Below are 72089 nucleotides of genomic sequence, written 5' to 3'. Positions count from 1 at the left end.
CCTTCTCCCAGGAAGACAAAAATCAGAGTTCTACAGCAGCACTTCACTCCAACCCAAATGGCCACACACTTTCTAGGACCTGGTGTAATGTCAAAACACAGTGTCCTCTGTACAAAACTTACAGGACCTCAGGCCATAGCAACAAGCACTGGCATGAGCACAACCTTTCTGGGCCTGTGTGACAGCCCAGGGCACAGTCCACACAGCTGTTTCCAAGTCCAGGGGACCTGAACCTGGTTGGTCCCCCATAACCCAAGGAATTTCTTTTTTAAAAAAAATTGAGAGGAGGTTTCAAGATGGCGGACTAGAGGGTGGCTGTATTTCATGTTGCTCCAGGACTCAGGATTCAAAAGAGGAGATATTGAGAGACTTGGGACCAACTCAAAGCAGCCGGGTGAGTCTCTCCCGTTGGGGAGGCATCCCAGATGGGGCGGTAGTCCCGGAACACAGGGAACTTTGTGAAGTAGAGTTGCCCAACAAGACAACCCTCCCCTGCTGGAACAGTGAACTCAGACAACTGGGAGCATTGTAGAGGAGGCCGCTCAGCACAGCGCTTGGACTCGGAGCAACCCCTGAGGTTCTGGGTGGCTGCCCAGAGGAGGAGCTGTGCGGCGAGTTGTTTGGACTCAGAGCGACCACTCCTGAACACCAGGGGGGGCTGCCCGGAGGAGGAGGAGGAGTGCGGCAAGTTGCTTGGACTCAGAGTGATGGCATCAGAGCTCCTGGATGGCTGCTCAGAGGAGGAGGCAAGTGGTGAGTTGTTTGGACTCAGAGCTACCACTCCTGAACACTGGGGGGCTGCCTGGAGGAGGAGCGTGGTGGGTCGCTTGGTCTTGGAGCGGCCGCACCAGAGCTCTGGGCGGCTGCCCGGAGGAGGCGTGCGGCGGGTTGCTTCGACTCAGAGCGACTACTCCTGAACACCCAGGGGGCTGCCCAGAGGAGGAGGAGGAACAGGGTAGGTCACTTGGACTTGGAGAGACGGCCCAGGGCTACGGGCGGTTGGCGGGAGGAGGAGGCGCACAGTGAGTTGCTTGGACTCCTAGTGACCACACCGGAACACCGGGCAGCTGTCCAGAGGAAGAGGTATGCGGCGGGTCGCTGGGACTCGGAGCGACTGTTCGGGGCTCCAGGTACTGCTCAGATGAGGGGCTGCATAGCCAGGCGATTAGGTGCAGAGCAGGGTCCCAGGACCTAGGAGGCTTCTTGGTGGAAGAATTGCATAGAGACACACTTAGGGGCAGAGCGAAGGTTCCAGGACTGCAGGCAGATTCTCTGAGGAGAGGCAGCCTAAGGGGACTCGTCTGTGAAGGGTGAGGCTCCCAGGTCTAGGAGGTAGGTCTGGGCCCCTGGGAACATTGCAGAGGAAGGCAGCCCAGCCCAGGCAGTAGTTGTAGATTGAGGGCAACCTCTAGGAGGGGAACTGACCAGCGAGACCTCCCCACCAGGTGAGTCTTCCCTGCCAAGTGAGGTTTTCCCACAAGGATGGTAAAACCAGAGACACAGGCACAAACAGGCCTTGCCTCAGCCCGCAGCCTAGTTGCCCTTTGGATGACCATTGGTCAACAAGTGGAGGCACCTCTGCCCACTAGCAGGGAATATAACCCAACTGAAGGCCACCACCCCTAGAGATGCAGTTTCCTTGTGGAGCACCACATTATCAACTTCCTCCAAGACTTCAGGCTACTGAAGGCTAAGAGAGGATATACTAGAAATCTTCAGGGACATTATAAGTCAATAGAGAAAATCTGCAATATCTTAGCGGTCCACTGATACCTGAACAATATGAGAAAATAAGGGAAGAAAATGCCCCAAACAAATCTAGATGTTACATCAATAAAGTCCAATGACAGCATGGCAGAAGAAATGACAAAATGGAGTTCAGAATGTACATAATTAAAATGATCAGGGAAGCAAACGATGAGATGAAAGAGCAAATGCAGGCATTGAATGATAGCACCAATCGACAGTTAAAAGAGCAAATGCAGGAAGCAAAAGATCATTTCAATAAAGAGTTAGAGATATTGAAAAAAAACCAAACAGAAATCCTTGAAATAAAGGAAACAATAAACCAAATTAAGAACTCCATAGAAAACATAACCAATAGAATAGAACACTTGGAAGACAGAACCTCAGATATTGAAGACAAAATATTTAACCTTGAAACAAAATTGACCAAACAGAGAAGATGGTAAGAAATCATGAACAGAATCTCCAAGAACCATGGGATATCATGAAAAGGCCAAATTTAAGAATTATTGGGATTGAGGAAGTCTTAGAGAAACAAACCAAAGGGATGAACAATCTATTCAATGAAATAATATCAGAAAATTTCCCAAATCTGAAGAATGAAATGGAAAATCAAGTTCAAGAGGCTTATAGGACTCCAAATACACAAAATTACAACAGACCCACACCAAGGCACATTATAATGAAAATACCTAACATACAAAATAAAGACAGAATTTTAAAGACTGTGAGAGAAAAGAACCAAATTACATTCAGGGGGAAACCAATAAGAATATCAGCAGATTTTTCAATCCAGACCCTAAAAGCTAGAAGGGCCTGGAACAACATATTTCAAGCCCTGAAAGAAAATGGATGCCAACCAAGAATCTTATACCCAGCAAAACTTACCTTCAAATTTGACGATGAAATAAAATCCTTCCATGATAAACAAAAGCTAAAAGAATTTACAAAAAGAAAGCCAGCATTACAGAACATTCTCAGCAAAATATTCCATGAGGAAGAGATGAAAAACAAAGAAGCAAATCAGCAAAGGGAGGAAGTATCCTAAAGGAATTGTCAAATAAAGGAGGAACCAAGTCGTGTCAAAAAAATAAATTAATTAATTAAATTAAATAAATGAACCAAATGACCGGGAATACAAATCATATCTCAATAATAACCCTGAATGTTAATGGCCTGAATTCATCAATCAAAAGACATAAACTGGCAGATTGGATTAAAAAGAAAGATCCAACAGTATGTTGCCTGCAAGAGACTCACCTCATAGAAAAGAGTGAAAGGATGGGGAAAATCATACCATGCACATGGCCTCAGCAAAAAAGCTGGAGTATCCATCCTCATTTCAGATAATGTGGACTTCAAGCCAAAGTTAGTCAGAAGGGATAAAGAAGGACATTTCATACTGCTTAAGGGAAGCATAAATCAGCAAGACGTAACAATCATAAACATCTATGCCCCAAACAGTGGCTCATCCATGTATGTCAAACAAATCCTTCTGAATTTCAGAAACCAAATAGACCATAACACAATAATACTAGGTGATTTTAACACACCCCTCTCACCACTGGACATATCTTCCAAACAAAAATTGAACAAGGAAACCATAGATCTCAATAACACGATCGATAATTTAGACTTAACAGACATTTATAGAATATACCATCCAACCAAGAGTGAATACACTTTCTTCTCAGCAGCACATGGATCGTTCTCTAAAATAGACCATATATTATGCCACAAAGCTAATGTTAGCAAATACAAGAAGATAGAGACACTACCTTGTATTCTATCAGATCATAATGGATTGAAGTTAGAAATAAATGAAAGAGTAAAACCAGAAACTACTCCAACACCTGGAGATTAAATAATATGCTATTATATGATGAATGGATAACAGAAGATACTAGGAAGAAAATTAAAAAATTCTTAGAGGTAAATGAGAACAAAGAAACATCATATCAAAATCTCTGGGACGCTATGAAAGCAGTACTTAGAGGAAGATTTATTTCATGGAGCGCATTCAATAAAAGAAGTAAAACTCAACAAATAAACGACCTAACACTACAGCTCAAAGCCCTAGAAAAAGAAGAACAGACCAACACCAAAAGTAGTAGAAGACAGGAAATAGTTAAACTCAGAGCTGAAATCAATGAAGCTGAAACAAAAGAAACAATACAAAAGATTGACAATATAAATAGTTGGTTCTTCAAAAAGATAAACAAAATTGATAAACCTTTAGCCACACTAACAAAGAGAAGAGGAGAGAAAATCCAAATCACTAAAATTCAGAATGAACAAGGAAATATCACAACAGACACGATTGCAATACAAAACATAATTAGATGCTCTTTTGAAAATCTATACTCCAACAAAATAGAAAATTTTGAAGACATCAACAGGTTTCTAGAGACATATGAATTGCCTAAACTGAACGAGGAGGACATACACAAATTAAATAGACCAATTTCAAGTAATGAAATAGAAGAAATCTTCAAAAGCCTACCAACAAAGAAAAGTCTGGGCCAGATGGGTTCTCAGTCGAGTTCTACAAAAACTTAAAGAAGAGCTCATTCCAATACTTCTCAAAGTATTCCATAAAATAGAAGAGGAGGGAACCGTCCCAAACTCATTCTATGAAGCCAATATTACCCTGATACCTAAACCAGACAGAGACACATCAAGGAAAGAAAATTTCAGACCAATATCCTTAATGAACATCGACGTAAAAATTCTCAACAAAATTTTAGCAAATCGCATACAAAAACATATTGAAAAGATAGTGCACCATGATCAAGTGGGTTTCATCCCAGGGATGCAAGGTTGGTTCAACATCGGGAAATCAATAAATGTCATTCACCATATCAATAGACTTAAAGTCAAGAATCACATGATTATTTCAATAGATGCAGAAAAAGCATTTGATAAAATACAGCACCCCTTCATGCTCAAAACACTAGAAAAAATAGGGTTAGTGGGAACATTCCTTAACATTGTAAAGGCCATCTATGCTAAGCTCATGGCCAATATCATTTTAAATGGTGAAAAACTGAAAGCATTCCCTCTAAAAACTGGAACAAGGCAGGGATGCCCTCTTTCACCACTTCTATTCAATATCGTCCTTAAAACTCTAGCCAGAGCAATTAGACAGACCAAAGAAATTAAAGGGATATGAATAGGAAAAGAAGAACTCAAACTATCCCTATTTGCTGATGATATGATTATATACTTAGAAGAACCAGGAAATTCCACCAGAAAACTTTTAGATCTCATAAGTGAATTCAGTAAAGTAGCGGGATATAAGATCAATGCACATAAATCTAAGGCATTTTTATACATAAGTGATGAATCTTCGCAAAGAATAATTAGGAAAACTACCCCATTCACAATAGCCTCGAAAAAACTAAAATACTTGGGAATCAATCTCACAAAAGAGGTGAAAGACCTCTACAATGAGAACTACAGAACACTAAAGAAAGAAATTAAAGAAAACCTTAGAAGATGGAAAGATCTCCCATGTTCTTGGATAGGAAGAATTAATATTGTCAAAATGGCTATACTACAAAAAGTGCTATACAGATTCAATGCAATTCCAATTAAAATCCCAATGATGTACCTTAGAGAAATAGAGTAAGCAATTATGAAATTCATCTGAAAGAATAAGAAATCCAGAATAGCTAAAGCAATCCTTAGCAGAAAGAGTGAAGCAGGGGGTATCGCAATACCAGATCTTCAACTCTACTACAAAGCAATAGTAACAAAAATGGCATGGTATTGGTACCAAAATAGAAATGTGGATCAATGGTACAGAATAGAGGATGCGGACACAAACCCAAATAAATACAATTTTCTCATACTCGACAAAGGTGCCAAAAATATGCAATGGAGAAAAGATAGCCTCTTCAACAAATGGTGCTGGGAGAATTGGAAATCCAAATGCAACAGAATGAAACTAAACCCATATCTCTCACCATGCACGAAACTAAACTCAAAATGGATTAAAGACCTCGGAATCAGACCAGAGACCCTGCAGATTATAGAAGAAAAAGTAGGTCTAGATCTTCAACATGTCAGCTTAGGACCAGACTTCCTCAACAGAACTCCCATAGCACAAGAAATAAAAGCAAGCATCAATAACTGGGATAGATTCAAACTAAAAAGCTTTCTCTCAGCAAAGGAAACTATCAGCAATGCAAAGAAAGAGCCTACAGAGTGGGAGAAAATCTTTGCCAATCATACTTCAGATAGAGCACTCATCTCCAGAATCTATTTCTCTCCATTTTGAACATGCCCTCCCTGCTATCTTGAGGCTGCTTTGCCAGTTGCTCCTGAGGGCAAGTGTGGTAGTGTAGTGGTGGAGAAGGCAGGGCCCTGGGCAGGCTCTTTCCTGGGCTCTTCCTGGGAAACCCAGCTGCAGGTGTGCCTCTATCCCCGGCTGCCTCCCTATGGCTGCAGTTCCTTACTACAGTGGCCATGTTTTGCAGAGGAGGCAGTTGACTCTTTAGAACCAGCCTGATCTCAACCCCTGGCCACAGCACGAGGACTTTGGGTGCCCTCTCCTCAGCAGTGGGATCTCTGTTATAGCCCCAGACAACAGTACTCCCTAGTGAAACCTCACCCTGGGGACCAGGCATCTCACCCCACCAACCCTGCCCCACTCCAGCCCTAACTGCTCCTGACTCCAGCCACTGGGTTCTGGCTTTTCCTCCCCTTGACTCCAGCCCCCCATCCCTGAGTCCTTGCTTTTCAAAATTGCTCTTTATTTCTTCCATACCTAGTTGTATAATTTCTCTGTAGTCTAGATAACAGATAAGGCTTCAGTCTTATGCTTGAACTCTGACTGGTATCTATTATTTCCTATATGAAATAAATTCAAAATTTAGATTGACTCCTTTCTGATTGAAGACATTTTGTTAATGGAGCAACTAAAGATTCTACCAAATACTTAAAGAAGAATTAATGCCAAACCTTCTCAAAGTCTTCCAGACACATGAAGAGGGGGGACACCTCCAAGTCATTTTACCATCATTACCCTAGCACCAGAGCAGACAAGGCTACAACAACAAAAGAAAACCACAGGCTAACAGTCTTGTGGACATAGAGGTAATAACTCCTCAACAGAATAAAAGGAAAGCCAATTCAACAGCTCACTGAAAGGTTTATACACCATCACCAAGAGGGATTTATGCCTGGGATGCAAGAATATGAAAATCAATAAATATGACACAACACATTTACAATGCACTATAAAAGTCATATGATCATCTTAATAGATGCTGAAAAAGAATCTGACAAATTGTAATATCACTTCATGATAAAAGTTTTCAATGATAGGTTAAAGAAGGAATGTACCTCAGTATGACAAAGCCATATAACAACCCCATAGTTAATATTATTTGCAATTTTTAGAAGCTGAAAGATTTCCAAATCAAAAACAAGACAAGGATGCATATTATCATCACTTCTATTTAATATAATGCTGAAAGTCTTAGCTATAGCAATTAGGTAAATTAAATATGTTGCATTTAATAAGAAAGAAAGATGTTTAATCATCTCTGTTTGTAGATAACTTGAATATGTATATGTGTGTGTATGTGTGTATCCAAAGATATTCACTAAAAATCTGCAAGACATGAAAACAAATTCAACACAGTGTCAAGGTATAAAATTAACAATGAAAATCAGTAGCATTTCTACACACTAGCAACAAAGTATCCAAAAAGAGATTTAGAAACTCATTTACAATTGCTACCTAGGAATAAATTTAATTAAGATAGTGAAAATTCCATCCCCTGAAAACTATACAACACTGATGAAAGAAATTGATAAATGTAAATATAGCCCACATTCATGGATTAGAAAGATTCATATTGTTAAAATGTCCATATAACCCCAAATGACTTACAGATTCAATGCAATCCTTATTAAAAAAAATCCAATGACATTTTGACAGAAATAGAAAAAAGCAATTTTAATACCAAAATGTTTTAAATAACTAAAGTAATTTTAAGTGAAAAGAATGAAGCTAAGTGGGGCACTGTGGTGCATGTCTGTAATCCCGGTGACTCAGGAGACTGACACAGGAAGATCAGGAGATCAAAGCCAGCCTCAACAAAAGCAATGAGCTAAGCAACTCAGTGAGACCCTGTCTCTAAATAAAATACAAAATAGGGCCTGGGATGTGGCTCAGTGGTCAGGTGTCCCTGGGTTCAATTCCCAGTAACTGCTCACTGAAAAAACAAATAGAGCTGGAGGTATCACACTACCTGATTTCAAAATATACAACACAACTATGGTAATCAAAACAGCATGGTATGGTATTAAGCTATACAGATAGAATAGAGAGCCTAAAACCAATTAATCAATTATGATCAGTTGATCTCAATAAAAATGCCAAGAATACACCATGGGGGATGGATCACATCTTGGGTAAAAAGTATCGGGAAAGCCTGGATATCCTTTGAAGAATGAAATCAGACTGTCATCTCACACCATGTGTAAAAAATCAACTTGAAATGGACTAAAAACTTAAGCATCAGTCCTGAAACCATAAAACTACTAGAAAAACAGGGAAAATTTTTTGACATAGGCCTAGCTAGTGATTTTTAAATTTGAATCCCCCACCCATAAAAAGCACAGGCAACAAAAGCAAATGTAGATAGATGGAATTGCGTCAAACTAAAATTCTTCCCAGGAAGGGAGAGAACCAAGAGTGAAGAGACAGTGCATGGGAGGGAGAAACATTTGCAAACCATGCAAGTGACAAGCAATTAGTTGTCAAAACACACAAGGGATTCAAATAATGCAATAGCAAGAAAATAAATACCTGATTGAAAAAAGGGGCAAAGGACCTAAAGACATTTCTCCAAGGAAGACATGCAAATGGCTCACAGTTACATGACAAATGTCCCACATCCCTAGTCATCAGAGAAATGCAAGTCAAACAAAATGAGATGGCACCTGGTATTGTTACAATGGACAGTATGAAGAGGACGAAGACTGCAGTGGTTGGCAGGGCATGGAGTACAGAAGATCCAGTGCACTATTGGAGGGAATGTGAGTTAATATAGCCATTGTGGAAAGCAGATGGAAATTTCTAGAAAGGCTATAAATAGCACTACAGTGCAGTTGGGTAACCTTCAAGGGAAATGACATCATCATGTAGAAAGGAAGCAGCTTTCCCAGGCTTCCTGAAGGGTTGTTCCACATAGCGGAACCAGGTAATCAACCTAGGTGTCCATCAGCAAGTGAATGAAGAAGAGTGACACCCCCCACCTCCCCAACACATGCACACGGAAATACTGTGCATCCTGAAGAAGCAAATCCAGTCATTTGCAGCAACACAGAAGAGCCTGGAGAACCATGCACTGAGCAAATACATCAGGCACGGAAGAGAAGATCTACAGGATCTAAAAAACTGGAACTCAGAAAAGAAAAAAAAGGAGAGGATGACTGTTGGCAGTGACTGGGGGGTAGGGGACTTGGGGGCAAGGCAGAGATGGAGGGAGCACGGGTCCTGCAGGGCAGGATGGAGGGGTCCTGGGACCTGCCGCTCCCCATGCTGACAGTGGTAAGCAGGATCAGTTCTTCAGCACCCTATGTTGCAGTGAGGTCCTGGGAGTTCAGAGTGTCTATGGAAGTTTCCAAAGTATGCCTCGTCTGAAATGGCATACTTTGTTCAGCTTGAACACTGCTTCCAACTGAGAGACTTATGTGCCAAATCACCCACTGAATGTAAGTAAAGGCAGACTTTTCACGGGCAGGCTGGACAAGCTCTGTAATACTGATGGGTGGATTGGCTGGATCTTCTCATGAGAATGACAGTAGGTAGAAAATCACACACACATCACCAGTGGAGATTAAGATGGTTTCAGGTACACATTTTCCAAGCAAATACAGAAGAAAATACAAATACATTCTATTATGTGCAACTAATTTGAGCAAGAGCAGACAGGAAGAAAAAATGAAAGGATGATTTTCTGTGGATTGCAGCTTCAGTTGTGACATGTGGAAATGGGAATTGGGTAGTTGCTGTGGTTGTGCTTGTGCTGAACACATGATGCAGTGGTGTCAGGCTTGGCCAGGCCCTTGTTCCCTGGGGGGCCTTGAGCTGGGAGTGATGGCTTTTCCAGACCTGGGATGGAATCCTTCCTCATGACTGTGGGGCTCTTTCATGAATATGGGTAACCGTGCAAGCTGTGGTGTTAGCCCAGTGTTGTGACTTCAAAGGTGTTCAGTGGAGCCTCAGTGGAGCCTCAGTTGGAGGAGGGTGGGCAGAGCAATGGTTTTTGAAAGTTGCATAATAACTTGCTCATAATTAGAAGGTCTATGGGAGGACCTGGTGGCATCTGCTGTCCCTAGGCAGGGGATCTAAGTGGTGGGAACAGGCACAGAAGAGACTTGCTTTTGGGGGTTATCATTTACAATTTTTTGATTCTGTACAAAGTTAATATATAACCTATTAAAAATAAGCATGCTCTGGTGGACACACAGTTAGCAAGAGCGCCTCCCCAAACATAGACTTATGCTATGTGGTGCAGGGAGGAGCAGATGGCAAGACGAGACAGAAGACAAGTGCTGTAAAGATGTAACACAATGAACCTGAGTGTTTTAAAGGAAACTGAGAATTACCATGAGGTTGCAAAGAGATTTTTGTCTTGTATAGCTGAGTTAGACATGGCTTCATCAAGGAGCGAGGGTATAGAACAGAAGGGTATAGAACAGACATTAAAGAATTACCAGGAGCTTGAGTACAGAGTAAGCCTATCTGAATGCTTTAAAGGTGGTCTGAATCTGGAAGATAAAGCACATTTTCCAAATAATGTCTGTTGGTTGTCTTCTCCTGGGTCTGGGTTGAGTGTACTTTGGGTGCTGTGGAGATGCTGGTAGATGCAGCCCTGTGGGGGATGCACAAGAACAAACCCACCCCTAGTCCTGCTGAATGAGTCAGTGAAGGAGAAAGTGCAAACAGACCACTGCCCTCCCAAAAGCCCCTGTGGCTCAACTTTGACTGGGCAGAGTACTGAGCACAGCGACCATTATACTTGACTGTGATATGGTGCTCAACACTATTGAGACAGGTAAGAACACCAGGTAAAGTTTTGTTCATCAGTTGGTGTTCTCTAATTTGAAGGGGTGGTGAAGTGGCAGAGAATCTGGGACCCCTGCTGCCAAACTCTGCTCCCTAGATAAGTGTGGTGTTTGAGATTGCATGGGGGTCCGGCAACAGTGAAGATGTAAACTGCCTAGAAACACTCTTCATCAGTTTTATCTGTTTTATGTGATGTGGTTCCAGGTAAGATTTAATTAGTTTGCTTCTATCTACAATTCCAGCTTGAAGACATGCATCATTGCAAGATGGTGTTGCAAGACCAGGAGGTCCTGAGCCAGGCTGCGGGTGCCTGGAACATGCTGGGGATGAGAAGTGTGGCTCAGCCGCAGCAGCAGGTGTTAGAAGAGCCCGTGGAGGAGGTGGGGCAGGCGGCTCTCCATGACCCTGTGACAGGAAGGAAGCATTGCCACCAAGTCACACATGACCCTGACACAGTGCCCTGACTCTTGGGACCTGCTTTTCCTCACTTATGAGATGAAGGGATTAAAAAAAGATGACCCTCGCTTGTCTAGCTCTTGCCGTTTAGGTACTGGACACTTCTAAGATTAACTAAACTTTGTTTATGAAATATGTATTTATTTATGCAATGTGGACAACTATCTTAGACAGTTAAAACAGTCTCACTCAATGTGAATCTATAAACTGGACTGAAAATCTCACTTCAATTTGTAAATGGCTAGTCATCCAGCACAACGTGGTCTTCAATATAATCAGTGACAAATGACTTCAATATAAATGTTATGAAGTGTAAATACATGCATTGGTTGAATGTACAGATATTTCCTGGCCAATCTATCTATTATGACCTTCTTAAAGATCAGTACTGACCACCAGCACATGGCCCAAATATCACGTTGGGCCACCTGCATGGATTTGTGCATCTCTGTGTGTGAGGACGGGATGCCCTGCAGTGGCATGGTGTGGCAGTGCAGGATCATGGTACCCAATGGCATTGATGACCCACTGCTACAGTCACATGGTAACCAAGCTGAGCAGCAGACCACTGCAGTTCTTTCCTCCCCAGAGAGGTAGGTTCACTGGTCCACCACACAGCACATACATGGTTGGGCAATTATGACCAGTGCAAATGTTTCTGCTCTGTGTAGTGCCACTGGCACTGTGGTAATGGCTGTGCACAAGAGACACAGTGCCTGTGAACTCACTAGTGAGCATGAAGCTGTGTAAATAGGCAAACCACAAATATGACCCATGAAGTGCAGGGCACTGCTGGGTGCACTGGTGCATACTGGACCCAGGTTCATTGAGTCAGTGATCACTGGAGGAAGAGCAGTGCAAACTCAGAGGCTCTGCAGACCAGAGGCAGTTGAGCTGCAGAGGGCTTGAGAGGTGGGGCAAGAGCAATGAAGAGACAGAAGACATACCCAAAGGCCTAGCCTGGAGGGAGACTGTGGTCTGTTGAGGGAACTCAGAGAAGGTCCAGTTCTAGGGGTGCCACAGCACGAGCCCAGGGCAGCCTGGCCAGTGAGGTTACCTGTGCTCTCATAATCATCCATGGCTGCTGGACTTTGTCCCACAAGCTGCTGGAGTGATTGATATGTATAATCAGGGGAATAATCAGATTTGCATTTGTCACATTTATTTTCCCTCAGTGTGAAAAATGAATTGCCAGAAAGCAAGGTTGGAGGTGGAGTGACCAGAGAGTGAGGTTGAAACCCAGGCAAGAAGCATTCTGGTCCCCACCAGGGCAGCAGAAAGAGACCAAGAAGAGGGTGCATAGTCCAAGGTTTGCAGATAGAGAGGGGCAGCTCAGGGAAGGCCCGAGTATCTCATTTGGGAAACCTGATAGATAGCACTGCCTTTCAACATAACAAGCAAGGGATTTGGGTGGAGGGAGAAAACGAGATGAGCCTCTGGTTTAGGGTGATCTGTGTGTTGGATCCATACAAACTATCCAAGAAGCATGTCTCACAGACTGTCCAATGTGGGGATAGAGCCCAGAAGAGCATCTGGACTGGAGATGAGAGAGATACCAAAGTCTTCAGGTAATGGCATCCAAAGCTGTGGGCAAATGCCAATCAGAACAAGTGGGCAGAGTCAGAAAGAATGGAAGGTGCCAGGACAGAATGCCAACCAAGCCCACTTTCAGGACATGAGTCGGGAAATCAGGGTATTCAGGAGGATGAAGTGTCACCGAAGCTGAAGGGAAGCCTGTGACTTAAGAAGGAAAGAACAGTCAACAGGGTGGATGACATGGAGGAGCTAGGTGTGTGAGGCTGAGAAATGTCCCCTGGGCTTAGCCAGCTGTGGCCATTGGTGCCCCTGTGGGAACAGATTTATTGTGGGGTGGGTTGGGGAGCAGATTCCAGAGGGTGGAAGTAGCTTTGTGCCACATGGACAGTGTTTGTAGAAGACCCTTCAAGGGGTTATCCTATTAGCAGGGGAAGGGAGAACACCTTTGAACCAAAGGCCTCAAGGAGAGACTGGAACATGCTTATGTGCTAATGGAAGAAACTGGGACCAAAGAAAGGAGAAGAGTTAGTGGGAGGAGAAGTACAGGAAGAGGAAGAAGCTGTGTGACACAGTTCACTGGGGGAAGCATCAACCTTCACTGGGAAGAGACCGTCCCTCCAGAAACCAGGAGAGAAGATGGCAGTCACAGGTCAGGTGACCAGGATGAACAATAAGGGGTTTTGATGGGGGAAGATAAATATGGCAGGTTCTGGTCCTCTTGCAGTTTGGAGGAGAGAAAAACATGTAGATAATTCTGTTATTCAGTAGAAACTGACGAATGACAGGAGAGATTTGCACATTGGAGACACTTAAGGGTGGATTGAATACTGAGAGGTGATCTCAATGGGGATGGAGTAGAACCTCACCAAGAGACAGAGTAGAATCTCACCAGGGATGGAGCAGGAGCTCACCAGAGATGGATTAGAATCTCACCAAGGGATGGAGTAGAATCTCACCAAGGGAAGGAGTAGCATCTCACCAAGGGAAGGAGTAGGATCTCACCAAGAGAAGGAGAAGCATCTCATCATGGGAAGGAGTATCATCTCACCAAAGGAAGGAGTAGCATCTCATCAAGGGAAGGAGTAGCATCTCACCAAAGGATGGAGTAGGATCTCACCAAGGGATGGAGCAGGATCTCACCAAGGGAATGAGTAGCATCTCATCATGGGAAGGAGTAGCATCTCACCAAGGGACAGAGTAGGATCTCACCAAGGGGAAGGAGTAGTATCTTACCAAGAGAAGGAGTAGCATCTCACCAAGGGATGGAGCAGGATCTCACCAGGGATGGAGCAGGATCTCACCAAGGAGATGAAACCCAAGTTTCACTGAAGAATTCAAGACACCTAGAGGTGTTGGTCATTGTATACCAAGAGAAGGGTTCAGCAAAGGGCAAGTGTCACTGTGGTGAAGGAGTGCTTGTAGAGCCATGAGGGGCCCAGCTCTGAGTGGACCATGAGCTAAAGATATGGGAACAACAGGCCACATGTCTAGAGAAAGAAGATGGATCTGCACCAAGGAACTGTGCAGCTCAGGGCACAGGGTCTGGGTTCGTTCTCAGCATGCAGAAGGAAGCTATGGAAGAATTATTTTAATAATTACAAACCAGAACATTTGGGAATCAGGAAGACATGACAGCATGATACAAATGGAGGCCTGGGGCTGTGGGGCACCTCTCAGGGCAGCAAGCCTCTGGTGGAGGCTGAGGAGGAGGGGAGCTGAGGAGCAGACTGGGGGCAGGGGCACTGTCTCTGTGGTTGCTTGTGGTTCAGCAGGCTAGCCGCAGTTCCCCTCTGCTGTCCACGCTCATCCACACCTGTGCTCATTGATGTGACCCGTGACCTACAGTCCCTTAGGTTAGCAGACAAATCTAGTTGTCTAGCTTTAAGCCTGAAAAGTGAATTTCTAGACATTTCCAAGTCCAAAGATATTTTTTAAGTAAAACTGACAGCATGTGAATTATTTTTGTATTTGTACACATTATGTAAAATCAAAATCTAATGCTTAGAACTTGATTTTGACCAATGATTCAAAGGTAGATTAGTTTTGAAGAACTTGAGTTTATTTGCTGAACTTTATTAACTGAATATCTAAGGAAGACCATACACTCTAAAAACTAAAATTATTTTATTCACTTGTGAGAAAAATCACAAGTGAAAAAAAATCTTTAAGGAACCATTTTAAGTATTTCAATTTAATTTAAAAACCTCCCCTCACCATTCATAGGGAAAAAGAACCACAGTATTTTCAAAGCCATCAAGGTGAGTCAGACTTGCCTTCTGAAATTCACACTGCTTGAAATTCCCAGTTATTACCTTGTCTGGAACCGTCAAGGGATCCGCGTGTGTTACCATGAGTGGAGTATATTTGTCAGGGGTAGACCCCCAGTCTCCAACTAAAACACTTTGATGATTTCTCCTAAAGTTGCTTCCTTGGAATTGTATCTCCCAAAGATAAAGTTAATAATTAAATATAAATATATATTCAATCATAGAGCATAAAATGTCATAGAGCTTGAGTAAGCACTTTAAAGATGTTAGCAATAAGCTTAGTAAGAAAGTAAATAGTTGCTCAAGATGTGGCCTCAAGTACTGCAGAACAATGAAGAACCAGGGTGGACCTCAGTGAGGAGGGACTTGATGTCCACAGTGCAGTCACAGGTGAGCATGAGTGACCACAGTGGTCCTCAGCAAGGAGGGACTTGGTATTCACAGTGTGACCACAGGGGAGCATGAGTGGCCATGGAGAACCTCAGCAAGGAGGGACTTGGTGTCCACAGTGTGACCACAGGTGAGTATGAATGGTCATGGTGGACCTCAGTGAGCAGGGTCTTGTCACAATGAGGCCACAGGTGAGCATGAGTGGCCACAGAGGACCTCAGCAAGGAGGGACTTGGTGTCCACAATGTGGTCACAGGTGAGTATGAGTGGCCACAGTGGACCTCAGTGAGTAGAGACCTGGTGTCCATGGTACAGCCACAGGTGAGGATGAGTGACCACAGAGGACCTCAGCAATGAGGGACTTGGTGTCCACAGTGTGGCCACAGGTGAGCATGAGTGGCCAGAGTGGACCTCAGCAAGCAGGGACCCGGTGTCCAGAGTGCAGACACAGGTGAGCAGAGTGGACCTCAGCGAGCAGGGACCTGGTGTCTATGGTGTGGCCACAGATGAGGATGAAGTACATCCACAGCTCTGCTCGATCACATGGCCTTTTGCAACATAGGAAAAGAATTTTAACTCAGCTTTGAGAGGTCTTAACTAAATCAAGTCTTTATAGAGATGCCAAGATTTTTTTCAGAATATAAGCTGCCAAATGGCATGCACTGTAAATGCTGGTGCCATTTATGTATAGGAAACTTTAGGAAGGGAAAGAAAGAATCTTCTCTCAGGTCTTGTGGTGGGATTTCAGAGGGACGCTCATGAAGGGGTGAAGGCACTGCCTTCCGTCTTCTGAAACAATGGTTCCATCTAGTGGGTGTTTTACTTAGAGACTGGCCTTTCATTCCAAATGTCCAAGTTTTATCTTCCACTAAAATTCACATTAAAGACAAAAAGAGAATAGGTCATTTTTTAAAAATAATAAATTTACAATGAGCAAAACAAAGAAAACAGATAAACAGCATAAGCATGACACTCACAATGTCTGGGAGTGTGCTGGGGCTTGGTAAGAATCTGGCTTACCAGATTGAGTGGTGTGGAAAGCTCACCAGGACAGCACATGTCCTGGAGTGATTGTGACCAGAAACAACTGACAACTTGGTAAAACAATATCTGGTTCAAACCTTCCAGAAGCACAGAGTGGCTGAGATTATTCACCCACATCCTCATTTTGGCAACAGCATTTACTGGCCTCCAGTCACAACATGGTGATTGCTCACTCACAGTTCAAGGGGGACTTCCTGTTAATTTGGACAGCAATCACAATGAGTAATTGGGGTGATTTCAAAAACTCAATTTATGATCATGGCTCTAATTTGCAACACCCAATTTTGCAAACTACCCAAACAACTCAGATGTTTAATTCAACTATTAATCATCCAGATGATTCCAACATATTGTATGGTTAGCTTTTTTACTGAATGTGTTGATTATTGGTTCTAACTACCTTATTTCTAAAAGCAGATCTAAAAGGCCTGAGATGTAAACTCCTGAACACCATCACACCCAGCCTGGAGTAACTGAGTTTTCCACTGTGAGCCTGCTCTTCATAAATGGAAAACCCAACCTTCCACAAATGACTCTGTGAAGCAGATAAAGAATTTATTTTATTTTCAAGGTCCAAAATGTTATTTGGATATTTATTTGCTTTCATTTTGGTGCACAGTCAGAATGATAAAGCAGAGTGAATCCTGTAAGGGTGAGTTGTCAGACACAGGTTTAGATGGGGCAGGAGGTTTCTGGGTCTTTCCCCTCACATTGCTGGGGTTTGCCTGGCTCAACCTGGTGCTCACTAACTGACCGCCAGGGCAACCCAAGCCCAGCAGATGCTCTGTACCTGTCTGCGCAACCTGGGCATTGCTGGCGCTTCCCTCTAATGCTTCTGGGTTTCTGCCAGAGTCTGAATCTCTCCAAGGACTCCTGTATACTTTGGGTTGACAAATGTCACCTTGCAATTGTAAGCCAGTATTTCAGTTACAAAGTCCTTGAATGTCATCTATCTAGCTTCAAAATTTAACCACTCTTGTCCTTTTCCAAAAACAGAATCTGACCAAATGTCTTTGTGACAATGTAAGTACTTTTGAACATATGAACTAGAAATTTAGATATGCATGACCTTGAATCCTGAGAATACATTGACTAGTGATTTTCTCCAGTGTAGCAGTTACAACACAGATCTGAAGGTAAATGTGGCAGAATGGCACTTTTGAGAGTGAAACGTTCAACAGGCTGGGGCACAGTGATTCCATCTACATATGCAGTTGGAATAAAACATAAAGTCACTGAAGGAAAGAGCAGGAATGGAACCCAAGCCTGATGGTGCAGTTTGACTCTATTCAAAACCCAGGGCTGCACGTGTGGCCACTTGGAACATGTACCATGGCCAACTAGTGCTGTCCTCCTCTGGTATCCTCCTATAGGCCTCTTCACTGCCCCGACACCCATTTTCATAACAAGGTTCACAGCAGAAATTGTCCTTGAACCATTTAGTGCATGGAGAAACTGAAACCAGATGAGTTAAACTCTTGTTCAAGTTCACTCAGAATGCAGACAGCCCACCAAGCACCTGCCAAAACCAAAGCCTGACTCAGCTACCACAGTAGTGAGACCATTTCCCACCCTTGGAGTGCTCATGTGTGAAACCCAAGAAGTGATGCTTCATGGATGGGGGTCTGAGATCACCCTCACTGCTGGCTCTGTGTAGAGCAGGACTCCCTGGTCATCACAGTGCTGTCCACAGCAGCCTCGATGTGGAAAGGACTTGTCTCAACAGATGGTCAAACCAAGTGTGCACACACAACAGGGTATGAGTCAGCCTCAAAAAGAAACCATGTTTATTTTCATTTTTCACTTTGTGCAATTTATTACCCGCCTTCCCTCTGGACAGCATGGTTCATAAGGACTCACTCATCTTTGAGTAAAAAGTGGTGGTAAAGGAAAAGCTCATCACAAACATGTTGCCTTCTACATTAGTGCAGACACAGTGGCATGTGGCCATCAGATGATGAGACCCATTTTTGCCACATCCTCTTGGTTCGAGAAAATTGCAACATGATATCTGAACACCTGGGAAGGGGCCTCTCATGTGATATCAAAGAGAAGGTGGAGAGCCTCTCTGCATGGAGGGATAGGGAAACCCTTCGTCATTTTGCAGAAGTAAAGTTACTAATGTGATTTTCACCATGGTGACTGTTGAGATTTGGTGCTGGACACCAGTTTCTTTCTCTTCCTTCCTTCCTTTCTCTTTCCTTCCTTTTTTGACAGCTTTAATGAGGTATACTTGAAAAATCAAAACTGTATGTCTTTTAGGTGGAGCATGACATGGGAGTGGGGGGTTGTATGCTGAGGATGGGACCCAGAAGCAACTGCCCTGAGCCACACTCCCAACTCTTTCATTTTTTCTTTTGAGGCAGGGTCTCACCAAGTTGCCCAGGCAAGCCTGGCACTGGACCTCCTTCTGCCTTCACCACCCAAGTCACTGAGATTGCAGGTGTGCTCCTTGGGGCCTGACCACAAGGCTGCCTTGACAGGTACACACTGTTGATGATTCCCACGATCAGTCCAGTTAACCTGGCCAACACCTCAACTGGCTGGGATCTTTCTTGATGGTGGAAACACTGAATATCACGACTGTGAGTAGGTTTTTGGTGTGCAAGATGGCCTTGCCATCTGTCACGGCACTAGGCATGGACCTCCAGAGCTCACAGCAGAAACCACATGTCTGCCCTGACACACCCCCAGCTCCCACCCATGCCCACAGCCACCCTCCTGCCTGCTGCTGAGAGCTCAGTGGTCAGAGTCCACACACCTGAGTTCCCGTGGCAACTCTCACGCCTGCCTCACCTCTCCAGGCAGACTGTCCTCTGTGCTATTGTGAGTGACAGGGTGTCCTTCTGCTTCAGGCAGAATCTGGTCACATCTTCCTAGTCCCTGAGCATGAGTCAGCAGGCCACAGACAGCTCCTCAGCATTCTGTTCCCTCCGCCTGGATGCATGCCCTGTGGTTAGGCCAGAGGTAGGACTCCTGGGTCTGGCTGTGGTGCCACTTCTGATGTTTCCTTCCATCTCCTCCTGCTCCTCTGTGCTACCAGACCATTTTCCCTGCCTGCCCTGCTAGGGCAAGCCTGTGTTTCTCCCGACATCCTTGTTTTGGCTTTCTGGACCAGAGCATTCTCACAGGAGTGAGGCATGAGAGCCCCGTGGCTCTGGCTTGTTTCCTGAGGAGTAGTTGTGTATCATGTCCTGGCCTCAGAGGTCTCCTCCAGAAAAATACTGGCAGGTTGCTGGCCTCTTCTTAATGACACTGCCTGGGGCTGCTGCTCTCATGGGAGCATTTCTCTCAGGTGGGTGTGCACATGTGTGTAGGAACCTCTCACAGGTGGGTGTGCACACATGTGTGGCAGCCTCTTTCACAGGTGGGTGTGCATGTGTTTATGTGGGAGCCTTTCTCACAGGAGGGTGAGCACACATATGCTTGTTCTGCAGCCAGAGTGCCATTGGTGTCTTTTTCCATGCAGAACAGCCACTGCCAGGCTCTCCCAGGTCCTGCCTTGGTGTTTGTGCCTGTCCTTCCCATGGAACTGAAAATTGCAAAATTTACTCTGTAATAGCTTTCTGTAATGTAACTTGTCAGGTTTTGACTGATGATCTTTTGTCTGAGGAGGGTGATTCTGCAAGAGCCGTGGGCACCAGGAAAATGCTAAAGCAGAGGACTTGGGTGTCCCCATACTCCAGTGGGCCTCCCACAGTGGGGACAGGCTCAGCAGCAGGGGGAGCAGCAGGGTGTCTCTCCTTGTCCATGGTCACACATTGTCCTCTGCAGTGTGGCTTGCTGCAGATGAGGGAAGCCTCGAAAACATGACATGAACCATAGCACCATTCAAGCAAATGGCTGGCGGGAGGAGAGATGGGTGTGTCAAAACTGCCTGTGGTCCCAGTTCACTGATGGAGGCTGTCTTGGGCCATTGGGAGTTCCACCGACCTCTCGCTGAGGACCCTCCCTGTTCTCCAGTCAGCTCTGCAGCATGACTGAAGTTTCTCATGCTAGAGTGCAATTTTGCTGCAAAGAAGCATTGCTGTCTACGACTTTTGAAGCAGAATTATGTGGTCTGATTCATAGCTGGGATTCTGTCATTATTATTCATTATTCAGAGTCTGTCAAGGGCCAAGCTACTGCCCCTGTCACCTACTGGCTGAGACATGGCCTCCTGAAATAGAAATTCTCAGGTATGTGCAAATAAGCACATCAGAAAAAAGAATGCAGAACCGAGACAGGAACTTGGCAGTTTTATTTCACTGTAACTCCTCCATCAGGGTCTTTGTCATATTTAGGACAAAATTCAAATGAGGCTTTCTATTTTCCCTGTTATTATAGTGTTTTCTACTTTAAAATATATTGAAATTCATGGTACTGTTACACAAAGTAACCTTTATTAAGACCAGCAGGTACAACATTTGGCTTGCTTAGCAAATCTGTCATTTCAGGTCTGTCTGGTGTTGTTGTTACAGGCTATTACAGTCCCCTTCCATGCACAATGATATTGTAAAAAAAATTAAAAACCTGTACTTTGGTGTATACATCTGTACATGAGCTATAGAATGTATATAATTAAACATGTATAAAAATAATAGGTATATATAAAATACATGTATGTATGTGTGTGCATAGCTATATGATGGATGCCCTTGATATAAGTTCAAATTTCAACTCCCATTTTTTCAACTTGTGATTGACTCAGATGCTCTAGTTGCACACCAGAAAAGCTAAACCTGGCTGGCCCACAGGAGTGACTGAGGGGTCCTGGGGACTGAGGGGTGACAGGGAAGTAGAAGAAGGCCCCTCCTGGGGCCACAGTAGCACCTACTCCCTCCCCAGGGCTCTCAGTTGGATTGAAGTTCACACCCCAGCCAAGCGGGCCCTGCTGGCATGTTGGGGTGCAAGGCCATTCCCAGCTTGGAAGGGCACACAGAGGAGACGTTGCTCTTGCTCATGGGGTACAGACCATGTGGCTCAGCAACAGACCCAGGTGAGCACCCTGGAGGTTGAACCCATTAAAACAAATGAACCTTGAGAATGACCCCCTGACTCTACAGCAGCATAAGACCCTGACTCACAACACCCACAGCACAAAGCAAAGAAGGAAAAATGGGGGTTTTGATCTGAAGAATTCTGAAGAAGATCCAGGTTCCTCCCTGCCAGAGGAAGGAGAGAACCTTGGACAATGTTACCAGGTGGAAAGGCCGAGGGAAGAGTTCACGCCCACTCCTTCAGGCAAAGTCACCCAGCTTTGTGGACATCTCAGCTGGGCCCCCCAGACTCACACAGCTCTTCCCTCAGTCCCCTCCCATGAACAGCACAGCCGTGCAGGTGGCAGACAGACATGTGACCAGAACTGATGTCTCCTAAAATGTCCCCAAGATTGAGCAGTCAGGATGGGCTCTGGTCTGCAATTGGCCTGCCAACACCTTCCCCTCCAGTCTACTCCTGTGAGGGGCTGCCCAGCAGAATCCCTGGCCCTCTCTTCTTCTACCCACCCCAAGCTAGACTTCAGGGGAACATCAAAGGAAACATGTGGAGAGCAGGCACAGCCTTAGTGACTCCGTGGTGTATAGAACAGCAGCTCTCAGGCTGTGTTGACTCTGAGTGACTCCACGATGTGTAGAACAGCAGCTCTCAGGCTGTGCCCTGAGGGACTCCATGGTGTGCATAACAGAAGCTCTCAGGCCGTGCCTGCCCTGACTGACTCCATGGTGTGCAGAATAGCATTTCTCAGGCTGTGTTGACTTTGAATGACTCCACAGTGTGTAGAAGAGAAGCTCTCAGGCTGTGCCCTGAGGGACTCCAGAACAGCAGTTCTCAGGCTGCACTTTCCCTGACTGACTCCATGGTATGTAGAACAGCAGTTCTCAGACTGTGCCTTCCCTGAGTTACCCCATGGTGTGCAGAACAGCAGCCCTCAGGTTGTGTTGACCCTAAGTTACTCCATTGTGTATAACTGTAGTTTGCCCTGAGTCGCTCCATTTTGAGTACAAGAGCCAAGGTAGCATCCTATTTCTAGAATAAACGACCACTATCTGCCCAACACCACATAAGGCACAAACTGAAGAATCATTTTATGTGCCAATGTATCAAACTAAATCAGGAGTACCTGGACATGTGGACATCCCCATCATGTCAGGAACACCAGATGTGGGAGCTTATCAGTCTCACCAGGCACAACCTCTCACTCTAGATCACAAAAGGAGGAGTTTCCCAAGGCTGGACACAGCAGCACTTTGGCCCCATCACCTGGTCACTCATTCCAGGCATTGCCCAGGCAAATCGCCACAGCAACGAACCTACGATTTCCTGTTCCCATTGGACTTCAGCAGTTTTTCCTGCCCACAGTTACCATGCCCAGCCCACTCCAAGCTGATGCTCCAAACTGATCCTCTGATTCTTAAACTGCCATCCACCTGGACCTGACCTCTGCCGTGACAGCTCTGCAGAGCTGATGCATTACAGCCCTTCTCTGACCACCCACAGTGACTTGTAGACTCTGCCTTCCTCTCTCTCTCTCTCTGTCTGGTCCCTTGGCTCAGCACCCCATAACCCTGTGGCCTTTTAACACTTTCTTACTCTTTCTGTGATCTAGTTATATATTAGTGTGTGAAGTGCATGTGACTGGGGTGTTCCAGATACTAGAGGTTAGGATTCGAATTATGGACCTGTGGCTCCCTGGCTCATGATAGCAGGTGACCCACAGGTATTCAGTGAACTGCCACCAATGGAAGTGGTGTGGCCTGGGAATTCACTGTCACTCACTAAGTTCTGACACTGGACAGACAGGGCATGTGAGTTCTGCCTTGGTGATAGCTCACTCACAGGCTTCCTTCTTTCTGATTCTCTCTTGTTCCCTTCTGCTTAGCCCCTGGCCATCCTGCTGACCATGTCCCAGTAGGGGACAGATGAAAGTGACCAGGTAGGTAAAGAGAGGAGCCAGGCAAGAGCCCTGGGTCTCACAAAGGTCAGCAGAGCAGGCTTTTTCTTTCCTGCGAGTTGTGTAGGAGGCTTAGGGACAGAAGGATACTGCAGTGACTGCAGTGCAGGACCCAGGACTTCATCAGGGTGTGGGTTACGTCACTGAGGTCTCCAGGGGTGGGAAGAAATGGCAGAAGCAGCAGGGGAAACCACACCCTCATGTGGGGAGGACCAGGAAGAGTTTGCTTCGAGCCAAGTGTGGTGGCCCCATGAATGGCACCTGATGACAAAAAGGCGGAGGCAGCTTGGGATGCTTGAGCTGCCTGCATGCTTCTCAAAGTAAGAGGTAGTGAGATAAGGAGGGTGGAGCAGTGGTCATTTGTCTCTCCATGCAATTCTACCGGACGAGCCACACTACAGTCCAGGGCTGAGAGCTGCTGCTCAGGCCATCCTGACCCCAACCCCTTGACATGAGCACACATCCTTCTTTTCCCTGGTAGTGAAAACAAGATGATACCTCTCTTACCTGGAGGGAACTTACAAATTCCACATAACACTGAGTATGTCCTCTGACCAACTTGTTTTCCTAAGAAATATTCCCCTTTAATGCAACTTAAGGAAAAGTCCAAAGAACCATGGGAATAAGCAACTGTGATACCAAAAGTCCAGAGGCCCCAAGGCAGGCAGCTCTGAATCCTGGCTCTGCCCCTTACCTGCTGTGAGGCCCTGGGGAGTCAGCAACCTCTCTGTGTACCACATGAATCATCCAGAATGAGGGCCATACTCCTCCAACTGGAGGAGAGCTTAGTGGATGCAGCAAAGAGAACCATCCAGAAGTTACTCCAGAAGTTACATGCCAGCAACTTAGTCCAAAGCATCTCTCTTGTTAGTAATGAAAATGAGCCTAGTGTGGACTAGGCCAGAGTCACCCTTGTCTCCCTTACCAGGCCTCAAGGGGGAATTCCTCCACCTCTCCTCATAACCAGTTAAGGTCATTTGCTGCCCCTCACCAGCCACTTTCCAGAAAAAGGTCACTTTGTTTAGACCATTAAAAGCAACCCAGATTGCACTCCTTTCCTAAGACTGGCCTCTGACTCAAGGGGCAGATCTGGTCCTCACCTGAACCACAACTGCCAAGAAAGAGGTTAAAGCATAGACTTTGGCCTGGAAGATGACCTGAGGCAGAGAGGCCCTGGACACACTGTGTGGAGGGAGCAGGAAAGTGACCTGAGGCAGAGAGGCCCTGGACACACTATGGAGGGAGCAGGAGGGTGACCTGAGGCAGAGAGGCCCTGACACACTATGGAGTGAGCAGGAGGGGGTCTAAGGAAGAGAGACCCTGGACACACTGTGAGGAAGGTGTAGGCAGTCTCATGGACTCAACTGGCAGCTGCACCCTGAACGCAATTCCTCTCCCCATGCCCACAGTCCCAGTTCAGAGGCCACAGGAAGTCCTTTCTCACTGAACTAGGGTTCTCTGCATCAGCATCCCAGCCTGGCCAGTGTGTGGCCAGCAGGATAGCTCTGGACTGGCTGACTGAGTTGTTCTTTGTGGGACTGGCAACCCACCACTGGCCTTTTAGTAAGTTCAGTTTGACTTCTGGGGCTACCCCAGAAGACAAATTTTATCCACCTCTAAAAATTGACATTACAGTGCCTTTTGCAGTAGTCTGAGGATATGAAATTCTGAACATGTGCTGTGAGTCTTGCACAGTGGACCTGCTCCAGGTGGCTTTTCTGATGCACTTGCTGGGGGAAAGGTCCAGAATAATGGCATCCCAGGGCTGGAAATCAATGGGAGGGAAGACTCCAGCCATGAGTAAAGCAGAAAATGTCGATTTCCTGGGTTCTTCTCCTTCCCAGTTTGCAAAGCAGCAAGCACCCACAGATACTGAAACTAACAGACTGAGCAGAAAAAGTCAGATGGTTCCAGAGGCTTTGCTCCTGTGTTCCTAGAAGTGCAGGTATTCTAGTTCTGGCATTCTGGGTATGTACTGGTCCTCAGAAGCAGCTCAGGCTAGACCAACAGAATCCTGACTAAATGGATGAACTTAATACTTTGAAATCTGCTTCATCTTTAGATATGTCCTGTAACTGTGTAATTTAATTGAAAGAAAATGTAGATACATTCCATTTTCAGTTTAATTGGTTCAAAATCCCAGGGCTCTGTTTTTCACTTATAACTGCTTAAATCCGTAGGAAGGGAAAACAGACTTAGCCAAAATGCATGTTTCTGACCTCTTCTGTAACAGTGTATGTACACAGCAAAGTCACTGACATCTCATTAGGATTTTATCTTTCATGATCTCTTTTATCTAAAAATATTGTAGCCTCACAACTTTTAATCATACACAATGAGCTGTTTCAAGACTTTCCTTTTATTCAACTTGAAATGCTTGCTGAGCTGAAGGAAGCATATGCACCTCCTTGACCCTATTTCTGGGTTTCCTCAGGTCAGCTATGATGAACACAGCATCTGACCTAAGGTCTAAGAATTAGGCTTCTGCAGTAGCCATGGAGCACTATTGGAATGCACAACCACACTGCCCTTGGCAGGAACACAGGTGTGTTCAAAGCCCACGGGGGACATCAGCACATGGAAAACTGAGTAGCTTAACACGAGTCCACTTTGCAAACCCATCAGCAATGTGCTGAAGGACACTTCAACACCACCCAGCTCCAGCTGTCCTTTCAAGGAACTGGAAACTGGATTGGACTGTTCAGTAACTGGCTCCCCCGGCATCATCAGGATCTCTGGGGCCAGAAGCTCTTCCTCTGTCTGAGCCAGTGGGAGCATGACCCAGCTGGAGTAAGGAAGCAGGTATGGTGCAGTTGTGGCAGACACAATGTGGAGCAAACACACCCCAGGACCCTGGCCAGGCTCTCCTATACCTGGGTGCTCTGTGGTGTTGGCTTCTACTGGGGGCCTTCTTTGTTGAGGAGAGATCTATAAAAATCAGCAGATGAATGTTCCAGGTTAAATATTAAAGTTTCATTCCCCTCTTCTTGCTTAGGGCTAACATACATATCCAGGATGGGCAGAGAGAGAAAGAAAGAGAGAGAGAGAGAGAGAGAGAGAGAGAGAGAGAGAGAGAGAGAGAGAGAGAAAGCCCATGTGCACTAGAGAGAGACAGAGAACCCATTCCTCAGCTCCCCAGGGTACACATGGAGAACTGCCGGCTGGTGCAGGCTGCCCTCTTCAGCACTGGCATGTGCTCACCATGTTGTGACATCAGGTGGCCCAGCTCATGCCTGAGGAGGAATAGAACCCTCATCTGGCCCATGTCCCATGGCTTGGGCATTCCCTTAGGAAAGCGAGTGGTTTCTGTTGCTGTTAGAGTCAGGATGTGTCCCACAGGAAGACAGACTGACAAAGGGAGGCATGCGTGCAGGTGAAACATGGCACTGGCTCACTGAGAATGGTGCAGAGATGCTGGTAGGACTGAAGATGCTCTGGGTTTCAGGAAGGCAGACACAGAAACCTGGGAAGGGTTAGGAGGAGGTTGGGACCCTGCAGAGGAGGATCACCAAGAAGGCAGACCAAGGGGGCTGCATAGGGCACCAGGAGGAACCATGGCACCATGGAGACTGGAGAAAGTGCTTTCTCTTTTCATGATGACTGAGAGGTGAGATAGGGGTCTCTTACTGGTTGCCTGCACTTTGGGTATCAGAGACGAGACAGACTTCATTTTGGTAACAAAAAGTCCAACAGCAGGATAAGTTACTGCTCCAGGCTTAGGAAAATAGGCTTCTAGTCCTGCTTAGCATGCCCAGCACTGGATTTGATCCCTGCTGCAAACAACAGCTGTTACACCACCTGCAATTCCCCTCAGTGCTTGACAAGGATTCTGCTGAGTAATAAAAGATGTTTGCAAAATCTCATCTCATTGGGAATTTGGGTTTCAGGCTTTCCTTCTTTGCTTGCTTAATACGTGTAGGTTTACTATTAATATTTTATGTGTTTTCCCTGAAAATAGGGGTCTTAACAGAACCAGGGTTAGAACATAAAAATCAGACTTCTAATGGAACAGTGTTTTCAGAATTAGTCATTTGCTATGAAACTCTGAGTAACCAAGATGCTATGAGAAAACACAAAAACAGATTCTAGCTGCTGATCCCCTGTTGACTACTCTCAGATGACCTAAAACACATAGGCAAATAATTCCAACCCCAGCAGGAAGGATTAACAGGAACAGAAGAAATAAAAGGTTCCTCAATGTTAAGTTCACACAGTATAAGATGATATCATATATTTGTTAGCTTAAAATGTCTAACATTTATTAACTACAGCAGTAGTCACACAACTGACATTTATTCAACCCTACTAAACTTGCTTTAACCTTTATGATTAGTTAAATATTAATATGTCTTATTGTTTAGTTAAAGGTTATCACAAGTAAACAATTACCAAAAATGATTAGAATATTTCATTGCCTAGTCTAGTAATGATTATACAAAATATTTTTTTTTCTCCTTGTGATCTTTTCCTATTCTGGAAAAACATGTGTAACTGCCTACATTTTAATGTATAAAAAGCTGGCTGGGAAAAATAAAATTTAGAACTTAGCATCCATTATTTTGTGTTGCTTTGTTCTCCACCGCACCGACATCTACTCCATCACCTGTGGCCACTATGACCCCTGCTAGGGCTGGATCCCAACAAACAGCAAGGACCTGAGGTTGAGAACTTAAACTTGAACCCTAAGCATAACTTACCAATCTAACCAACCAAAGTTCAGATTTAATGCCTTCATGATATGTATCCCAGGCATCTTGAAATACTCAAAAACCAGTCTAGTCATTTGTAAGGTGCTCTGAGGAACAATGTAGTCACAGTTAGCATATCCATGGTTTGGGCAGAGAGAGGGCATGAACCAGCAGGTAACCACTACAGGATGGTGTCACAACAAGAGCAAAGACAGGCCTTCAGTCTCCTGAAGGGAAGGCAGAGTTTCCTTGGCCAGTGTCTACAGCAGGGGCTGGACGCTGAGTCTTATGGATCGATGGTACCCTCTGTGCTTCCTGTTCACAGGAGCAAAGGTTAAACAGCACGGCTGAGTGGTCTGAGCAGAATCGTGGTGACTAGGCCCTGTCTGACTCCACATCAAGGACAAGCTGAATTGGAAGCTCAGATGGTGCCCAGAGGAAATGCGAGCACAGCAGAGCAGCTGGAAGGACCTAAGGGACCCTGCCTTTGTGGACCCTGGCCTCCTGGGATGTGTACACTAAGGCACTAGCAATAAGCAGCCTGGGCAGGCAAACCTGCAGGTGTCTCCCATGTAAGAGAGCCACCTCATGCATTTATCTGACTGACTGCATGACTTGTTTTCATCCAGGCCCTATCTACCTACCTATCCACCCACCCGCCCACCTACCTGCCATCTATGTGTGTATATAGACTACTCAATTAGCATGCTTAACATTTGCCTATAATCCATGTTTGAACAGGAACATATTTACCAACTGTATCTTCATGTATACATAAGTATTTTATCTACTCTCCCCTTAGCAAAATCACTGCATCTACTAATACCTGACTTTGATAGTATCATAATGTGATTGAGGGGCCATTTCTTCAGCAATTCTTTTTAAAAAAATCTGAAAAATAGGCATCACATTATCTGTTTCTAAATTTTTATTTTCTATATTAGCCACTGGTAAAATAACTATTCAAGAAATGTATTTTATAAAAGACAAATATTCTTAATAACTCAGCCTTCCATATTAAAAATTGTACTAAGAGCAGTCTCTAAATTTCATCTGTCTTGTAAGTGGTCTTGACTACTTACAGTGGTTCCTTTATGTTTTCCTGCTGAGAGGACCTGAGAGGTGCCCAGGCCAGTGGCTGGTAAAGACAAGGGCAGAGGTTGGAACACTGTTGCAACAGACTCAGAACCCCTGGGGTCACCAGGAGTAGAAACAGGCAAGGAAGGCCCCTCCCCAGGTTCTGGAGGGTGCATGGTTCTGCCAGCACCTCAGTTGTGAATTTCAGGCCCCCAGAGCTGTGAGGATTGTTTCTGCTCTTGATGCCACCTAGTTCAGGAACTCTGCTGTGGTAGTACTACAGAACAAACCACAGGATGGGGTTGGAGGGTGGCTCTCAGATGTTGTATGGGCACCCAGAGTGCTGAGACTTGACTCTTCAGCTGTGAAGAGACAGTTATGCTTGCTCATGCACAATCTCACATGCTCTGGTCTCACGCTCTTTCAGAGCTGACCCGAAGCCCACTAGAGCAAGTCCATTCCGCACCACAAGAACAGTCTGGAATGTTCTGATGTGGCTGACAGGCAACACAGTGTTCTGACATTTCAGAAGAGAAAAAACAAGCAATGTGTCTTCAAGGTTGTAGTGACTCTACAATGCCAAGATTAATCTAGAAACTTCAAAGGCATTTTGCATTCCAACCTATAACAGATGAAATGAGATTAAAATGTTGTTTGTGAAGTCATGTTTCTAGACAGAAACTATAGCCCATATGCATAGGTGGTTCTGAGGTATTTAAAAGATCAGGATTCACCTGGGCAGTGAGAAAGACAAGGAGGCTTCACATGCCCCAAAACCCTCACTGAAAGTCTTTGGGTTTTGAAAGCAGAGCTGATTTTCATGTGTCTATGGTATTCTGTATGGTGTTACTGCTGTATGGTGTTATACCATACTGTATGGTGTAACTGAGCTCAGAGCTAGAAATCAGCGGCCAGAGGACCATTCAACATGGCACTCTACCCTCCTGCCCTCAGTCTGGCCCAGGCACCCCTCAGAGGACCCTGCCCCCTCAGAGGACCCTGCCCTGCCCTCCTCCAGCCACAGCAATTGCACAGTATGTGCATCCTATCTCCAGGAGGAGCACTGGCATCCATATGGACCCAAGTGACCCTGGGTGCCAGGGAGGCTGCTTGTAACTGGTAAGGGGCATGGAGAGGAAGCTGGAATGTGCAGCTAGGCTGTCCTCAAGTCCACACTCAAGAGCCCACAGAGTTGTATGATGGGACAAAGTAGTGGCCCCTGGGAAGAGGCCCGGGCTCTGGTGTCCTGGGCCACCAGGTTCTGGCAAAGAGCTGACTTTGAAACCAAGCATTCTAAATATGCTCTGACCAATTCCAGGTACTTTTAAGGTATGAGGAAGGACTGTGCCTTAATGTTTCTAAGCTCAATTCATAATATTTGCACAGCTCTCCATATATCCCTGCAGCAGGCCCAAGGAGGCCAAAAGATGTTCCAGTGGTGTTGTTGAAGTTCAGTACCGAGTACCTACCATCCCTTCTAAAACACACAAAGCTACTCCTCTATGACATTCAATGTAAAGAGAACAGCTACTTTCTTGGGTTTGTCATAAGAGAAATAATAATGGAAGATACTAGGATAGAAATAAAATGGGATGCATTTTCTAGAGATAAGACAGGTAAACCTGTCAGTGGCCAGAGAATTCATAAAAGCAGAATTGGAAATTCTATGAAGCACAACACGCTCACAGAACGCTCATTAACAAGCAGGGGCACGTTTGTTCAGTCAGTCAGAGGGGCCGGCACTGTGCCTGGAAGGGTGCCCGTGCAGGGCAGTATTGCCTCCTCCTTGTGAGGCACACCTGGCTGTGTGTGTCCAGAGTGCACCACAGATGGTCTGGCTGTGCAGAGCAAGAACACATCACCACTGGAATGCGGACTTCAACAGCACCCAGAGTGTGTGGGGTCACAAGGGTGCTGGGTACCTCATCAAGCAGGCCATGCCGGCATAGTTTCCACCCAGACCTGTTGCCCATGACCCTCCTCCCACTCCCCGTCCCTCCCACTGCTTGCCTGCCCCCTCTTTAATCCACTCTGCAGAATTGGCCAGAATTTCTATGACTTTGGGGTTGTTTTCTTTGTTTAGAAAACAGCTGTGTCTTGGATCTCTGCGGAAGTATAAACACTTTTGCAAAACCACTGTAGTCCATAAATAAAACAACGTAATTTACCACCAACAAATCTCCTTTAAAACCCTCACACTGGGCACAATGAGAGGGTCAGAAAAAAAAATAATAAAAGTTTAATGTTGTTGGGCAGCTCAAGGAAGAACTCCCAGCTGTTGTGGGAGGCCATGCAGAAGGGCTCAGGATGGAGCAGGCAGACCTCTCCCTGTACGCAGGTCTCACAGAAGTTGTTCTCTATGTTACTCAGGCTTCAGGCCAAAGATGTTTAGATAGTTCTCTTGGAATTTTCTTCTAGGTTCTCACCAGTTAAGAACAGCTAGATATTGAGTATCAGTGAATGCACCAAACAAATCAATGGAAGGAATAAAAAGCTGCAGACATGATTTAGCATGGTAGCTCCAAGGTCACCAACTCTTCCCAAGTCCTGTAAATGGATCCATTGGACTTCCTCTACCCAGTTTGTCTTCCTGCTCCAACACACTCACTGCCTCTTACACCCCATAAGACAAAGTGATCACAGACTTTGGTTCAATTGTTTAGTTATTTACTAAAAATAACTTAAAGGAAACTTTTTAATGAACCCCAGCGGGGACCATTCACAAGGCTGCCAGACCACTGAAAGTGGCCTGAGACCTCAGATACCCAACAGCGGCTGAGAGACATCACTGAACCTGGCCCACCTGCTCAGTCACCTAGACACTGGGCACCTGTGGCCCATGAACATGCTGGGAGAGGAAACTAGATCAGCTCTGCCTTTCACCTCCTCGCTTACTTGTAGGTGTCCCAAGAACCAGGTAGGAAAAGTGAGTTGTTGTCAGGTTTTACATGCCAGGAGAGTTGCCAAAAGAAGGTAGATAGGCTGCAATTCCACCATCAGCAAGGCCTGTGGCTTAGTGCAGGCTCACATGTGAGCACACATGAAACACTCTTAGAGGCCTCAAGGTTCCTTGCACTGAGACTTGGTTGCCTCACAATGCAGGTCAGATGCATGGTTGCGGCCCTGTCTCCAGTAGGAGCTAGGTTTACAGGCATTTCTGTGCAGCCTGAGCTGCTTGCCTCTTCTGGCTAACGGCACATGTGGGAGCCTCAGCAGGTGTCTTCCTGCCTTTTCCCATGAATGAAGATTGGACAGATGCCCCTGTCTCTGCTCCAAGGTAAATCTAGAGGACTCCTGGTTTTACAGGTCATCATCTTTCACAAAAACACTTTCCCAATCTTGCAGGAGCCAGCTCCTGAGTAAGTTTCTGTCTCTTCATTTCCACAGTCTTGGTTTACTTCTATATCCTTGACAAACATTTTTCAAGGAATGAGAATTGAAGACTGAAAAGTAAGAAAACAGGTAATGAAAAAAGACAGGGAAAGGGCAGCAGATAGAAGCAGAAATGGCCACCATGGGGATAGGACCAAGTCTTCCTCATGCTGCACCATGCCAGTCTACTCAGGAAAGGTGCTATGAGCCTTGACGTTTGCCTGTCTCCAAGGGTCATTGTCTAGTCCTCTGGGAAAGGAGCCTGAAGTTCCCTGGGAAAGGACCAAGCATGAGCCCTTTTAGGCAACCTGGAAAACCATGCTTTTGGTAAATGCTCTGCTAGGAAAATTACGGTTAAAAAAATATCAGACTTTGGCATAATTAGAAACAGAGTTAATAAAAGCCCAGGGGTCAGGAGAGTGTCTGAGCAAATCTAGAATGTAGAGAGCAGAGCACAAGGCTATCTTCCCAGATGGAGGCTTGGCCTCTGTAAGACCATGGAGAGTAGAGGCTGGCCTTCCATCAGGGCAGTGGGCATTACTCCTGAGAGGCAAGGGGAGCCACAGCAGTCCAGCTGGCTCAGGTGGACCATCCAAATCAACTCCACCCAGGTCCACTTCACCTTGCCTGGGGACATAAACAGCTGTGGGGGACAACTGAAGCAGGTCACCTCTTCCTGGATCTTTCAAGAAAATCACCTTCAGTGGAAAATGTCCAAAATTACATATTGCACATGTGTAGCAATATCCACAGTAGTTCAAGATAAGTTTAAAACTGTTCCTTTATTGTCTTTTTGTTTTCATTTTTTGCTATATCAACTTTGCTGTTCTTTATACATAAAAAATATCCTTGGCTGTAGAGTTAGGTATGGTAATTGAAAATGACCCATATAGAATGTTATGATTATTCAAGGAATTATAGCTCAATCTGAAATTTTGTAATTAATTCCTAATATCTATGTGTCTTGAAGATTTGGTTCCCAAAGAATAATTACCGTGTCCATGCACCTCTGGAACTTGGCCAGCTGGAGACTGAGGTAAAACAGAGTCTTCTTCTGTAGGCAACATTGTGTGCCCAAATTCCAGAGATGCACATGATTTCTATCAAAGAAGAATGGCATCACTATTTGTTGAAATGGGAGCTCTTACTTCCTGGGCACTCCTGCTGGTCCTGCACAGCGCCCCGGCCTGCTGGCACCCATGGATCCCACAGGTGGAAAGTTGAACCACAGATGCAAGCTGGGAAACACATCTGGGAAGACAAAGCCATTGGTCGACTGGGAGGGGTGAAATGGGACGCACATCATTACATGCTCCTACATCAGGTTTTGCTCAATCTTCAGGTGTAGCCCAGTGTGGCATAATTATGACCCAGAACAGTAAATAAGTTGATGAGGATTGGAACTCACAGGATGAGGCTCACTGGCTAAATCTTCCCTGAGGTGACACTACAATTACTCCTCCATCTTGAGAATTCAGAAGCCCTTGGAAAGTGTACACAGTTAATTGTGCTTCCGAGTTGTCTTCACAGAGGACTTCCATGAAGACCAACCAGGCTCTGATCCAGGAAAGAGGTTCCCTCCAACTGCAGACAGAGACACAGCTAACTCCAGGCAGGAAGTCAGGAACTAAGAAAAAAAATATTCAGCTTTGGAAAATATTGGAGGATTGACTGGGTAGAAGGATTCAGTGCCCAGGAAGACCTTCCATTTCTAGGAAGAAACAAAGGCCTTGGATGTGGTTTTCCACCACAAATAATGTCAGCAACTGCAAGAAATACCAAGGGACTGTATTTCCCAGGTGTTCGTGGGTCTGTGAAGTAAACCTCCTTCCAAAAGAAACACGTGGAGGCTGGCACTACTGGTCAAGCACTCTGAGAAGCGTGTTTTTCCCAAGTGTTGGGCTGAAATGTTGGTGGTCCCTGAGCACTGACCACCCATGGGCAAGACCAGCTGAACACAGGAGTAACTGTGGATAAAACTGGAAGTTACCACTTCAACCACAATGAGGGCAGGTAAGGAGTAACGTACCTGTTTCAGCTGCTTTTCAAATTTTTCTTTCTCCATCTGACAAACTTCAATGTACAGAAAAAACAAAGGCATTTTCTTATTAGGAGGAGCTGGAGCCTTAAGGATACCTGGTGGCTGGCCAGCATGGGGAGCAGTGGTGCCAGCAAAGAGCTGTGCCAGCAAAGAGCTGGGTTTCAGGCCCAGGTCACCTCTGTCCCGAAATCCCCAGGGGAAATCTGGAAAGCTGGAGACCTTTAAATTGGTATTCCAATGTGTTGAGGCCATATAGTTCTCAGTCTTTGCTGAATCTGTTTGGATCTAGATCCACAGAGACACTTCTACAGTGTCTGTCTGTCTTACTGAATGAAATTGGCATCTTCAGCCCAACAGTCAAGGGCTTCCACCAGGAGCTTGTAGAAACCTCACCTGGACTGATACAGGCAGTGGGCTGCTCCATGAGTTTTCTGCACAAGCACAGGGAACCCCCTTACTCTGTGTGGTCCTCATGTAGCCCCATGTAGAAGCTGGGCATGCTGAGAAAGTGTCAAAGTCACACTGCTTCATGTCCCCCAACCTCCAAGACCCAACCTCAGCTGCAGTCTATAGCCAGGCTCCCTCCACACCAGACACTTGGGGAAAGCTGACTTCTCCTGGGCTTTGTGGTCATGCCCATCATACAAACATCCCCTCCTACATGGTGGCTTTCCAGTCCCACCCACTACCTCCTCCCTCCTGCCTTGGACCTCCTGTGGCCTCAGGCATTACTGTGAGACTTCTGGTCCAGCCTGCACTGTGAACACTGGACTCCTGCTGTGTGCACAACTCTGTCTTCTGAGGTCACCTTAAACACTGCCCCAGGTGGAAGGCTGGGTTCACTATCAACCCTGTTCTGGGAGCACTTGCATGGAACCAGTGCCAGGGGCTCCTTAACTCGGAGCTCATGAGCAGCAGCACTGCCAGGCCTGCTCTCTCTGGATGGTGCCTCGCAGCCTTCTGGCACCTGGGAACCTGGATGGCATTCAGGCAATCTTCTTTCAACAGTGAAATAACCACAAAAATAAAGAACAGGGTGCCACAGAACAGGCTGTAAGGAGGGTGTGTGACCACGTGGGCGTCCAGAGAAAAGACAGGGCACCCTGGAGATTTCTGCCACTGGCCACTTTCATTAATGTCCCACCAAAGCACCTCAAGTACTGATATGGGGTGACGAGTGCATTTTAGCAAACAGAGAAATCCACAGACACAGAATCTGCAGGTGAGGTGGGCAGGCCACATATCCTCTTCTGCCCCAGGTCCTGGACTTGCAAGGACAGGCTTCTGCACTTGGCCGAGCCCTGTGGCAATGCACACCCACCTAAACCACATTGCCCGAAGAAGCGTGCTGACCACTCAACCACAAGGAGCCAGCCTGTGCTGCACTGTCACCCAGAGGGCACTGCCATTCAGCTCTGCGTGACTGTGTGAGGGACCAGACATCCTCCTTCCCGCACTGTGCACCAAGGCAGTGGAGCATAGGCAACCCTGCGCTCCTGAGGGGCTTAGGGTGAGAGGAAAGGGCAGGGAATGGGCTGAGGTTTTCATCTTAGGATGGAGAAGGACGCAGAGTAAAGCCACTCAGGGTCGCTGCCCAGGGGCGGGGGTCAAAGGCAGTGGCCCCACCCCTGCTTTCTACTACTTGTGGGCCCCAGAGCCTGGATCTTTCCCCACCTTTGCACCATTCTGCTGGCTTCAAACCTCCTCAGTGGCAGCAGGTGTGCACCCTGGTGTGTGACCAGTGCCTGAGGACCTGACCTGATACTTGTATTTTAAAGTTCTTTTCAACTCTGATAATTTCTACTCAACCGAGGTTTTTTTTATTGTACTGTGGCATTTAATCTGCTGACCACTCACTTAGCATAGGTCATGAGACCTTCCCAGTATCTTTTTGGGGCTCTAGTGTTGTTTGACCACAGTGAAGGAGACTTCTTCCTTTTTCTTTTTTCTTTTTCCTACTGGGGATGAGCCCAGGGCACTCTCCCACCGAGTACACTCTGGCCCTTTTATTTTTCAGTTTGAGACAGGATCTTACTAAATTGCTGAGGTTGGCTGCAAACCTGGAATCCTCCTGCCTCAGCCTCACAAATCACTGGAATTACTGGTATGCACCACCACACCTGGCTGAATGAGACTTTGGAACAATAAGTGATTGGGCTATCATTATTTTAAAGAAAAATTTTGAGAGTTTTAAGGTATCAGTTTCAAGATCCTTCCTTAGCTTATAAACACAATTTTACCATACTACTTGGACAATATATTTATTTAGCTGACATCAGTCAAAATTGCTTTTTATAAATGCACAGGTGCCAGAACTGCTTGTGACCTATGTTCTATAATGTTAAGTAGATGGACTGTTTTCCTGGTTGGAATGAAAGTTCTAAAATGGAAAGCACATTGCCCATCTTAGGTACTAATTTACCACCAGGCTGAACTTTTCCTTTTTTTTTTTTGGTTTGGTGCAAAGGAACCAACCTAAACTTAATAGAGTAGAATTAATAAAATTGAAGTATGCCAGGAAAAAGTAATTTGTGCACTAACAACTTAAAAGAAATTAAAGGAGTTTTGCATATAAGAAATAAAAATTAGAAGAGTAATTCTTCACCCAGTATATTCAGAACTTTCCCCCATTGTTGTATAAACTGTTTATTAGGTTTCATGGATTACTTTCAGAAAATTAAAGAATTACATTTTGATTCCTACTAATTTCCTTTATAATTCCTTTATTTTATTCTTTCTCATTTATTAGAGAGGAAATAGTTCTACCAAATAATTTTTCACATAAAATTAATATTTTCAAGTTAATTCTTGGAATCCTATGAGAGAAGAAATTAGATGAAATTCACCATCCACTTTGCATTAGGCAGAAGAAGACAGCAAAGAGTTTAAAAGTTCTTCAGAGACTGAAAGTCTCGAAGCTCAAGAGTTCCACAGCAGGCCTGCACCCGTTTCCTCTTTATTGAAAAGCACTGCATAATTTTGCAAACCAAAAACTTTATGGTTTATTTTAGTTTCTTAAGTCAAAACTGCATTAACTACATTGTTCCTCATTAACATCAGTATTTACACTTAATAGAAACTTCCTGAGTTTACTTTTTTTCTATTACACTTAATTGTAATTCATTTACATTCAATACATTCTAGCCCAATAAAATGACTTCCTTGAAAGTGCTCTAGCTACATTAAATCTGGGCCCCAGTGAACAGGGTCCTGGGCTTCACCAGACATGTGCACAGCATTTAGAAATATGCATGTTTTGGGAAGACAAGAACATTCCAAAGAAAGTGACAAGAATTTAGAAACCACTTCACTGAACTTAAGTAGTAGATAGTTCGACTACCATTCTCCTAAGATAAATATTATGAGAAAAAGATCAGAAGAACTATATTTTATAAAAGACTTTGGAATCCAGTTGATTGGGTCATTCCTCAATGTACTCAAGTTAAAATAAATTTCAGACATTTTCATCTGCTCGCAAGGTGATTTAAGAGTTAATTCATCCCAGGTGCAGCCCTCTCAAAAACCCAATGTCAATTGACAGAATTCAAAAGCCTTGAATATTTTTCAAATGAGAAAATAAAAATAAAATACATGTGCTTGGCAACAGGACTTTATTTTGACATGTACCTGGGAACTCAGCCTGGTCAACTGGGCCAAGCTTGATGAACCCCCCGCACAGCTCTTCTTTCTCTTGGTTGAGTCTTTCCCAATCCGACTGCTCCTTTCTAAAGTCTTCTTCACATATTTGTACCTAAAAAAGATGCACTTGCTGTTACTGTTCACCTGTGCTCTTGGGCCCTTTGAGTGATCTCCTCACCGGTGCCACCTGGGCTTCTGCAGTTAGGCATGCCCACCCTCTGTCCCCAATACTTCTTCAGGGTGGGGCAGAGAAATGCATGTGACTGCAATTCACCTTTCACTTCTAGAGTTGAAGTCCTTCTTGACATGCCTCAAGAATTCAGAAGGGGACAACAGTATATTCCTTAAAACCTCCTGCACTCATGCTTCTGCTGTGTGCTCCATTGTGCTGGAGCCCTGGCTGGCTTTAAGTGTCACTATGGGAGCAAGTCAACCCCAGCACAGGACTCTGCTTGAAGTTCTAAAAGGCAGTTTGCTAGCAATAGCTGTTCAGTGAAGCCACTAAGTACTGGCATGCCAATGCTTCCAAATACAAAGCACGAGCTGAACACAGGAAGGAAAGGTGGATGGAGGTGGAAAAGCAAAATGGGACTGTTGAGAGGCAGTCTCAGGTTTTGTCCTTATGAGAAATTTTAGAGGTAGATGATTAAAAAAAACAGTCATATTTTTTGTGACACTTCATAAGAGATATTCCAAATATTCCAGAAAAGTAATCAAACAAGTTTATCCTTAATGCTGTTTATAACTGGCTGGTAGCTTGGAGACTAACATGCAAAGCTATAAAAATAAATGAAAGGTAGAGAATGAAGCAAAATAATTCTTTCTAAGACTACGATTTAAATCACTTCTATGTGGAAACCTCTTAGCTGGATTTTTGTCTGGCACCAATGTACACAGCACCTTCAGCAGGAATGGATGAGCAGGTTTCAACTAGAGGTGCAGCCACCTAAAGCACTCAGAACAAAACCCCACAGACAGGAGGGGAGATCAAACACTGCATGAAGATCTTGGTGGAGAGGCATGTGCACATACAGACACACATGTACACACACATGCACCTGCATACACATGTGCACATATGCACACACATATACCTATATGCACACACATGTGTGCACACATGTATACACATATATAGCATACATATATATGTGTGCACACACTTGTACATACACATGCACACACATATAGATTTCATTTTTAAGTCCTTATTCATCAGCACTGTTGCAAGGAAACTACATCCAGTCAAGCTGACATTTTTATTTCCTTTTTTTTTTTTTTTGTCAAGAGCTGAGGCTCAGTTTCAGACAGAGAGAACAGTCACCAGAGGCATGTTCAATGGGGGAAGCCCATGTGAGGAGAACTGGACATTCTAGCCACACCATCACTTTAGTGCTAACTCATATTCTCTGTGGGTCTGAAACCTCTAATGCTCTGTGTGGTGCTTGGTGACACTGCTGTTGTTAGTGCTGACTTAGAAGTGTGCTTTGTCAAAATGTGAGTGCAGAGTGTCAGCACACTCTCCCCAGTGCCAAGGGGAGAAAGCCTTTGCTCTGCTCCTCAGTGAATACTAAAGAACACCTGTCTGGCCTGCCTCCAGGCTGATCCTGCTGCAACCCATGTGCCAGGCACCCTGTGGCCTGCAGTGTGCATGTATCTGAGCTCCAGAATGGCCCAGTGCCTGAACACCAGCAGTGCCCACCCTAGGAATCCTGCCTGGGCTGCCAGTTGGGCAGGGCTTAACAAACTGAACGTCACCCTCACTTGTTTATGAATTCATATTCAAGCCATATGCATGATCCTAAGTGTAATAGGCAGATTATCACATGGAACTGTGGAAGAGAAGACCCAACTTGACCAGTCAGAGCTCTGGATTTTAAACCTGGACTGCTCCTTCGAGGTGATGACAGCAGGTAAAAAGCAGTCACACCATGGCCCAGCTTTCCACATGAATATGTTGAGATCCTTGCAGCTGGCACTTGTCCAGAGCAAAGTGGTCACCAGCCCTTCGTCCCATGACATGGTGTCCCACAGTGCTATAGTAGGTTCTTGATGATGTGTGCTCAGGGCCTGGGATTCCAGTGTGTCCCTTGTACTCATTGCTATCTAAACCTCACAGGAAGTGAAACATTGGCACGGCTGACCCTTCAGGGAGGTGAACACCAGCCTGCTGGACTGAGCTGACACACAGTAGCTCAGGCAGTATGACCTCCCAGTTCTGCTGCCTGTGCTGTGGGGACTGTGCTCGCTCTTGCCCTCCACATGCCACAGCGAGGGGTGCAGAGGGAAGTCATGGTGCTTCCACTAGTTGCTGGTGGTGCCAGCCCCATGTGGAGTAGCAGACCTGATGCTTCAGTCTATAAACAGAGCCAAGGACTCTTTGAAAACTGCCCATATTGTTCAAAGGACAGGAGGCCAATAGCTACAGAATCCTAGTCTGGCCACTACCATTTTCTGAAAAGGTCTGGAGCTTGGGTGAGTATCGCGTCCCACCGCGTCCCTTTCTGGCCGCAGAAAGACACGACATACGTCTGAAGCTTCAGAAGTTTATTGTGCACGGTCTTCCTTCCTTTCCTTCCTTTCTGTCCCTCTCTCTTTTACTCTCTCTCTCTCACTTTCCCCCTCCTGCGCTCTCCTCTCTCCCTCTTACTTAGCCGTTCCTCTCCTTCTCTCACTCTGCTCTCGCCTGCTTCGGCCGCTTCTGCGCTCTCCTGCTTTCATCCGCTTCTGCGACCGCCTTCCACCTCTCTCTTGCACTCTCTTCTGCATAAACCCCCTCCCCCAGGAAGACGCCAAGCTTATATACACTTCAACCAATCAGGGGAGAGTACACGAGGTAAACGCGCGGACAGCTGCAGGCATAGAACAGTTACGCGAGGGAGGCATGCTCTAATCAATTAGCCACTCATCAGAATTTGCTGGTTGTTTACTGTATAGCTAGCCGCTTTTGGCCCAGCGCCAGGCACCATCTTGACTATGCCCGAGGCTCCGGAAACCCCGACAGGTGAGTAGTGTTTTCAAAATCAACTATGCCTGCATGGAACTCCAGCACTCACAGAATCTTACTCATCTCAACAGTGTGACCCTGGGCAAGCCAGTGCCCCACTAAGACTCAGTTCCTGCTTTATGAACTATGGGAGTGAGCCAGCTGAGCTCCATTCTGCCTGGAAACTACCATCAGTAATTCCAGTTAAAACAAGCATGGGTGGCTGCTCTGAACAGCAGTGGGCCCCACGTGCTGCCCAGGCACAGACCCTTCTGCTTTTCACCTGCTGCCTGAAGACTTCCACTTCAGTTCTCATGGCCACGTGGCTGTGCTCCATGCACTTCCCCCAATAGCCCTCCCAAGATGGACCACTCTAGATTTTCAAGACATCCTGCAGAGCCTGTTGCAAGGCGAGTGCACAGCTGAGGTCAGCCTGGTCATGCCCTGGGCTTCCTGATGGCACCTCCAGGCAGCCCTGAGTCCCACAGCTGCTTTCCTTCTTCTGATTTTCTTCACACAGGTTCATTTTCAGAACCCACCTGCTCCCCAAGGTAAGCTGATGTTGCTGCTATCCCATGGCCCTTGTCATTTGGAGGTCTTCAGTTTGGACCCTCTCCCACCTGGTCAACTGTGAATGGAAGACTTATCTACAGCCTTTTTGCCAGTTCTGAGCCTCAGTCAAAGGGGTGCTCCTTCCCTGGTGCTCAGAGTTCAGGAGCACATGCCCAGCCCTGGGCACTGCCTCAGAGATTCCGACCTGGGAGCCCAGAGGACAGGGCCCAAGAATCTGCACTTCTCAAAAGCTGGTGTGGCTAGTCCCAGATGACAGCAGAATGCCTCCATGTCCCCAAGAAGAGAGGAAACCTCCAGAGAAGGGAGCTCCTGCCAATTGGCTACTGTGCCCCCCACACCCTGCCTTGCTACAGGCAGTTTCATTCTGTCAGAATATCTCTGAGGCACTACTGGGTGGGTCAGGATGAGGAGGTGAAGTGAGCCATCCTGTGTTCCCATCCACACCACACCCTTGTTCCCCATAGGTGTGGTGTGCCCTCCTGGCAGGCCACATGGAGGCAGTACCTCCACACTGAAGACACACTGTCCCTGCTGAGGTGACCTCCTGTATTGTGACAGAACACATCTGGCCTTGTGCGCCCCTCAAGCCACATCACTGCTCACTGACCAACGAATCCTCTATGCAGGGACACACCCACCACTGGGCTGTGAAACCCCAAGGTAAGAGCAAGCCTGTGACTGAGTCCTGCCATCAGACCTGGAGTCCCTGACAGACCCCTCAGCATCTAGGACCTGTCCAGGCCAACAGGAAAATCACTTTTCAGGAAGTTGTAAGAGAAACAAGAAGATTTTTCCTCCTCTTCCAGGAAGAATTTGCAGAAAAAACAGAAAGTTCTCTGATAATTTATGTTCGGTCAGATTTTTGTTTTGTTTTGTTTTTGGTGCTGGGTGTCAGACCCTGGGCTGCAGAGCAGGAGCTCTACCCGCAAGCTGCACCCTGGCCCTGTTGAAATTTGTGTAAAAGCATATAGTTCTAGGAGATTTGAGAATAAGCAAACTTTTTAAGTCATGTGCAAGGTGGCACCCAGACTCTAGGGTGGTTGTAGATTAGAGCACACATCCAAGCATGCTCCACCAGGGTAGAGGACATGACCTGGGGATCTTCAAATGGTACCTCTGGATACAGACTATTTCCACCCACAGACAAACAGTCCAAGACCAAGGGACTGGGCACGTTTTAAAGGCCAGTCACCCTGTGCTGCCCCAAACCTAGGCACTACATGTGGCTTGAATTTTGGAAAACTAAACAGCAAGAAGTTTATATTTTCCTTGAAATGAAAAATTTCACTGAAGTTTATGTTTTTTCCTCCAGGAAATTAAGAATGGGCACATAGAAAGCACACACACACACACACACACGCACACGCACGCACACACACATGCACACACTTCTTTTCATCCTCTGAGCAATGCACAGCTGCTCCTGTGAAGATTGTACTGGAGTTCAGGTACTAAGCCCCTGGCATTTTCCTGAGAGCCCTGATGGCTGGGCTCCCCTGTGAAAAGTGTGCCTTAGCCTTAATGTTGAATTTGAGCTTGGCATTCAGCTTGCTTCCCTGTGTACCTCACTGGCTCCACAGTAACTGTCTTAAAGAGCAGCTGCTTCTTCAGGAAGCTCCTGGGTTGACCTAAAGGTGAGTGTTTGCAGCATTCACCTGCTTCATGTGACTCTTCAGACCTGAAGGAGGAAGGAAGAAAGGAGGAAAGAAGAGGATAGAAAGATGTGCTGTGCTCCCACTGCCTGTTGTGGCTTCTCATTTCTCTTTGCCTTGCCCTCTGTGGGAGCAGGGGTCGCACAGCCTCCCAGCCAGGTGGGGCTGAAGGCTGCAGGTGTGGTTGGTGGAGCTGCAGTTGTGCCCTGTGCATGCCCCTAGCTGGGGCCACGTGGTGAGACCTGAGCAGGACTGTGCTCTTCCACAGGGATCACTGGCCTCAGCTCCCAGGACTGCCTGGTACCTTATTAGGATGCTGAGTTTCACATTCATAATGCTCCTTCTTCAGTGTGAGAGCATTTGTTTCCTTTAAAAACTTATTCTCTTTCTTCAATTCTTGTAATTCTTCATTTCAGTTTTTACTTTCCTTTGGAAGGAAAGAGCAAGAACATCAGAACATAATCAAAGTCCACAGGGACCCTGTACCTGAGCTGTGAGTGGCAGAGAGAGGAGTTCCCCTCCTCTAATCACACAAGAGGATCTGCAGTATTGTCTCTATGAGCTTCATTTGAACAGCATCCTCTGAGGTGAGGACAAGGTTAGGACTGAAGATAGCTTTTCTTTATCAAGACTTAATGCGACTTCTTAGAAGTTTGGTGACCCCAGGAAAAGACACCAAAATCCCCAATCTTCACTGTTCTTGATCAGGTAAGTAGGTCTTCAGAATAATTCAGTTCCAATTACTAGGTGATGGACAAGGGACTCAGTGAAAACACTTGCAAATTCTACAAAAAAATTGCAATAAAACAATATCTAGTAACTCAGAGCCCCATCCTAAACTAGGCTGTAGGAGAGAGAAGGAAAAGGAAGTGAATTTAGGCAAATAGGACTCTTGGCTACCCATCACTACTCAGAGCATCTATTCCATTGTTGGTTTAAGAGGCAGAGATCAAGAAGTCTGACTGCCACCAGAAGTCACATACAGATCATCACCTGGAAGCCCAGTGTTAGAAAGAACTGAAGATTCACTCCTTAGATGTTAATGGGATGTGGACTCAAACAATGACTCACACTTCTTAATTTTCCACAGTAGGCAGTAAACCTACTGTGAAGGAAATTGGATTCTTGCTGAGAATAAATAAACACTGCACAATATGGGTATCTTAGGATGAGAAAATAGCTAATAAAATGTGTCAAATTGGATGATTTTAGTCATTAGTGTTTTCCCAATGCAATTCTTGTTTAAGAAGTCTACTTAGGTAATTCATTTCCTTTAAAGGGGTAATATTTCTACTTGCTTTTGCTTAAATAGAATGGGACGTGCCATTTTCACTTGGAAAATGAGCCAATCATTTTCAAATTTAGCACAATTTAAGAGAAAATTATTTTAACTAGAAAATGATCCAAACTGCAGAGGGTTGCTAAGGTTCCTGCTCAGGTGTCACTGGCAAAGGAATCTATGTGAAAGGGCAGAGAGGGAGCTGCCAGTCTGCTTCCTGAGGCACTGTGGTAGACAGCCTAAGCAAGGCAGGTAAAGTGGGCAGGACTTGACATCTGTGCCTAGGTTAAAACATGGCCAGGGCAGCATGGGATCAGTGGTGAGTTCCCTGCTATGTTGTCACCACTCTGTTTTCTTACTATACCTAAAAAGAGAGGCCTTAGATTTTAAGGTTCTCCTCTCTTCCCCTGCCGTACCCTTGCAGTTCATGCAGTAACTGTAAGTAAACCCAGGAAGAAACGGAATTCGCTCTAGAGGAAATGCCCTCCCAACTGATGGTGGCATCCTGCTCTAGAGGGATGCAGGGGGCCTCAGAGTCCCAGCCTGTTGAGATGGCTTGGCACAGGGCTTGGGGCACAGGGCTCCAGACAAGCCATCTCCCCTCTTGTCTCTGCTCACATTTATCTTTCTTTTCTTGTGGTGCTGGGAATGGAACCCGTGCCTCCCCCAGGTTGGGTCCCTGGCCAGCGCTCTACCACTGAGCCACACTCTGGCCCCAGTCTTGTCATTGTTAGCGTGGCAAAAGAATGGGCCGAGAATGTTCAAGGAGATAATGAGGGTGACATGCTTTAAAAAATGTATTTTTTATAGCTGCAAGAGTAGTGCCCATTTGCAAAGCTGAGAAGATACTCTGCAACTACAAGGCATTGCCTTAGTATTCTTCTTATAGTCAGGAAGAGGAGCTGTACACAAAGAGAAAGGCAAAGGGAACCAACTCTACCTGGGTGGACTGCTGTGCAAAGTTATGAGCACAGCAGGGCCAGTTCTCTGCAGTGAGCTCGGCCCACTACAGCCGCCTGTGCTTGGGACACCGGGCAAGCAGCCGTGTGCTCTTCGATTGTGCCTCATGGGCTGCCTTGGAGACGCGCAACTCCGCCCCACATGCCTCAGTACTGCAGTGCTTGGTCCACCTGACCACAGTCCCAGCCCAGGCCCACCTCTTCCTGCCGGAGGTCCTGGGCAGCGCCACCTGCACTCTGGCTCCGCAGCCTCTCACACTTCAAAGAGCCCAGGGCATCCTCCACTGTGCTCAGCTTGGTCCTCAGCTCTGCCACCTGTGGAACAGAACCAGGCAGACAGTTGCAGACCCCTCTCCTGCACCCACACTCGGCACCTGTGCCCAGACTGTGCACCTGGGGACTGAGTGCCCCTCTCCTGCACGTCAGTCAGCACACAGGAGGATGTCTGAATTTTAAAAGGAACTAAGCCAACCCAAAAAGCACAGACCTGACACCTGCAGCCTCCCTCTCTTCCCTCCTTCCTCCTGCTTCAGAGGGCGTGACGCCTGACCACAGGCAGGGGAAGTGGGTGCCCTCCATGCCGTGGGTCTCCAGATGCACCTTGCTTGCTGTGGAAGAGGCAGCCATGCCCACACCAGGGCCTTCAACCTGTTGGCCATCTGCAGACTTCAGGGCAACACCAGGTCCAGTGGGAGAACCTAGAGATGGGTGCGTCTTCCCAGGGGGGGGTCATACCCATTGTTAGAATGTTCAGCACTCCTGCAAGCGGTTCAGGGCAGCAGCTTAGACGTTCTGAGATCAAGATCTCTAAAGTTTGGAGGTCCAGGATCCTCCAAAAGTGGGCATAGCAAGGTGTCCTACCACTGCCAGGTACTGTAGGAGCATTACCTTGCACCTTCTAAATTTAACAGCATTGCCTAACAAAAGGGGGAAGAAACTAGTAATGTGGTTGTATTACTCACTTGTGTACAAGTGAGTGTAAAACTCACTTGGGTTTTCTTAATTCTGAATTATTTAGGGGATTTACTTTCCCTTTTCTCTTTCTGGAGATAGAGTGCTTTCAAATTACACATTGATTTTAATAAGATTTTTCTCCAAAAATTTGCTTTCTCACCAAAGCCAAAGCTGCTTAGAGGAAATGGGCGGGGCTTGTTTGTCTCCCTATCTAAAGAACTAGAGGCTGCTCTTGCAGGAAACAGTGGGGACTTTAGATTGTCCCTAATGAACACTGCAGTCTGTAAGGTGCATTTATGGCTGCTAGTGACCATGCTGGAAGGCAGGACAGATAAGCACACTCTGGGGACAGCACTGGAGGCTGTTTGTAGCACATTTTTTTAATGCTGCACAAGGCAATCCACCAGCAGGGTTCATTCCTCTTCAGTACCAAGAGGCCAGTGATGCGCCCATGCCCTCAGCCCACCCCCTCTACTCCTGCTCTCACAATTGGCCTTCTGCAGATCGTTCTTCAACTGCAATCCTGAGCTTCCACATGGCTACCCAGCAAGGTCAAAGAAACCTGAATAGAGACAGGTGCTTACCTTTCTTTCATAAAGTTCTTTCATGCTTCTAATTTGCTGCTCCCACTGCTGATTAACTTCCAGGAGCTGAAATTATTAAAATCTGGTGAATCAACAAAGGATTTTTGCCCATTTGGAAATCTGGGTAACCTAGAATCACTTTTTGAGGCTACTGAGTGGAAAGCCAGGAGTAAAGATAGTAACTCCTTCCAGCAAGTTCTGGGTGGGCTGGAAAAATCTGCTGACTCACTCTCACCTGTGCATAACTGGTTCACATATGAAAATCTTTAAATCTGGGTGTATCTTAACTAGCCAGCTAAGTAACATATTATCTGGCTTCAACTTCCTTATTGTGTGACTGTTAATCTTTGTTTAATTCAATCAGAATCTGGTAAAAAGTTGTAATGTTGATGGTTTTCTGTAAGATTTACTAATGTGTGAAGGGTCTTTTCACATTTTTCTATGTGTATACACTAATTAGTATAGTGAATTATTTCTCTAGCTTTAAAAAGTTTATATCAAATTCTACCCTATTAACTGACAATTATTTGTTTGCAATATTATGCTTTCAAAGCATCGATACATTATTGTGATGTATACTCATTGAATGGAAACTATTACATTTTCAAAAATATAGATTTTTCAAGGAATAAGTTTTGCTATAAGATAATATTTAGAAATACCTTAGGCTTCAAACACTTTGAAGTTTTTAAAGCTACATGTTAATTAAGAGACAACACTATGACCTGTGTTTTAGTTTCCTTGTAGAAAAATTTGCAGTTTATTACATTAAGAGAAATTCCAGCACTTATCAATATAAGAAGATAGTCACATGGGGCTTGTGGAGGAAGTATAGGGAAAAATAGGATTGTAAATGCCAAGTAAGTTTGTGACCTTGTCATTTGTTCATTTTGCATTACATAAATACTGATAAAACAGTGTTTTCTTTCAATATAATGCAATGCAGTATCAGAGAGATGAATACTGTCACTTAGAAAAAATAAGACACAATGCTTATTCTCAGCACTGATCCATGACACATGGGTTTAACCAATACTTCTAAGTTACCTCTTTTCTCTGTTTCTCTAAGCACATTATCTTTTGCTCAAGAGGATCTGTCACATTCTTTCTTCTTGATGATTGAGCACACTTGGAAGAAAAAAAGGATTGAGGTAAAACAATTTGCAAAAGAAACAGGAGAAATGATGTCTTTCACAAACACCATGCATTTAGCCAACTCTTACATTGTGATTTATAAAATCATTTGATTCTGGAGCTGTAGAGGTGGCTCGGTGGTAGAATGCATGATGAGCATGCACAGGGGACTGGGCTGGATTCCCAGCCCTACAAACAGAAACAAAAACCCTGGCCCATCACTCCTTCATGGTGACTTGTCAGTGCACAACTTCATATTATAAATGAGACCCCTTTATAAGAATTAGTCACCAAAATAATCCTAACAAATCAGAAATATATCTATATAATGAACAAATCAGAAGTTAGAACTTCTTGAATTTAAATTTTAATCCCTTTCCAAAAAAAATTGTAGAAAGGCCTATAGAAATTGGATCAGTTTCTGGATACATTTTAGACATTTATGTAGTAAACATTTCTCAAGAGTCATTTTCACAGTAGTGTCCATGAACACATTACCCGCAAATTCTAAAGAATGTCTCTAGCAAAAGTCAGAGGATGACAGAATCACCAAGAATGAAGACCAACATGTGCCACTAAATCATAGCAAACCACAGGAAATCAACCCCAGTGACTGTGGACTCCAGCATGTCAAAGGTGGGTGTGGACAGAGATTGTCTGGCACTATGTAATGTTAAACAGCTCTTGGAATAAAGTCTTTAGAGTACAAATTATTGGCTCAATGGAAATGTTTATCATCTTTCTTTTTGGCTATTTTTGTCAAGGATGTGAATATTCATTTAAAGAAAGCACAGAAGTTCTAGAAGAGCTGCCTGTCATCAAACTAAACTGTCACTTGCATAAAGGACCTCTTCTGTGTTGTGCCAAGAGTCATAGGTAATAGAAACAGCTGTGTGATGATCTGCATTCAGTCTCTTATGAGTGTTAATCTGGACCATGGAACTGCTCAGGGATATGCATGAACAATTAAGAATATTTTCAACACAGGTTTGTCTTTGACAGAAGTGTTTAGAGGAAACAGCTCTTCTGTTATCATCATGGGATTTCAAGGTCTCTTTCCTTAGAAATGATTTATGAAACTGCATTTCTCTATCTTTATTTAGTATGTCTTGTATTTTACGGTCTGAGGGTAGTATACCTGTATAGCTGCTTCTCTTTACTTTATCAACTTTTATTTAGACTCATGTTGTGAGTAAGACCACACTTTAACAGTGAGCTTCTGTGTAAACTCAGAATTGTTCTCTTGCTATTAACCTCAAGAAGCTGGTTTGGCTGATCACCAAGGGGGATGTGGAAGTCCAGGTGACAAGCATGTTGGTTCCTGTGAATGACCTTCTCCTTTTGGGGAAGACTTCTAAGAAATGAGATTAGAACTGAATGACCATGAAGCATTTTGGATTTGGCTGGGAGCCAGCCGTACCTGGTGTGTACTGAGCTAAGCACCCAGTGGCACAGTGAAACAGGGCTCTAGACTACAGGAGCACACCTGGGTCCCCCAGCTTGCTGAACACAGAGATCCCTAAACACTGGATGGAGACTTTGAAATGGCATCTCCACATCTAACTAGTCATCCTGGGGTCCTAACAATCCATTATCCTGGCAATCATAGCTTATGCTGGAAATGTTAGTCTGGGGTCCTCAGAAAGCCCTTCTATTCGTGAGGTAGACAAAACTCTGTAACCATAAAACATCTCTACACTCTTGCCTTCTGGGAGTGCTGATGTGGGAAGCTTGGCAGTGGGCTGGTTGGTTTTCATAAATAATTTTCTCTGGAAAAAATTGTAAAGCACTTTGATTTGATTTTGATTTTATCAATAAGATTCAGATACTATATCTTCAAAAGAGTCTATTTGAAGCAGAAGGCACTGAGGATGGTGTCTTGTCAGTCACAGTTGTATCTGCAGGGCTTTCTCTGGATATTAGTCCTGTGTATCAAAATACAGCAAAGCCAAACAAATGCAGAGGGTTGGGGAAATTTTCACTAGCATTTGCTTTGCTTTTCAGTTGATTAAAAGGCATCTGATATTGCAATAAGTGCAAAGATTTCTAATGCCTGAGTTCTAGTACAGAAAAAATGTTCCCATACATAATTCCCTGTAAGTATTTTCTACAAAGCATGATCCATATTCAGTGTCTTGGCATTTCTTTCTCTACCATAATACCCATACGAACTTTGAGATATTTAAATTATGATGCTACCACTTAAATTTCTAAATGGAACATGCAGTGCAGTTTCTCATTATACCTTAGTTATCTTTTTAAAAAATTAAGAAAGCACTTCTTTCATTCATTTGTTCCTTCACCCACGTGGCCTGTCCATCACCAGAAGTGTCTTCTTACCTCTGCTTGCTCCACAGAACTGTGTACAGCGCTCATTCCAGATGTGCCCTGAGCAGAATGTGCCATAAAAGCTCTTTTCTCGGGAATCTTGAGAAGCAGAATGAAGAGGAGAAAAAGTTTCTTATGGTGCATGCAGGGCAAGACCAAATATGCAAAATTGGAAAAACACACACCACCACTAACTCATGATAGAAAAATTACAATGATTATTTTTCATTAGAAACAGAGATGACACACATAAACAAACACACATAGACCCAACACAAACAGAGATACACACACACACACAGAAACAGGCATATACAGACACAAACACATGGACATGGACACAAACACATAGACACAAACACATGGACACCCAGAAACACATAAACGCACCCAAACACACAGACCCAACACACACAGACATACAGACACAAACACATGGACACAAACATATGGACACTCAGACTCAAAGACATACACACATACATAGACTGAATACACACAGATAAACACATGGAGAGAGACACACACAGACACACTGACATACACACACATATACACATAGACCCAACACACACAGTTGCATAGATAAACACACAGAGATAGACACACACATAGGCCGACACAGACTAAACAGAGACTACATGGACCCACAAGTACACAGAGGATTCACATGGACCCTCAAGCACACAGAGGAGTGTATAAATTTCTGGGTTTCCTTTGACCTTTTCTCTATGGGGTTCACAGGGCACTTTCTGGCAGGGAACTCTCACTTGCATGGGCACTTCAGGTCCCTTGCTGGCCCTCCACTAGGTGGTGGGTTCTGAGCACAAACCCACACTTGTGCATCACCATCAGTCTGCTGCAGGGTAACAGCCAGCGGCTTCCTGCAAGCTCTGTGTAGCTTATGAAATGCTCTGGGAACCTCAAACCTGGCCGGGTGCAGGGGGGCTCTCCGCAGACCTGCCAGGGGTGACGGCCCTGGATGCCCTCTAATCGCCCTGCCCCTACAGGTGCTCCCTGCCTCGGGAGAGCCCCAGCTGAAAGCTCAGAGAAACAGGTTCCCCAGTCCAAGGCTGACCTGAGACCCCTCACTTCCCAAGTGACTAGAACATTATGTAGAGGAAGAAAATCAACCAGCAGAAACACAAAGAAGGACAGGAAGAAGGGACAACATCCTCTGGTCTGCAGCTTCACCTGAGTGCACTCTGCCATTGGTGACCTCTGACCTGGGTGAGTCAAGCCAGGGGCCTGGGGCTCAGCCTCCACCCTGCCATGGGGCAGTGGGGCATCCTCCTCCAGGGCTGTTCTCCATGACCACACAGGTAAGAGCTTAGGGACAGCAAGTTGACCTTGCCATGGATCACTACCTGAATCACATGATAAAAGGAAGTGACTGGCCAAAATTGATATGTCAATCAATTTTGAGCAGAGGTCCTGCATCCAGTGAATATATGTAGGGGTGCAAGGTGCACAAACCCACGTTCACCAACACACACATGTGTGTGTCAAATATACACACGTGTCCACATGCACACGTGTTTATGTGTACACATATATACACATACAGCATTTTATACACACATGCTTACAGATGTGTACCATGTGTACATGAGTGTGTATACATACATGCATGAATGGAAAGCTGGCCTGCAATGAAAGCCAGAGGGTAAGTGGTGAGGAAACCCAAGCCCTCAGAGCCCCAGGAAGGCCCCTCAGGCCTTCATGGCACCAGCGGGCACTGCACTGGGCCTCCAAGGAGGTGGGCCTCTGATGGCTGCAGTGTGGGGCCCATTACTGCAGGGTGATCTAGCCAGCAGCCGAGATGACAGAGCTAAGGTCGAGGGTTCTGAGGTACCCATGTAACTGGGCAAGTTGACTGGCATCTGAGGATGGTTTGCAGGAAGTTACTAGAGGCTCAGTTTCCTGATTAAATAACTCTGGATAGCACCCTTGGGAGGATGCTGAGTCCCCTTGAGCCAAGGAGCTTGTGACCTAAGTGGCTTTTCAATACCAGCAGGCCTGAGATGCACAGTGCATATGAGATAGGAGAGACCAGCAAGAGTACCCAGTCAACAGATTCTGGCAAAAGTTACACAGTAGCAATGAAAATATCTGCCAAGCAGTCTATCTGGCACTCAAGTGGACCACACCTGACTCCAGAGCCCCCTGCATTTGCCTACTGTCCTCTTTTTGGGGTGCTTCACACCCCTCCTTCTCCAGCTGGCCAAAGTCTTTTTCCTGATTTCCCCCCAAACCTGTCTTCCCCATGAGATTTAGTAACTTTCATTTTCTAGAACACAAACTTTACCTTTCAGGTCTCATTTTACATCAAAGCCTGTAGCCCATTTATCTGCACACTCTGCAGGTTCTATACAAACATATCCAGAAAGAACAGCCACCATGGCCTCAAGAGCTGCAGATGTCCCAGCTTGCTGGCTGTGGGGCCTTTCATCTCTCATTCAGAATGAGGGGTTTACTGTTGACTTCCTGGTTTCATGCAACAGGAGCATTTGTAGGAGCATGTCCAGCAGTGACTGATGTCTGGTTGTGTCAAATTATGACCTCGTGGCTTGCCAGTTATGTGACCTGGGGAGAATGCTGGCCTCTCTGGATGGCCACCAAGTCTCCTCTCCCAGCTGAACCTTGCAGTACCTCAAAGCTTTCCTGCCCAGCCACTATCAATGCAGGCTGAGGCTTTCAAATGTCCTTTCATGTCCCTCCTGTGCTCAGACCTGTGGGTGCCTTCCCATCTCACCTGGAGTGAAGGCAGAGTCTTCCCAGTGATCAAGGAACTCAAACTGTCTGGCCCAAGCCTCTCTCACCCCGTCCAGCCTCCTTCCCTTGGCTCACTCCACTTCACATCCTGGCTACACTGCTGGCCTTGAGCCTGGTCTCCAACCCAGAAAGCTATACCCAGGTATCCACCCAGCTCATCCCCTCGCATTCAGTGTGGACCTTGCCTGGACATCCTGTGGAAACTGCTCCCTATCCCAGGGCTGTGCCTTCCTGTCCTCATTATTTCCCCAGTGCTGCAAACAACAGACCACAGACTTCTCTGTTTCTGTTCTCCCACCACTTCTTTTCCCACCACTGAAATGTGAACACCACCATGACAGCTGTGTGCCTGCTGTGCCTTACTGCTCAGGTCCACACAGGGCTGGGACACACCAAACCCTCCCACCCTACAGGAGTGTTAGCATAATGCCTGAGGCAGACAGCTCCTCTCAAGTTCTTATATTGATGAATAATAGTTAATTTAGGTTTCAAAGGAAGGGAAGTGAAAGGAGAAACCAGATAAATCTTTCCCACAATGTGGTTACAGCAAAGCATGTTGCCTTCCTGTAGTCTGCAAGCTTCCCTGGTGGTCCTGAGGTGAGCCAAGGTCACATCACTCCCATGGACTGAAAACACTTCCTCTAGGCCTGGGAGATGGGAGGGCCATCCATGTGAGGCTTTGCATCCACCTGAAGTCCTCTCTTAGCTTGTATCCATATTTATTCAAGGTTGATATCTTGGGCTGCCTTGAAGTTAAAACCCAAATGAAGGAAGAAAGAAAGAGGGGAAGGAGGGAGGGACGGAAGAAGGAAGGAAGGAAGGAAAGAGGAGGGAGAGGGGGAGAGAGAAAGAGAGAGAGAGAGAGGGGAGAGAGAGAGAGAGAGAGAGAGAGAGAGAGAGAGAGAGAGAGAGAGAGAGAGAGAGAGAGAGAGAAGAAAGAGATAAAGAAAGAAAGAGATAAAGAAAGAAAGAGATAAAGAAAAAGAATAGAAAAGAAAGAGTGAGCCCAAAGGCAGGACAAGATTCTTAAGCAAGTTCAATCCTGTCTACTTTTTTAAGAACATGGCCACTTCCCTCCTGCTCCCAGGCTGCACCCTGTTTCCCGGCATGGCTGGAAATAAACCTGTTCATGAGAAGCACACTTCAGGACTTCATGCCTTACTTTCTCACTGAGGACACAGCTGCAGGTCCCATGGTCTCAGGACACATCTTGCTAGCTGTGATGTACATTCCTCATACCTTTTGCAAACTTTTTCTTTCTTCTCTTCTCTTAGGGTGGCTAATCAAGGACTGTGGTTTGTGGTGCCTTTGACCTTGGTGCAGGCTGTGAGGCAGGACAGCCAGGCAAGGTGGAGGCAGCCAAGCAGATCTCCAGGGCTCTCAGGTGATTGACACAGAGGGAGCCCTACCTGTGCTGCTGACCTGGTCAGGACATGTATTCAGAGCTGTGTTTGTGAACTAATTGCCCGATTCTGAGCATTTGTCTCTCTTGACTGTTTCTTAATTATACAAACTTATCTCTCTTAGGATGTGTTTTACTAAGAATATGAGGCATAAGATATAGTATTTTGGCAATAAAATTGTATCTTTAAAATGACATCAGGACAGAATTCCACGAGCATTGTCTAGTGCAGTGATTCCATGACACTTGGTCCCCAAGCATGACTTTGATTCCTCCTGCTCCCCTCCCCCATGTCCATGTTTGATGACAGTCACTCTCTCTGAGGAAGACTCACCCACCTGTTCCCATAGTTCTTCCACTGAAGTAGCATTCTGGATTTTAATGTCTGCATACATGAAGGGAAAGCACACAGCCAAGTCCTACCATGACTGGTCAAGCAGTGGGCTTGAGAAGCAGGACTCTTGCAATCGTGAGGTACAGCTGACCATCCCTCTGCACTCCTATCTATCCAAGACCCATGCATCTTCCAAAGTCACGTCACACCCCTGGGAATGGATTGGATCTTTTGATCGAGGAGAATGATCCCATTTTTCTTTTCATTTTTCCCTCTTACTTTTTATCACCAGCCCTATTTTTAAGACATTTCACAACCTTAACATGTTCTGCACTGAGGTAGCTGCTGTTCCTCGGCCACCAAGACTGGGGAGTATCTCTGTTTGCCAGCCTCCTACTGCTGCTCACTAGAACACCCAGTGTACTTGGCATTGGGGAACTTCTCACATTCATCAGTGATGCTGCCCCACTTCCTCGAGGCTATGAGTCAACTGCCCCTTCCTGGGTGCGCATTCTCCCTCCTCACTCATTCTCGGCAATGCTGGTTAGTGAAAAGGGAACTCTGCAGTGGCTCAGACCCTTCATTAAGTCACTTTTCTATGCAGTTGCCTCCTTCTCATCTCACTAAGTCATGAAGAAATCCATCACTGGCTCCTGGAAATGGGTCTACCTGACATTCTTACACTGACTTCCTTGGGGGAAGTCAGAGGAGCCCTCCGCTGTCCCTTGGCCATGAGCTCCCACTTGTCTTGCCCAAACAGGAATTTTCCTAGACTTGTCTCAGTTCTACCAGGATCTTGGCAAGGAGGTAAAGGGTTCACTGTGTTCTGAGTGTAGCATTTCCCTCTACATCAAGCTGGGGTGAAAATGGCGATTCCACAGAGATTCCATCAGGGAAAGCAGAAATCAGATGCTTGAAGACATCTTGAGAGGAAGATGGAGGAAGTTGTGCTGGACAGGGATTGAGGACTCCCCAGGCTCCTTGGGGAGTACTGACCCCAGGGAGGGCTTGATCCAGTGCCACGTGTTAGGTCCCACGTAGGGTCCACTCTGATGACAGCATCTTCCTGCATCTGCTTGAGGTCTGAACCAGCTCCCAGGTGACTCTGATGTGAGGGAAGCAGGAAGTTCAGGGAAATGGTTCCAGTCCTTTCAATTTGAACCAAGGTTCAGAATCTCCATCCTGTGCACTGTAAGCCCAGGAGGAAGTATTTTAACCTCCTTGGACCTGAACTTCCCATCTGCAGGGGATCAGGGTTAAATGAATGTATGTAGAGGAGTGTTCTGCAGAGTTGGTACAGAGTTGGCACCAGAGAGGAGCAGCTACAGCTCCAGTGACGGGAGATGGGGGTGACATGCACTCTGGCACTGAAACTCCATGGAGCCTGCAGGGAATGAGTCTCCCACTCCAGGGCAGGGGGTGCTAGTGTGTGGTGGGCCTTGGGAATGTCACCCAGGCATGACTGGCATGGCCAGGGACACCCACAAGTGCTGCTGAGCCTGGCACAAATTACATCTAGAAGCAGCAGTGACTGCTGAGCCTCGGAACCCATGGGCAGTCAGTGAGCTCAGTACCACGATAAGCAAGACCAGAAGTGGCTTCCAATCAAGAGGGCTCTGCACCTGCCACTTGCCCTGCAGACTCCCAGAACTCTGTAGGAGAATTCTAGGGGTGAACCGATCACAAGCCTAGTCTTACCAGGGCTCAAGAAATCAAACTAGTGGTTTACAATTATCTTCCAGAAAACTCTGTCGTGGTCCTCAGTGCCTCTGGGGAACACTGTGTGCCTCCTCAGGGAGCCCAGGGCCAGGGGGAAGCAGACACCTGCATACATCTGGTGAGACTGGAGTGGGTGGCCGTGGGTGCCATGAGGGAGAGTTCTCAACACCCAGAGGGCTGTGGAAGGCTGGATGGGACTGTAGGGTTACTGCAGACACAGCATAGGGGTCACTGGCTTGAGGCCATCGGCCATGGCAAGGGGGCCAAGGCTCCCACAGCAGGCAATACCAGGGACAGGCATGGTCCCAGGCACTGGATGGTTGGCTGACCACCTGGAGGAAGCCCAGATGGTGTTAGGTTTGGGTGACTGGGTGAATAGCCACCCACCAGCCAGCATGGGAAGGTAGTGGAGGGGGCAGGGCAAGCAGCACAAGCAGAGAAGACTCAGAGTTCACTGTGCAGGTGGAGAAGAGCCTAGGTCCACCCAGCAGGCGTGTCAGGGCCTCAGCCCATGTCCCATGATGTGGACAGGGCCCAAGCCACTCCAAGGGAGCAGGCAGTCCACTCAAGGGAAGCCAGAAAGGCGGGTGGGCAGGAGAGGCCACAGTGGATGGCTAGCTTGTGATGCATGTGGCCATGCCGTGGAGCAGGGTTTGGGAGAAGGTTGAGTCAGTGGACAGCAGCAAGTGCCCATGAGGGACCAGCATGATGGACAGCACAAGCTGCTCTGGTGTCTCGGGTCAGAGGTCGCCAGCTATGTGCTAGTGGGGACAGGGCTGGCACTGCCGGAAGTGCCAAGGGAACACCCAGCACTGCCTGGGAGATGACATGTCTCTCACTGTGCATTCAGTGGACAGACAAGCACATCTCTGACTGGCAGGTGATAAGAGAGGCTGAAGGCACAGGGGCCCGGGTGTGGCTTGGTGGCTGGTCTTAGGGGTAGAGTTCCACTCAACCCCTGCCCTCTGCTACTCAGAGACTCATTTGTGTCACTCGTCTCTGTGACCTCTGGATGGTTACTTGGAATCTCCCTGGATTTCCTTAGCCCATGGGCCTCACAGCTCACCCTCTGTGTCTTTGCCTCATATTTCACAGGGAAGACACAAAACACCAGCTGAGAACTGACTGTCTTTCGTGTCCCAGAGGTGAATATTTCCTCAGTGAGGTGGTGGAGATGCAGGGCCTGAGAGGGAGACTCAGTCTCTATGAAGCCCCAGAAGTGGACAGAACTTACAAGCATGAGGCTGGCAGAGAGGACAGAGAGTGTCATCAGCAAGGAAGGATCCCACAGACAGCCAGGAGAGTTGTGGGTGAGAGGGCTGTCCTGAGAGAGTGGGACCTGGAGGACAGGGACAGGATTGGAGAAGTAACCATGCAGTGTCTCCAGGGGAGAGGTGAACAGGGCCCTGGAGAGAAGCACACACTTCCCAGAGAGAGGGGGAGGTGTACATGAGGTCCACGAGCTGTAGTGTGAGGAAAGGAAAGGAAGTAGGAAGAATCCTTTTCTAACCCTAAGCCAGGAGCAAAGATTCATTCATAACTGGAAAGAAAAGAAGGTCAGATCAGGAGGAAATGAGATCTCAGTAGGATCAGTGCCTGCAGTGCCTGTGAGCAGCCGGTTCCCTACAGGAGGGACAGAAAGGGTGCTGGGTGCTGGGAATGAAGCCAAAAGGCTGATGCTGCTGACTGTACAGGTGCAGTGAGGCGGAGCCCCTGGTGTGTGCACTTGCAAGGCAGCACCGTAGGTGAGCTTAGGGCAGAAGGGTGTTGGGACTAATGAGACGTTAACTGACTCAGGCTGACTCCTTACTTCCTGGTGAGTGAGCAGGATCAAGGCTCAAAGGCGGTTTCAAAGGTTCATGAGATAAACCGGACCACCCTCAGGGATTGGTTAACGACAGTTCCGCGAATGTGATCAGCTCATGCTTGCCATATAGTCCAATGGGACTCTCGCCTGCGTGAACACCCCTGCCTTGCTGACCTTTAAACTGATTGGTTCCCACCTAGACCCCACCCTACATAAAAGCTGTGGGATTTCCTCAATAAATGAGTTCCTGCTGTGACGGGTCTCCCTGACGCGTCTGACTGTCCTCTGCCGGGAGGGCTGAGGAGCAGGCGGTCAGTCGGCCTTACCTATCCTGATCTGACCTTGTTGGGGAGTGTCCCCTTCCCTTGCCGCTGGTCGAGAAGGGCAAGGGGGCTTAAGACCCCGACAGAAGGGCATGCCATGTCTGCTGAAGGGAGGATGCCAGTTAACAAAGCAGGTGTGTGTGTGTGTGTGTGTGTGTGAGAGAGAGAGAGAGAGAGAGAGAGAGAGAGAGAGAGAGAGAGAGAATGAGAGGGAGAAGCAGGGCTGGCTGCAGTGCTGAGGTGCACAGCAGAGGGGTGTCCTCTGGTGACCTCAGAGCAGATATTTGCTCAAGGAGACCGAGCCCCACCAGCACCACAGCAAAAGTCCCTGCATGATTCGTGCAGTCTTGCCACGAGCACACATTACTTGAGAAAGTGAGTCATTTTAAGCTGAAGAATAAACTAACGCTTAAGCCAGGTACACTCTGTAATGACCACCAGGCATGGTTTCTGACTGGAGGACCATCAGGGGGCCCAAAATTCAGGGAAGCCTTTATGGCATGTTTCTAGAAAGTGGTCCACAAAATTCCTAGCTCAAGCTTAGTCTTGAATTTCATTTGCTTAAACAAAGTGCCACAGATAAATATCTTCAAATGAGGAAATTCTACCTCCTTTGAATTTCAAGTAAAGTAAAATGAAGCAATAACTATAAGACAAAGCAGGACAGGAATGGTGCTGAGTAGGCCAGGGTGCCTCCTCCAGGAATGCCTGCTCATGGGGATCCCTCCTCACTGTCCTGCACCACCTGGAGAAGCCTTGGGCAGGACTCTACAGCAGAAGGATGTGGTCATGGGAAAGCCTTGCAGTGGCACTGCAGCCTCACCCCTCCAGGAAGGGTGTGACTGCTGTGAAGGGTGGGGATTCCCAGGAGTTTCTCCTCATGAGCAGGTGGCCCTAAGAGGAGGAAGGAGAGGCTTCTTACCTTCGGAGGACATGCATTTCTGTGACTCAGCATGCCCTCTGCAGGAACATCTTTTGGATCAGGAGAAGCATTTCTCTCAATCAGATCCCAGATTTTATTGTCCTGTTCCATGCTCTCGCACCTGCCCTGGGGACATGGGAATGCCACGTGTGACAAAGGTCATTAAGAACTTTCAAGGTCGTGTGAGTTCATGAATGCCATGGAGGTGATGCCTTGTGTGATCCTTCTCCAGGGTTTAGGAGAAGCAAACCTGGGCTTAGGAAATTCACAAATGGAGGCGCACTTAAAGGGCAAGAGCCTGGCAGAGCTGGGGTCACAGGATCTGATCACAGCCTGCCTCATAAGAATTTCTGAACTCCTACGACTGACCTGAGAACAATTCCTAGGCAATTGCCTGCTGCCAAATAGAAGTACGGTGGCATGGCCCAGGAGCACCTGGGAGCTGCCTGCAGGAGGACCTAGTCCCACTGCCTCAACTAGTGAGAGCAGAGGGAGGTGCAGAGGCACAGGACCTGCACTGAGATGCAAACCACACCTCTGACTCCAGTCCATTTCCTTTCCTTCCATACTAGGTGGGAGTGAGCAGAAGCCTTCTCATTCAGAGCACAACCGAGAACAATGCCTCAGTCCTGTGGGTTTCACTTACACGTGTTGCTCCATGCCTAGCTATTTCTCTGTGAAGGTGACCCTCCTGGATGGCAGCGTGTTCCTGCAGGAGTATTTCTCAATCTCTCTCAAAACACGCTTGGAGATGGAAGGCTGATGGGTGGCACGGCTGCTTGGCTGTGGGAGGCTCTGTGGCCAGGCCATCCATGCTATTGGCCTCTCTTCTCCTTGAGCTCCTGGGTCACATGTAAACATCTGACCCCGTGAGCAGAGGGAGCCAGGAATGAAGCAGGAGAGAAGCAGACAGAACTGGGAGGCCCAGGGAGTCTCTGCAAAGTCCAGTTCATGATCAGCCCTTCGAAGCGTGGCTGCTCCCCACCCTCCGGTTCTGTGGAGCACCTCGGATCTTTATATGAGTTATCTTTGTCTCTATCGTAATAAAGCTAGTTTTGCTTTGTTTTATTTGTAATTAAAAAAATTTCTAAATAATGTCACTTGCCCCTCACATTTGCACTCATTGTCTCTTGCAGGCTGTGAGATACCTGTGCCCCACATCCTGAATTCCGTCCTGCCACAAATCCCTGGCTCCTGGTTCTACCGTCCATCTCCTGTGGCTCGAATGCTACATATGCACAGCGTGGGACTTGGGTCAGCACATAAGCTTTCCCACACCCCTTTGAGAAGGGTCCTGAAATCCCTGTAGGAAGCACCTACATCATCCCGATTGATCGAATTCCCAAGTCCACAGAACTGTACTAGAGTGGATGTCAGGCCTTGAGGCAGCTTGCTGGTTGCTTCTGAACCAGACTTCCCTGCCAACGGGTCACAATGCTCCTGGTCCCTTCCGCCTCTGTGGGGAACATGTTATGGGGCCCCTACAGGCCCTGGGGAGATCATTTTGAGATGATTTTTGTGATCTCCAAGTCCAAATGCCCTGGGTCCCTGCCTCTCTGTGATCCCACCTGTCCTCCTCCAGCTGGGTTTGCCCATGTTGGTTCAGCAGAGGTGTCACCTTCCCCCTGCCATGCTCAGCCCTTGCTGCTGCCTCTGCAGGACTTGCCCCATGTCCTGCAGATCCTGGCTCAAATGTCTCTTTGTTAGGAAAGCCCTGCTGAGCACCTGAAATGGCATCCTCAGCCACGCTACAACTGTCCCTCAATTCCATTTTGCTTTCTTCATAGAAGTTATTGTTTTGATTTACCATTTACTGTTTCACCTTGGAGCTGGGCCCTGCCCCTCTGTGTCTAATGTGGTTCAGCAGGTGTCACTCAGGCCCAACAGTAAGAGGCCCTTCAGGAGAGGTTCTATCTTGGGCTTGGCACAGTGCAAGGCTCTGGGTGGTGACCACTGAGTCCCTGACCATGACCACTACAGGAAGAGGAACAGGGACAGTGAGGAGGAAGAGTCCCACATGTGGTTGTGGTCTGGGGTGTGGAGAGCAGTCTCAGTGTGGACCCGTGGTGGGAGTGGGGCCTTGGGTTCAGGAACTTCTCTGGAGACTGAAAGGGTGGGAAGGCAGGAGGGCATGGCCCAGGGCTCATGCCTGCACTGCTCTCCTGCCTCACGGCACTGCCATGGCCAGCATTATTGTCACCTGAAGACTGAGCTTCATCTGCATTTTATCCTCTGAAAGCAGCTTGGTGATGCAGCAGAAGGCCGTTCTCCCTCAGTGCTCAGTGTGGGACATGGAATAAGACCACTGTTGACTTGTTTTACCCAATAAGTGATACCTGAGGGTCAGGAAGACTAGGGACAGCCCACTCCACACCAGCCAGGTGCACAGCCTGATGATGGAGACCACTACTCTTCAACCAAGGGCTCCACCCAGCTCCTAAACGCTTTCCCAGAGACTTGGGGAAGCAGGAGCCAAACATCTGGCATACTGCTAGATAGTGGGTTGAGGTTCTTTGACAATGAAACTTTAAAGAAAGTAGTTTCCCTGAATTTACATATGGTTATCAACTGCCTTTTCTCTTGACTCACATCAGAACTAACAAGCTGCCTGGTAAGCCCAAGGGGCAGCCAGGGAGTTCCTGGGAAGGGGCCAGCGGTCTCCAGGTGCACAGGTAGCCCTCCCACTTCTGAGTTTATCCACAGGTGGACACTACAGATGTCTCCAAAAGATTGTCCACAATGCTGCATGCCTTCGAATGCCATTGCTACTGGGGTCGTCCAAGCGTTATTTAGTGACTTAATTCTACCTAGATAGGGTTAACCTGTAGAATCCCATCTGGTCAAAAAGATAATCACATTGCTGAGGAAACAATCACACTCAATAGAACAGGTGGCCACATCTTGGAGCAGCTTGCCGACTTGCAATCCATCCTGAGTCCAGATGAGGAGGAAGGAGGTTCCCCTGGCAAAGACGCAGGTGAAGCCAGGTGGGGCCACTGATGGCCATGCTCCCTCTGCCCCTGCCAGAGTCACAGTTATGCTTTGATCTTATGTCCTAAGCCATGATTTTTTAAAAGAGGCAGAACAGAGTGTATTTTCAAATATGAGACAAGAAAAATTTGAATTTCTCTAATGGAAATATTTCCAGATGCTCAAAGACCAGGGATTGCAACCAACTCCCATGGCCGAGAACTAAAAGTATTGTCTAAAAGAGTAGTGGAAGTTTTGTTGATATGATTTTTGCTCCAAGTATGCTTCTGGCTAGTTCAGGGAGAAACAAATAGCTTGATGAGGAAATTGTGTGTGTGTGTCTAGATGAGTGAGTTCTGAGATTTTAAGTACATTAGTAATTAGAAACATTAATGGCCATGGCCCTGGGAAGGGAGGAGAAGAAAGAGGGGTCCCTCGGAGAATTATTTAACTGCATTGCCCCCAAGCAATAAAATGTATTTATTTCATTTTATGTGGTTTGGTAATTTAAATGAGTGTCTGAAAGTTGTATTTGCATGTCTGATGGGAGACTCAGAGGCTGAGCAGAGAGTCCTAGGGAGCATGAACTCTACTTCCCTCTGCCCACCCTTCTTGGCTGCTTATTTTCTCTGTGTCTGCGACATGCCAGGTCCCTGTACTGATGCTGCATGCACAATCCAAAGCCCCAGGAGGATGGTGGGGACAGAGGAGCCAGAGGCTGCAGGGGTCTCAGGTTCCTCTGCAGTTGGAAATACTGCGCTGACTCAATGCTGCCTCTAAGGGGCACTCTGCATTCAGTTCAGGAGGAAAGGATTCTGATCCTTAAGAATTTCGTTTTGAATTCTGAGTTCAGAAGGGTAGAGGTGGCCTAGGTGGGAGGAAAACAAGGAGAGGATAATTACAGATAATTTATTCATTTAAAAACTTTTAATAAGAAGTAGATTTTGTTTTCTTCTTTAAAAATATAGAATGCTTCACAAATTTGTGCTTTTCTCCTTGTGCAGAGACTGCTAAGCTAATGATTATTCTAATTAGTTAATTTAGGTGTTCTAACTTTAGTAAATATGCTGCCAAGGAGAGCACAATTATTTATTCTTTAGTAAAGATCTTAAAAATTTGCAATCATTGCCTGGTACATCGGCACATGACTGTAACCCCAGGGAATTGAGAGGCTGAGGCAGAAGGATCACAAGTTCAAGATTAACCTCAGCAACTTAGCAAAGCCCTAAGCAACTTAGAGAGACTCTGTCTAAAAATAAAAAATAAAAAGGGCTGGGGATGTAGCTCAGTGGTAAAGTGACCCTGGGTTCAATCCTTCTTACCAAAATGAAAAAAAAAAATTGCAACAATTGTTGAACTTTTTTATAGCAGACTTACAACTAATAGCTTTGCTCCCCTGGGTGCCATGAAAATGGTTCAGAAGTGGTTCTCACTGACTGCAGAGTGCCTGCACAGAAGAGTAGCTGGTCATGACTGACTCAGCATGCTTTGCACCCACTGTAGCCAAATAAATGTGTCAGGAAAAATGACTTGAACCATCTCGATGGATGGTGAACTGGGACCATGCCATCAGGGACTAGACAAGACATCAAGGTGCCAAATGACTTCATCAAAGGCTGTGCTGATCCACATCCACTCTCCTCTTTTGCTGTGCCACATGAATGTGAAATAAATGAGCCTGTAGTACTTTTGTGCCAGAATTAGGACATACGCAAGGAACTGATCAAATGATGAGATAGTTTCATCATGAAAATAGACAATGATAATAATTCATTGTGATTCATTAAATAAGATACAAATATTTAATCTATACTCATAAAAAGTTTAAACATAAAGGAAGGAAAGGAAAAGTATTTCATTATATTGGAATGCTTGGAGTAAATGTAGAAGAAATTGTGACACTAGAAAAATCACCACTCGGCAACCCTCATAGCAATGATTCAAAGAAGAAATGGAGGGTAAAACTAGTGACTGAAATTTGAATGAGATTTGGGATATTTACATGACTTCATAGTACTACACCCCAAATCTTCCATGAATAGTAAAGGAAATACTAAAGAAAATACTAAAGAATTACTTTACATTGGCAGACACCACCTTGATAAATGACCAAGGTCAGAATCACCTGCCTGAGAAAAATCCTAACTGTAACCCTGTGGTAGTATGTGTCAAAACCCTAAGCTCCACAGCTGCAGCCTTTCTGCTCAAATGCAAGACTTGACTCTAATACCGAGGAAACACCAGTCAGCCCAAAGCAAGATGACAGTCCAGAGGGGCGGGCCTGTGATCTTCTGAAGTGTCAGCTCACGAGGTCAGACAGACTCAGGGAATGTTCCAGACTTCAGGACACTGAAAACCTAACAGTGGATGCATGATCCTGGGCTGGAATGAAAGACATTCACAGGATAACTGAACAGGGCTGGGACCTGGGTGGCATTGCCAGGTCTACATTCATCCCTGATGTTGATGGTTATCTTGTGGCTGGATTGAGGACACTCTTTTTTGTAGAAAAAACACACAAAATAATCCCATAGTAACCTATGTCCAAATGACTGAAGAAAAGTTTCCTTGAACACTTTTTAAAAATTTCTGGTATGAATTTATTTTAAAAGTGAAAGTAACAGTATTCTCTTAAAAAATACTAAACTTGAAAAATGAGGTATGAGTTGATACGCATATTGTCTTATGCTCAATGTAGGAATCATTTTACAAACAAAGCAAACTCAGTATTTCATTGTGATTATGTCGAGGACACTGGATCTTCCTTGGATTTATGAATTTGTTGTGAGAGAAGTCACTAAGATGATTTAGTGGCTTTTTTTCCTAAATCATGGTGTGACCAAATTATTTCAGTGTGAATTATATGAGCTGTTTACACTGAATATGACCTTTTATATAACCAGGTTTGTGAGATTTGTCAATCTACTTACATAAACAAAACTGACATTATCACAGAGGGAAAATTATGTCATCACTTATCCTAAATATGCTTAAGGTTTTCTATATATATAGTCAATATCCTTCTAGAAAGTTTGTACCAGTTTTAACTAAGCAGTGTGAGTTGCGTAAGACAGGCTGTGTACATTTCCCAGCATACTTTCTAAAAATCCGCTTTCTCTCAATAAAAAGGAAGCATGTAGCCAGGCACAGTAATACATGCCTATAATCCCAGTTACTCTAGAGTCTGAAGCAGAAGGATCACAAGTTCAGTTTGGGAATCTTATCCAAACCCTGTCTCAAAATAAAACATAAAAAGGGTCGAGGATATGTTTCCTTGGTAGAACAAGGCTTCATTTAATCCACAGTGCCACCAAAATGCAAGGGGAGTGGTGGTAATTGGAATAAGAAATCATCTCATTGTTCTTATATTAGTCTTATAAGTAGTTTCTACTCAAGTTTTTGCTCTCATTGTAACAAATTTCTTGCACATATAATACACTACATCAAGAAAATCACTTGCATATAAAATACACTACATCAAGAAATTTGCTACTCTCATTGAGGTCCGGATGTCTATGGCCAGGCAAGTGCTGCTGCCCTGGAGTGAGCAGTGCCTGAACATGATCAGGATCCTTTGATTTTCCTTGTGTTCATTTTCAGAAATGTTTTGATTTTAGAAAGTCTCAGATAATGATGCCACTTCCTTTTTTTGTAGTGGGGTGGAGCAAAAGCAAATCAGAAAAGAATGTCCTCAAACTCTCACCACCAGGTATGAGCACCAGTTTCCTTCTGTGTTCCTATGTTCCACCTTCTATACTGCTACAGATGCATTTTACATGCTTCTAAAAAGGTTGATCCTCCCAATGTGTCTAGTAGACTGTGTTCCCTGTCACCTACTAATGGTCATGGTTCCTGCTATGTTCCCCTCTCTACTAGATTTTTCCATCCACACCAAAACATCCTTTAATATTTCCTATTTTATTTAGCAAAGTAAACTCTCCTGGTCGCACTTTCTACACCACCCTCACTGCTGTCTGTATCAGAAGTCTTCTGAAAGATGGCCCATATATATGGCTCTTTCTGTAGTTCTATTCTTGCTGTTCTCCTGGCACCCTATTCCAATCAAATTTATGTCACCTCCACTACATGAGCCAGTTCTCCTCAGTCATGGCCTCCCCATTACTATATCTTAGTTCTCATCTTAGAAGTAAATAAGCATCTTAATAGCCTTACCCAAACATGATTTTCCCACAGGCTGCCCCATTTCAGTGATGGTAACCATTCTACCAGTCAGTGAAACTGTGGTATTACCATTGCTGCTTTGGTTTTTATAGTCTACATCTAATAATGGTCACAAATCCCATAAGCTATATCTTCATAATATACCCCACACCTCACCAGTTCTCACCAGCTCTATAGCTACCACACTTGGTCTAATGTCTTTTCTGACTACTCTAATAGCTTCTCAGCTGTTCTTCTTTCAACCTCCCTCTCTCCCAATCCCTGCCACCACACACATATACAGTTTATTCACAGGACAGAAAACAAAGCAATTCTTTAAAACCACAAGTCAGATTATATCATTGAATGCCCAAAATCCTCCTGTGGTACTCCAGCTCACTAACATAGAAGCCAAGATGACAACATTTTACCAAGCTCTACAGAGTCTTGTCCTTGAGCACCACTCTGACCTGATCTAATTATCTCTCCCTTGCTCATGGCACTTGAGTGATGGTGGCCTCCCTACATTTTATTTTTTTCACTTATTTTAATTGGTTGTACATGACAGTGGAATGCATTTGACACATTAACACCTTCATGCCTTGGAGCCCTTGCACATGTTGTTCCTCATACCTACAATATTCTTCCCCAAATACCCACATGATTAATTCTGTTCCTCAGATCAATAACCTCAAGAGTAATATTAGCAAAATGTTACCCTACTATTCCATTTAAGCTTGCAAATTCATATTTTTCCTGTTTTCCTAAATAGTTATGCCCAAAAGTTCAGCAAGATAGTCATCCATGCAAAGTGGGGATTGGGGGTGACAATCCTGTGCATCATGTCATGAAGCAAGGAGGCCAGCAGCACAGGGAGCACTGGCAAGGAAACGTGAAACAGATGTCAGAGTCTAAACAGGCAAATGCAGCAGATAGAGAAGAGCTCAGTCTTGCAGGAGAATAAGGCTGGCAGCAGAAACAGAACACTGATTTCATTCAGACGGGATTCCTCTAATGTGTAAATATGTTAAGGGTAATGGCAGCCAAGCTTCTCACTGTAGGAAAGGGGAGTCACAAATATGGAAAGTGAAAACTAGAATGACAATGTGGTGCTGGATTGGAATGGGATGCTACAATTCTTAACTCATGGTTTTGGTATACATAATTACAAAAATGGATATGTATTGGAATAGGCATGTATTCATACACATTACCCCAGCTCCATCCACCAGGAAGATATGGAAGCACATGTGGAATCTCATTTTCTGTAACTCACATTAATATATCATTGAAAAATGAAATCATAGCTTGATATAAAGAGGTACCTTTTATTTGAGTTGTTAATGTTTATATGAAGCTCACATTGTGTATAAAATTATTACTTCAGCCTGAAATTCATTTGTCCAATATAACATTTTATTTATAAACATTTTGTCTGATTTGTCCAATATGACATTTCATTGTTTGTACACATTTTGTCTCTCTGATTAAATAAATAATTTCCTAAATCAGCTTGAACTTGTCATCTCTGTTTGTAACTGAGGGTAACAACCAAATTGCTTTTAACTAATTTACATAGCAAGCATAGTAGAATTTTTATTCTACATAAAGTATCAAGTATATATATTCACTCAATAAATGCTAAACTATTTAACAATGAAAATTACTTATATGATCTGCATGCATTTGAATTTAAATCTCATTAAATGTTAAAATATCAAAAACAAAGTAATTGCTAAATTTGCTGCTCTTTTCTTATTTTCAGTTCACCTGATAACTTATCCCTAGTCTCATACTGAATCTGGTTTTGTAAAACTAATTCCAGTTGTGACTAATTTGTTTCACTCTAAAGTTAGCTGGTAAAATGTTTCCAATTCCCAGGCATTTTCCTGACTTATGCCAAAGGCAGCAAAGGCAGGAAAGCTTACATTGACTATGAAGTAATTAAGGAGGTTCAGTCAGTACCTCAGAAGCTACATCCCAGAGGTTCAATGCAATGTTATTTCAGCTCTGTCTAGGTTTTACACTAGAGTGTAAACATTTTTAAAGGAGTGGCTAAGCGTATATTAAGAATGAGATCAACTTAATTTATATATGCAGATTATTTTTGAAGTTTCCAAGACCCACTAAACCAAAAACTATTGTTATCAGTCATGCTAGGCTAATAAGAGCAATACTCTCACTATGATTCCTAGATGGTCAGCAGAGGATGGTGCACAGGACCTGAGCTCTATGTTCTAAGTCAGGAAGAAGGGCACATTACAAGGTATACATTAACTCTCAAAATTTTATCCAGAACATATTGCCACTTACATTTTATAAACCAATATAAGATAAATAGCTCCATCTAATTTCAAAGGTACATGAAAATGCAATCCTAACATGTACCCAAAATGGAGTGAACTGCAACGATTTGGTGAACAGTAATGATGACTACTATAACATACCCTACATTTCACAAATATCCTTCTCATTTTTCCTTACAAGCAAAATATACTACCACCTTCCCACAGGGATAATCCAAAAGTCATGGCTTTGAAACTCAAAGTTCAGGACCTTTGGATGATAGGAGTGGTATGGCCATACCCTGGATGTGACCTCTAAAAGATCTAAGGGTTCAGTAACTACAAATGTGAATTATCTGTCCCACAAACCCAATTTACAAGTGAAGCAGAATAGGACCACCCAAATAAATACTCACATTCAAAAAGTGAAAAAATGGAAGACATAATGTAGAAGATGCTGGTGCCCAGCAGTTAATGAAATCTACAAGTCAGATCACCTCTTACATGAGTTAAGAAGTTATTGTTGATTAGGCCTTCATTTTACTTCCTGAGAGTAACACCCTCCCATTTTTCTTCATTGTCCCTGGCTCTACCTTCTAGAATAGACTTCCTTCCCATAATTTCTTCAGTCACATGTAAAGTCAGCACCCAAGATGCACACACTCTTCTTGCAAATTCTGAGTTCCTTTCTTCTGACCTTGTATGGCATTATTTCAAGCCTCAGTGAGTTATCAGTGAGGGTCCAGACTAATGGTTGTCAGTACTACTTTGTTAAAAACAGCAAAAAATTTAATCCATTGATTGCAATTATTTCCATGTGACAGTAGCCATAGCCATAGTTAATTTCTAGACTTACTTTGATTTGCCATTTATTTTCTCTGTTTTGCTTTCATGGCACAATGCCACACCTTCTCCAATATAATCATGTATCTATGAGCCCATCAATACAAGTAGATAACCACTTTTGGTCTTTTCCCTGATCCACACTGTTCAATTTAAAGGATTTACTGAATCTTCCCTTAAGGAATTCACAAGTTTTTTAAATGACTATAATGAGCAAATACTTATCATACTTATCCTGTGGTTGAATTTTAATGGGCTTGTCATTTTGTATTACTAGTTGAGATTGTGAATCAGTCATCTTAAGATCGCGAATCAGTCATCTTGTCCAATCCTACAGGTTTCTGCATTTCTGGACTTACTCTATTCCCTTCTTTTAAGTAGACCAACTCTTTTCTGAGCATGCCTCTATCATGTAATACCTTGTCAAAGGCAATCAATAGAAGCTATCTTATATCTCTAATACTTTGCTTAAAACCTCTTCCCTAAGAGTTACAAATTCATTTGGTTCATGATTTTCTTCTAAATCACTGCAATCACTGCAAGCAAGATTATCAAAATTTTACCACAATACATAGATTGTTATACTTCCAACCTCCAATAAGCATTTTCCCAGACTATCATCAAGTTTCTACATCAATACCATACAGTTTAGATTTCTATATTATGACAGCCATACTTTGGTAATAATTTTATAGGAAATACTCAATTATGCTTTGGTAACAACTATGCAGGGTCTTAGAGCAACAGTGGTCTATTTCTCAGATATGATACACATCAGCTATGAGTAAGGTTGGGTAGAGGACAGGGAGTGATGTCTGCCCACATTGTCCTCACTCAGAAACCCTAGAGAGGAAAGCCCACTTGCATTTTTCCAAGTTCACATATCATTTTCTGATGCAAGTCACCTCAAAGTACACAAGAGTACACTCCTACCTGTGTCTAGAAATATTCAGGGGATAAAACTTACTACTCTCTCAAATGAATTTACTGTACAGGGATGTAAGTGATACATCATTTGGATACCTCCCACTGCATACCAACTCATTAGCCAGGGCTAATTCTGCTTTACAGAAGGACTCTCCCTTCTTATTCAATATATCTCCTTTTTCAAGCTGATGTTTTCTCTTATAAACATTTATAAGATAGGAGCAAATCCTTCCTTAGTCTGTGATAGCTTCTCCATAAACACCTATTTGTATAAGATTACAATGTGACCTCAGGAAAGTATTGGCTACTTAATCAAAACAATTCTGAAAAGTTAAAACAAAGTAGGAGAACTCACATACTGATCTCCAAATTATTACAAAGCAATGACATGTAAATGACATGTAAATCAAGACATTTAGTACTGCAACAAAGATTGACATATAGATCAGTGGAATAAAATTGAAGTGTAGAAGTAAACTCAACATCATTGGGGTAATGGATTTTCAACAAGATTGCCAAGATCACTCAGTGGTCTTGGCAACAAATGTGCTGGGACAACTAGATGACCACACATAGAAGAATGAAGTTGTACCCTATGTATCAACTTTATGTGATGCCATGATAAAAGCCCCAAAGACCTAACCATGGAAACACTTGCTTTAGCAATATGTTTCTTTCACTAAGCAGGAAATTCTCCCCAACCTGGCTATTTCTTCCATCACCTGGGCCAGCTTCATCCCACCCAGTCTTCAGCCTAAGGGGTTTTCCCTCTCTACCAGTCCGTGAAATTCAAGGAAGTCATTCATACTCATGGGTACCAGGGATCCCCTCATCCTCCTGTGATCACAAAGCCTGACTCCCATGCCCCTGCTTGTTCTTTCTGTTCCTAGGTTCTGT

The 72089-nt window shown here is 45.3% G+C and overlaps 1 protein-coding gene across 1 annotated transcript; it reads right to left on the bottom strand.

Annotated features, from left to right (window-relative positions):
- Positions 1-33717: 33717 nt before the first annotated feature.
- LOC124973168 (TNFAIP3-interacting protein 3-like) lies at positions 33718-60666 on the bottom strand. Its single transcript, XM_047537278.1, has 9 exons — positions 60653-60666; positions 60007-60127; positions 48310-48390; positions 47263-47328; positions 45923-46039; positions 43791-43898; positions 41545-41634; positions 38264-38387; positions 33718-33833 (listed from the first exon to the last, which is right to left on the bottom strand). The coding sequence occupies exons 1-9, from the start codon at positions 60664-60666 to the stop codon at positions 33718-33720; spliced, it is 837 nt and encodes a 278-aa protein (XP_047393234.1).
- Positions 60667-72089: the final 11423 nt, after the last annotated feature.

The sequence above is a fragment of the Sciurus carolinensis genome (assembly GCF_902686445.1).
Source record: "Sciurus carolinensis chromosome 14 unlocalized genomic scaffold, mSciCar1.2 SUPER_6_x, whole genome shotgun sequence".
NCBI classification, from domain to species: domain Eukaryota; kingdom Metazoa; phylum Chordata; class Mammalia; order Rodentia; family Sciuridae; genus Sciurus; species Sciurus carolinensis.
The sequence above is the reverse complement of the archived record's forward strand: the minus strand, read 5'-3'. Positions and strand labels throughout refer to the sequence as shown.

Excerpts from the sequence above, each read along its gene's own strand:
- LOC124973168 (XM_047537278.1), bottom strand. Across the intron at positions 47,329-48,309 it reads TAGAGAAACAGAGAAAAGAG|CTCCTGGAAGTTAATCAGCA; the intron begins GTAACTTAGAAG and ends TAATAATTTCAG. Across the intron at positions 46,040-47,262 it reads AAGAACTTTATGAAAGAAAG|GTGGCAGAGCTGAGGACCAA; the intron begins GTAAGCACCTGT and ends TCTGTTCCACAG.